General features: G+C 38.7%; 1 protein-coding gene across 3 annotated transcripts; it reads right to left on the bottom strand.

The window, feature by feature from the left end:
* Positions 1–17,877: 17,877 nt before the first annotated feature.
* On the bottom strand, positions 17,878–69,522 carry RESF1 (retroelement silencing factor 1). 3 transcript variants are annotated; one of them, XM_036759056.1, is made up of 6 exons: positions 69,321–69,502; positions 54,675–54,806; positions 31,698–31,768; positions 23,507–28,915; positions 22,291–22,368; positions 17,878–18,717 (listed from the first exon to the last, which is right to left on the bottom strand). In XM_036759056.1, the coding sequence occupies exons 4-6, from the start codon at positions 28,854–28,856 to the stop codon at positions 18,551–18,553; spliced, it is 5,595 nt and encodes a 1,864-aa protein (XP_036614951.1). In that variant the 5' UTR covers positions 28,857–28,915; positions 31,698–31,768; positions 54,675–54,806; positions 69,321–69,502; the 3' UTR covers positions 17,878–18,550. The 3 variants fall into 3 exon arrangements, with proteins under 3 accessions (XP_036614951.1, XP_036614952.1, XP_036614950.1); XM_036759057.1 differs by lacking the exon at positions 69,321–69,502 and adding an exon at positions 68,857–69,065; XM_036759055.1 differs by lacking the exon at positions 31,698–31,768 and having other exon boundaries at positions 69,321–69,522.
* Between the last annotated feature and the right edge of the window lie 2,567 nt (positions 69,523–72,089).

Raw genomic sequence — 72,089 nt, 5'->3', positions numbered from 1 at the left:
AATAAAACATCAAAAGCTGAGGCACAAGATGATACATTTTATGATGCTACTTCTGAGCCACTATTGAGTGTTACAGTATCACAACAGACTTCTCAAAGAGAAATGTGCCCCATACAGTGAAGGAGGTCAGAAACACAAGGTTGTAATACAGTGTTCAGGGAGATTTGGGAAGATTTTACACAACAGGAAATCACAAATATCTTGAGTAGGTTTATCCAGAGAATGGGAGAGTCATTAATATCTTGGATGGTGAGAATCAGTGATGAAGGGGTCACAGGACTGTCTGTAGACTCTGTGGATTGTATGAAATTCATAAGTATTAGTCAGAATTCCTTTGTACAGCAACCTTTTAGAGATTATCATTCACAAAGAACTAATCAAACAACCAATTTGTTGGCTTGGTTGTGACAGGCTGTAAAGAGGAATGTCCTGCTGATACTATGTGGCCTACTGCAGATAGACCCTGGTATTCAATCAGGGACTGTATGAGAAAGTTATTTGCTATTATGTTAGGGAATGCTGAAGTTTATTATGAAACTCCCTTGGGAGTCTCTCAGGAATTTGATAATTAAAGCAGCATCCCCCACTTATAAACATGTAATTCTGACTTTGCTGATTGCAGAAGTAGGGCACCCTCTTTCAGAGGTGCTGGATAAGACTTGACACTTAAGTGACTTAGGAGACTAGGGAAATGATAAATTTCCTCTGGAGAAAAGGGTAAAAAAACCAACAGATTCAACATCTGAATAGAATGACAAGAAGAGAAATACTTACTGCTCTATTGAAAGCAGGGGTAGATTTTAGAAGAATAGATGGTATTCCAACTGATAAGCTACACAAAATGTACCAAGACAAGAGGCTTAATAGGAAACAGAATAGAGAAGTAAGAACTGCCCCTACAAATACTACAGATCTTGAACCCTTTTATCCAAGTGAGTCACACTTTCAAGGACACTAGGGGTTAGGTTGAGCCCCAGTTCAGATTAAAGAAACACACAGACAGGATTACAGACCCCATATTAATCTGACTATATATCGGAAGAATAGATCAAATACTGTAACTAGGGCATTGATAGACACTGAGGCAGAGGCCATCTAGATTTATGGAAACCCTGACAAATTTAAGCATGGAACTCCTATCACCATCAGATAGGTAGGAGGAGAACTAGGAGAGAGTGGTGTCCTGAAAACCTAGAGAAAAAAAGAATATCAAAAAGGAGAAAGTGACCAACAGAATCAAAGGATACAGAGAGGTTACGGAGAATGAGGACTGAGAAAAGCCCATTGGATTTGGCAACTAAGAGTTCATTGATGACTTCGGAGAAAGCATGTTTTGGTGGAATGATAAGGTCAGAAGCCAGATTATAAGGGTTAAGAAGAGAGTGAGAGGAGAGAAAATGGGGGCATCTATTGTGGATGGCCTTTTCAAGGAGTTTAGCTGCAAAGGGCAGAAGAGATCTAGGATGATCTTAGCAGGAATGGAAGGATCTAGTGAGGTTTCTTGAGGATGGGGAAGACATGGGCATGTGTGAAGGCAGTAGGAAATGAGCCAGTAGGCACAGAAAGACTGTTGAAGGAGAAGTGATGGAATAGGATCACTTGATGGTAGAGGAGTTATCCTTAGTAAGTTGTAAAGCAACTGCATCATGTCAGACCGAAGTGGAGGACACAGAAATATACACAGTCAATACAGCCTGGAGGTTTTCTTGAGCAGAGGGAAATAGGGGTTATGTGTTAGTACGCAGCTACGAGAATCAACAATCTAGTCCTAATCCTAACATATCCTATATCTCTTATTTCTCAGAGACCATCAGGTTACCGGATTTTGCAAAAGTTTATTGCTTTCTACAGCTCAGTCAACCAACAAGCATTTATTAAGTGATAACTATGTACCAGGCACTGTGCTAAGTGCTACAGATGTAAAGAGAAAGCAAAAAATTTCCCGTCTTCAGAGTTTATGATCTAATGGGTAAAATGGATACATACAAGATAAATTACAGAGTAGGTGTAGCTACAAGGTAGTTTTGAAGGAAAAGGCTTTGGTAACTGAGAGACCAGGAAAAGCCTCCTGGAGGAGTAGCACTTGACTTGAATCTTAAAGCAACATAGAGATTCAAAGAGACAGAGATGAGGAGGGAGAGCATTCTAATCATGGTGAGAATAGCAAGTAAATAGACACAGAGATGGGAGATGGAATGTCACCAAGTCATCAAGCATTTATTAAGTCCTTACAATGTGTCAGGCACTGTTCTAAACACTGAGGATAGAAAGGCAAAAAATAAAAAATAAAAAATCACTGCCTTCAAGGAGTTCACCTTTCAGTAAGAGGAACAACATACAAACAACTGCATATATGTTGCAACAATTTGGCTAGCAGCTGTTGCACAGGTGAAAGACCAACACAAGCCGAACAACAAGAATGCTGCCAACACAGGTTCTAAGGAAAGCAATGTTAAGAGGTTAACAATCTTATTTCAATTCAACATACAAATAGCATTCACTTAGTTCAGGGGAAAAAGCCAGCATGCTGAACTTCAGAGCAAATACAAACAAATTACAAGCATACATTTACAAACAGACAAAATACAACTCATAGTTACCAAGAAACCATCAATATTTGAGTTCAGCTGGGAGTCTCTTAGAGCGGCTGCCCAGAGTCCCACACCTCCGGGAGTGAGAGCGTCAAGCAAATAGCTCTGTTCTCTATTTTCATACACTCTTTAGCCATCATCAAACATCATCTGAGCAACCAGAACTCAGGCTCCTACTATTGGCTCTGGTCTTAGCGACTCCCCTTAGGACACTGAGGGCTTCACACCCACATAGGCTTAGCAGCTAGTAGATAGGGGTTTAGGCCTGGGGCTTTGCACCTGGTAAGGCTCAATCAAAGACAATTAAGCATTCTAAAACAGTAAGAAAGTCCCACCTTAGTTACCAATGCAATATACAAAATACATACAGAGTAAATTGGAGTTAATCTCAGAAAGAAGGCACTAGCATTTGGGAGAGGGGAACTGCGAAAGGTTTCTTTTAGAGAGCAGGATTTGAGCTGTTTTACAAAGAAGTCAGGAGGAAGCAAACAAGGAGGGAAGGCCAGTGGAAATTCATAGAGTCAGGTGATAGAATTTATCATGTGCAAGGAATAGTAAGAAAGTGAGTGTCACTGGATTGTATGTGGAGGACAGTAAATTATAAGAAGACTGGAAAGGTAGGAAGAATCCACTTTGTGAGGGGCCTTAAAAGTGAAACAGGAAATTTTATCTTTGATCCTGGAGGTAATAGAAAGTAACTGGAATTTACCATGTTTCACTGCATAATTGGTGCCACCGCATAATCATCATGTGTGGGATGGATTTTATGAATCCAAGAATTAGAAACAGAGGCATCTCAAGGTGAAAGTAGAAAGGAAAATTTATTACGATCCCACGGGAAAGGGCAACCCGGACATCAAAAGGACTGGGGGTCCTCTCAGTGTCAGAGCACACTGGACACAGAAAATTGGGGTGTTTATATAGGTCCCTAACTGCAATTCCCCCTCCCAACCTCCTTCCTCTCAGCTTGCAGACTCATCTTCACATCTGTGGCAAACTAGCCTTTCCCATCACCCTTACATCTGTGACGGATATCCCCAGCACCCTTACACCTTGTCTCCCATCATTCATACCTAACTGGTCTTGCACGTCTACATTTCACCTGGCTTTCCGGCTTCTCATCCATTTTTCTGCTGAGCTGAGGGTCCTTTATCCTGGGGTCAATGCACAGGGGGTGAGCATCCTGTGTCCTATCCTTACTTTCAGAGGATTTTATGGTTGCTGACTTATTCACCTCAACCCTTCTTTCTTTCAGGCCTCTTGCCATTAGGTAAATACACAGGATGCGAGCATCCTGTGTCCTGTTCTTAACCTCGGGGGCCTTATGGTCACTAGTTTAGTTCATGGAGGGGAAAACATCTAAGTAGAGAAATGGCTTTACAGAAAGGAAAATATCTAAGTAGAGAAATGGGACTCACTATCCTACTTATTTCTATTTATCTAATTTGTTCCTTTTTAGGAGAGGTCTTCACTCGTCCCACACAATCACATCCTGTGGTTTTTGTTTGTTTGTTTGTATTTGAGTCCGAAAATTGGTTTATAACCTTTCATCATGTAATCATCCCATGGTATAATTCTGTTTATCATGCCACTTAAAAGGTAAACAGAACAGCAACGTATTCACCAGTGGCATATAGACACATATTTATCTCTCCTGCATTGTGAGTCAAGAACCTAGAATTCTCAGCACACTGGCATTGTCAGTATTCAATTTTTAACATATATTCACAAGTATTCTGTGCATCCTGATCTTACACCAAAAACAGTTTAATAATAAAGGATTTTTAGGTAATACAGGCAAAATTATTTTTTTGGAAGGGAGAGTCGAGGCAATTGAGGTTAAGTGACTTACCCAAGGTCACACATCCAGTAAGTGTCAAGTGTTTGAGGCCACATTTGAACTCAGGTCCTCCAGACTCCAGGGTCAGTACTCTATTGACTGCACTACCTAGTTGCCCCACAATTTGAAAAAAAAACCCAAACCTTCACATAATGATTGCATTCCACAGTTTTGCAAAAACATTTGGCATAAAATCTGTGATGATTATGCAGTGAAATATGGTATTGAGTGGAGGGTAGGTGTAACATGGTTAGACTTGTACTTTAGAAAATCAGTTTGACAGCTAAGTGAAAAATGGACTGGAGTATGGAGAGACTTGAGTCAGGGAGAGTAACCTAAAAGCTATTATTATTCAGGTGTGAGGCAATGAGGGCCTTCACCATGGTGGTGGCATTGGCAAAAGAGTGGAGGGAGACATAAACTAGAGATACTGTGAAGGTAGAAATGATAGGATCAGGCACTATATTGGATATGTGGAGCAGGAGTCCTGAGTCAAGGATGACACCTAGATTGTGAGCCTGAGTTGACTAAAAGCATGTTGGTTGCCTTTGTGTGGAATAAGTGAAGACCTCTCATAAAAGAGGACAAATAAAATAAATAGAAATAAGTAGGATAGTGAGTCCTATTTCTCTACTTGTATATTTTCCTTTCTGTAAAGCCATTTCTCTACTTAGTTGTTTTCCCCTCTATAAGCCAAGCTAGTACCCGTAAGGCCCCCAAGGATAAGAATAGGGCACAAGATGCTCACATCCTGTGTATGTTAGGTTGAGAGGCCTGAAAGAGAGAAGGGTTGAGGTGAATAAGTCAGCAACTATAAAATCCTCTGAGAATAAGGGTAGGACATAGGATGCTCTGCCCCTGTGTATTGACCCCAGGATAAGGGACCCTCAGCTCGGGAGAAGAATGAATGAAAAGCCGGAAAGCCAGGTGCAATGTAGATGTGCAAGACCAGTTAGGTATGAATGATGGGAGACAAAATGTAAGGGTGCTGGGGGTTATCTGTCACAGATGTAAGGGTGATGGGAAAGGCTAGTTTGCCACAGATGTGAAGATGAGGTAACCAACAACTGGCTTCTGCCTGTCACGGATAACCAAACCATTTGTTCATTGTCATTGTCATTGAGATAGATTTATCACTTCAGATTGATGGGAGAATGGGATAAGAATGGTGGGAAGGTTATGTCTGTCACCTGCTTGTCAAAAATAATTAAAGCTTTGTTCTTTGCCATTGTCCCTGGAATAGATTTATCATGTCCAGCTTGTACCGTCAAAGCTTACGTCTTCAAGCCAAGAGGAAGAAGGTTGGGAGAGGGAGCTGTGGTTAGGGACCTATATAAACACCCCAATTCTGTGTCCAGCACTCTCTGACACTGAGAGGTGCCTGGAGTTGCCCTTTCCCGCAGGATCATAATAAATTTTCCTTTCTACTTTCACCTTGAGATGCCTCTGTTTTAATTCCTGGATTAGTAAATCCGTACCACACACCTTGAAATAGGGAAGTTTGGAAGAATGGAGGATTTGAGAGGGAAGATAATAAGTTCACTTTTAGACTTATTGAGTTTAAGATGTCTATAGGATATCCAGCTTAAGATGCCTAAAAGGTAGTTAGAGATGAGAGACTGGATGGAGGTCAGCAGAGAGGTTATCGACAGATAACTAGATTTGAGAATCATAAGTATAGAGATGAGAATTGAATCTATGGAAACTTATCAGAATACTAAGTGAGATAGGATGGAGGGAAAAGAGAAAAAGGTCCAGGACAGAGCCCTGGAGGACACCCACGGTTTTTGGATGGATCTGAATGAAGATCCAGCAAAGATAACTGAGAAGAAGTAGTTAGTAGTCAGGTAGAAGGAGAAGCAGGAGAGCAGCGTCGCAAAATGGGAGAGAAGAGAGTATCAGGAAGAAAAGGGTTATACATGGAAAACCACTCCATTTATCTACACATTTAGACTTTTTTTTTTTGACTGGTAGCACTCATAGCCGCAAAGGTCTGTGGTACCAACAGTTACCATTCAGAGCACAGATAAGGCAAACTGTAAATAGCAATTGTTCCATATTAAGTATCAAACCCAGCATAAACACAAACTTAAAATAGTGGAGTTTTAAAGGTTGTTACATGATTCCAGTTACTCTTGCAAATCACAAGAATACCAGTAACCATGAAATTAAGCTTGAAAATCACAGGGAATCCCAAAACTAATTCGAACTCACTGTGGAAGTAATTCACATTTTTTCTAAATGGAATTCTACACATATTTATAAGGAGGTAACCTCCAATTTCTCACTCTTCCTCTTAGATGTCAACAAGATCTAAAATTTTCTTAAACTTACATCACCACTTTCTGAAGTCCTGGGCTTTCCTTTTTCTGTCTCCCTTTCCCACGCATGCCATCAAAATGGCCCATGCTGGAAATGCTGATAGATGGCAAAAATGAGGACCTTGTATTTGCCTTTATTTGAATGGAAAAAGTCACTTAGTTCTATTTTCCTGATTTTAGAGTATCAGAGGTTGAAGCCATTCATTTGGATTCTGAATGAATCAACAATTCTGTATGCAGAGTTGCATTTTTAAAATTTTCTATTTTCAAGAGCATTTTTATCCATTTCTTATTGTCTGAATTGAGTTTGTCTAAACTGTATTAGAGTAAATTTTCTCTAATTTATTTATTTTTCATTTACTGACTCAGACAGATTCTTCTAAATTACAGAATTGCATTCCCTTTAAATTCCATATTTCACTTTCTAATACTGTACTGTTAATTTCTTAACCTTATTATTAATCTGCTACCAAAAAATGTTTCAAATGGTTTTTTGATCTCATTTCATTTTTTCCTATTGGATCTCTTTTGTAAATTAAAATAATTTTTCAAAGCATCTCAAATTCATCATAATTGATTTTAGAAATTGAAAATTTCTTTTAATTCAGAGCTAAATTTCCAGGTTTACTAGCAGTTTCTACCTTTTTGTCAAATTTCCAATTTCATTTCTTACTTATTCTATTCTAGTTCATTTTAAGTGTCTTTGCTTTTATTTACTAAGTAATTAAATTCTTCTAAATTATTCAGAGAAGCTCCCAGTAGTTAAAGGAACCAATCTTTAAATGAAAGTTTGCCTTTTTTCCCCCTAAAAAGCATTTTACTTTCTCTTTTCTGATGCATCTACTTGGTGTTCAAGGATATTTAAACTTTTCCAAAATGGAGAGAAAATTAAAAGAATACCTGCAAAGCAGGATTCTTAAGAACCAGATACTGCTGGTGATATGTGGAGCTGCTGGAGACTGCATTAGAGGTTTGCCCACCCCCTTTATTCACTTTTTTCAGGTCACTAGAGAGAAAATTTTTAGACTGACTTCAGTGCCGTTAAGGACTGCACAGATATCAACAGAGTCCCAGAAAAGTCTCCAAACTCCCAAACATTTCTGTTATTAGCAAGCATATTCACAACCAAACATCCATTAACTGCACTTCAGAAGATTTATTTTTACCTGTCTTTATAATCTATCCCTCCATTGCCTCTCCCCACTCCTCACAGAACAATAGCAATAAGAACAAACAAAAATACTATCATAAACACGCATAATCCAGAAAAACAAATTCTCACATTAACCATGCCCCTCAAATGTATATCTTCTCAGTATTTTAAGTTAATTACCTCTCTCTGTCTCTGTCTCTCTCTCTGTCTCCCTCTCTCTCTCAAAGGCAATCTGGGTTAAGTGACTTGCCCAGGATCACAGTGTCTGAGTTTCTGAGTGTAGTAAGTGTCCAAGGCCAAACTTGAATTTAGGTCCTCCTGACTCCAGAGTGGGTGCTCTAACCATTGCACCGCCTAGCTGTGATTTAAGTTAATTACCTCTCTGATAGAAGGTAAGTGGCATGTTTCATCTTTTGTCTTCTGGATTCATGATTTATCATTGCATTGAACAGAATTCTAGTGTCTTTCAAAGTTGTTTTTCTCCATAATGTTGTCATTGTATAAATTCTCCTCCTAGTTCTGCTTGTTTCTGATCAATTGATAAGAGATTTTTCACAATTTCCTCTAAAACTGTTCATTTCATCATTTCTTATAGCACAATAATATGCCATTATAGCACCCTAATTTGTTTAGTCATTCCCCATTAGGACACTGTCCTTAATTTTGACTTTTGGCTAAAACAAAAAGAGCTGCTACAAATAAGTTTATAAATAGAGATCCTTTCCTTTTTCTTTGATGTCTTTGAGACATAGACCTAGTAGTGGTAGAACTAGGGCTACCACTAAGGGGTATGCAGTTAAGTAACTTTGTTCTAAACTTTGTCTAGTGACATAGTTCCAAGTTACTTTTCACAATGACACCAATTTACAATACTATCAACTATCACTATGCCTGTTTATCTGCAGTCTTTTCAATATTTGCCATTTTTCTCTTTCGTCATCTTTGTCATTCTGCTGGATATGAGGCAGAACTTTACTGTTACTTTAATTTGCATTTCCCTAATTACTATCCATTTAGAGTATTTTTTCCATATTGTTGGTGATAGCTTGAATTGCTTTCTTTGCCTGTTTGGGTTTGGAAACAACTTAGTCTTATAAATTTGAATCACTTCCTTATATATCACAGATATAAAACCTTTACCAGAGAAATTTGCTGTAAAATTTCTGCCCCCCTCATTTATCTATTTCCCTTCTAATTTTTATATTAGATTTTTTTCATAAAACTTTAAAATTTTTACATAATTAAAACTGTCTATTTTATCTTGTGATCCTCTCAATTACTTCCCCTATTCACAGATTCAAAAGGTAATTTCTACCTTGTTCTAATCTATTTATGATTTGACCTTTTATATGTAGGTCATTATGATGCGGATACAAAGGTGCCCTAAGGGTTGAGTTGCCCTTTCCCTGGTTTATCCTCTAACCTGAAGAGGCCCTAAAGTCTCTTGATACAAAGGTGCCCTATGGGTTGAATTGCTCTTTCCCTGGCACCCTAAAGTCTCCTTCCCTTATCTTGAAATACCACAGAACTTTTCCTTATTCTGGACCTCTCCCCACCCCATCCTAGGTCATGGAATCTCCTTGTCTCCCTCATCTTGTGTCATTCATCCTCCTCAACCTGTGTCCTTATCTTCTAAGACTTAGCCTATTCCTAAATCTCCAATCCCCATAAGAAACCCTAAAATCATCCTAGAGGCTGTATAGCTTTTTGTCTATGTAAGTCTGGTTCTTTCCCTACATCAGAACCTTTTATTTAGCTCCTTGTTACATCTCAGGTCCATGTGTTTTTGTGTCAATAAAGCTCCCAATGGCTACAGAGAAGGTCTAAGTGAATTCTTTCACATTTGAACCAGTTCTCCCAACTCTGACCTCATCAATTATCCATTTGGAATGTATCTTGGTGTATGTTTTGAGATGTTTGTTTAAGCCTAACATCTGCCTGATTGTCGTCTAGTTTTCCCATCAATTTTTGTCAGATAGTGAGTTCTCTCCAAACTGGGGTCTTTGGGTTTATCAAATCCTGTTCTGTGGTTTTTTGCTTTTGAATGTTGTATACCTAATCTGTTCTACTGACTGACCTCTTTTTAAGCAGTTCTACTGAGGTCTAGAGGTGCTGGGACCCCTATATTCAAGGGCAAGAAACACAGGTCCTGCCTTGAATTAATTTGACTCAAGTCTTCTTTCAGCCAGAGACAAGGTTTATTAGAATACCGGTCAGGATGGGCGAGATTTTAAGAATCTGCCCTTTTGGCCAGATTTTAAGAATCTGAGCATTTGTAAGTACAAATGGGCCAGACTCTTAAGGAATCTGAATAATTTAATGGGGGGCTAGATGGACCTTATATACAGAAAGACTGTGGGAAGGATCTAGGAGTGGCCAAGTAGTCTGGGGTGACTAAGAAGTAACAGAGAAGGATCTGGAAGGGCCAGGTTCCCCAAGCAAACCTCAGGGACCTGGGCCACCTGGAAGGGGTCTAGGCAGACTCAGGGAGTGGCAGCCTAGAGTGGGGTCAGAAGCAGACAATGAGGGCCACAATGAAAGGATTATTAACTGGGAAGGGTCATGCTTGTCCTCTATCTCATTGAATGTCCAATTTTTCCCCCTGAAAGATTATACTCAGTTTTGCTGGGTAGGTGATTCTTGGCTGTAATCCTAGCTTCTTTGTCCAATGTAATATCATATCCCAAGTGTTCTGATCCTTTAATGAAGAAGCTGCTAAATCTTGTGTTATCCTGACTGTGGCTCCACCTGTTGCAACAATCCGGCTAGCAGCTGTTGTGGGGGTAAAAGCCCAACACAAGCCCAACAACAAGAATGCTGCCAAAGCCCAGGTTCTTTTGACCTGCTTTACTAAGGAAAGCAGCATTAAGGTGTTGACAAGTTTACTTTAATTCAGCATACAAATACCATTCACTTAGTTCAGGGGAAAAAGCCAGTACCCTGAACTTTGGAGCAAATACAAACAAATTACAACATCGACAGACAGACCAAATACAATTCATAGTTACCAAAATCTAGGTTCAGCCCGGGAGCTCGTAACAAGAGCTGGCCCAGAGTCACTTGAGCCACTACGGCTGTGGGTAAGAGCTCCAAAAAAAAGAAAGCCAGCACCTGGTTTTATATCTTTTTCAGGGTCAAGGGTGAGTCACACATGCGACTCACCCATGTGACCTAGAATCATCACAAAGATGCAACTTAAACCTATGTGGTCTAAAAGCCTTTGATGCCCCAAACATACCACTCAAACCCATGTAAACTAGGCCTTCCCCCAAGGCAAGGAGGCCACCAGGCCACCAAGGTCTCCCAATCTAATCAAGGAAACAAAGGGCAAACTCTTCAAGGGCATTTGGTTGAACTGAGTGCTAAGAGCCCATTTTGATTGCCAACACACCACCATACTTTAATTGGTTCTTTCTGGGTACTTGCAGTATTTTCTCTTTGAACTAGGAGCTCTAGAATTTGGTTATAATATTCCTGGGAATTTTCATTTTGGGATCTCTTTCAGGAGGTGATTGGTGTATTCTTTCAATTTCTATTTTGTGTTCTGCTTCTAGAATATTGGGGCAGTTTTCCTTAATAACTTCTCGAAAGATCATGCTTAGGCTCTTTTTTTGATCATGGCTTTCAGGCAGTCCAATAATTTTTAAATTATCCTTCTTGGATCTATCTTTTATTATTTTATTTCATTTTATTTTTTTCAGTATTCAATCCATTTTTATTTCAGCATAATGTTTTAATACATGGATTTACCATATTCCATTTTCTCCCCCTCCCTCTGCTCCCCCTCTCTCAGATGACAAGCAATCTGATATAGGCTATACATCTACAGTCATATTAAACACATTTCCACACTAGTCATGTTATAAAGAAGAATTAGAACAAAAGAGAAAAAGCACAAGAAAGAAGAAACAAAGAGAGAGAGACAGACAGACAGAGAAAATTGTGTGCTTCCATCTGCATTCAGACTCCATAGTTCTTTCTCTGGATGTAGATAGTATTTTCCGTCATGAGTGTTTTGGAATTGTGTTAGATCCTTGTATTGGTGAGAAGAATGAAGCATATCAAAATTGGTCATTGCAAAATGTTGCTATTACTCTGCACAATGGTCTCCTGGTTTTGCTCACTTCACTCAGCATCAGTTCATGTCTTTCCAGGTTTTTCTGAAGTTGGCCTGCTCTTCATTTCTTATGGAACAATAGTGTTCAATTACATTCATATACCACAAGTTGTTCACTCTCCAACTGATGGGCATCCCCTCAATTTCCAGTTCTTTGCCACCACAAAAAGAGCTGCTACATTTTTGTGCATGTGGGTCCTTTCTCCATTTTTATAATCTCTTTGAGATGCAGATCCAGTAGTGGTATTGCTGGGTAAAAGGGTGTGAGGAGTTTTATAGCCATTTGGCCATAGTTCCAAATTGCTCTCCAGAATGATTGGATCAGTTCACAACTCCACAAACAATGCATTATTGTTTCAATTTTCCCACATCTTCTCTAACATTTATCATTTTCCTGTTTTGTCATGTTAGCCAATCTGATAGGTATGATGTGGTACCTCAGAGTTGTTTTGATTTGCATTTCTCTAATCAATAATGATTTAGAATATTTTTATGTGACTATAGATAGCTTTAATTTCTTCGTCTGGAAACTATCTGTTCATATCCTTTGACTATGTATCAATTGGGGAATGACTTGTATTCTTATAAATTTGACTCAGTTCTCTACATATTTTGGAAATGAGGCCTTTATCAGAGACACTGGCTGTAAAAATCATTTCCTGGCTTTCTGCTTCCCTTCTAATCTTGGTTGCATTTGTTTGTGCAAAAACTTTTCAATTTAACATAATTAAAATGATTCATTTTGCATTTCATAATGTTTTCTACCTCTTGTTTGGTCATAAAGTCTTCCATTCTCCAGTGACCTGACAGGTAAACTATTCCTTGCTCTCCTATTCTAATTCTTACTCTTTATGTCAAAATCACGTACCTATCTTGACCTTATCTTGGTACTGGATGTAAGATGTTGGTGTATCCTAGTTTCTGCCATACTATTTTCCAGTTTTCCCAAGAGTTTTGTTAAATGATGAGTTCTTATCCCAGAAGCTAGAGTCTTTGAGTTTATTAAGCAGGTGATTAGTATAGTCATTGACTACTGTGTCTCGTGTGCCTAACCTATTCCACTGATCCACTCCTCTATTTCTTAGCCAGTACCAAGTAGTTTTGATGATTGCTGCTCAAGATTACAGTTTTAGATCTGATATGGCTAGGCCATCATCCTTTGCATTTCTTTTCATTAATTCCCTTGATATTCTGGAACTTTTCTTCTTCCAAATGAATTTTGTTATTTTTTCTAGCTCTATAGAATAATTTTTGGGTAGTTTGATTGGTATGGCACTGAAAAAGTAGATTAATTTAGGTAGAATTGTCATTTTTATTATATTAGCTCAGCCTACACATGAGCAACTTCTATTTTTCCAATTATTTAGATGTAACTTTATTTGTGTGAAGTGTTTTGTCATTATGTTCGTTTATTTCCTAGGTTGTCTTGGCAGGTAGACTACCAAGTATTTTATCTTGTCTACAATTACTTTAAGTGGAATTTCTCTATCTCTTGCTGCTAAGCTTTGTTAGTAATATATGGAAATTCCGATGATTTATATGGGTTTATTTTATATGCTGCCACTTTGCTGAAGTTGTTAAATTATTTCACGTAGTTTTTTAGTTGATTCTCTAAGTATATACCATTCTACCATCTGCAGAGAATGATAGCTTTCTTTCTTCATTGCCTAATTCCTTCAATTTCTTATTCTAATCTTATTGTTCTCTTATTCTCTTATTGCTAAAGCTAACATTTCTAGTGCCATATTGAGTAACAGTAGTGATAATAAGCATTTTTGTTTCACTCCTGATCTTACTGGAAATGCTTCTAGCTTATCCTCATTACATATAATACTTGCTGAAGGGTTTAGATAGATGCTACCTACCATTTTAAGGAAAACTCCATTTATTCCTATGCTTGCTAGCATTCTAAATAGCAATGGGTGCTGTATTTTGTCAAAAAACTTTTTCCGCATCTGTTGAGACAATCATATGATTTGTTAATTTTGTTATTGGTATGGTCAATTATAATGATTGTTTTCCTAATATTGAACCACCCCTGCATTTCTGGTGTAAATCTCACCTGGTCATACTGTATTATTCTCACAGAAAGTTGCTGCAATCTCTTTGATATTGTATTTAAAATTTTTGCATCTATATTCATTAGGGAAATTGGTCTATAATTTTCTTTTTCTGTTTCTCTTCCCAGTTTAGGTATGAGCACCATATTTGTATCATAAAAAGAATTTGGTAGGACTCCTTTTTTACCTGTTTTTCCAAATAGTTTATATAGCATTGGAATTAATTGTTCTTTAAATGTTTCGTAGAATTCATTTGTGAATCTTGCCTTAGAGATTTTTTCTTAGGGAGTTCATTGATGGCTTGTTCAATTTCTTTTTCTGAAATGGGGTTAAGTATTTTATTTCCTCGTTAATCTGGAAAATTTACATTTTCATGAGTATCCATCCATTTCACTAAAATTGTCAGATTTATTGGCATACAGTTGGGCAAAGTAGCTCCTAATTATTGTTTTACTTTTCACTTTATTGGGGGTGAGTTCACCCTTTTCATTTTTGATATTGGTAATTTTTTTTTTAAATCAAATAAACCAAAGGTTTATCTATTTTATTGGTTTTTCATAAAACCAGTCCTTAGTATTATTTAATACTTCAATGCTTTCTGTTAGGCCTCCCCACAAACAAGTTCCCCCAGGCAAATTCCTTCCTGTGCCCACTCATGCTAGCTTCTCTCCTTCAGCTCTGCCTAGCTTTCACTTCTTGCTCTTTTTCCTGTTGGGCAAACTCCTCCCACAATGTGCTCCATGTGACCCAGGCTGTATCACAGCTGTGAGCTGGGCCAGACCTCAAAGCAGGTCACATAGGCCTATTAATGGATGGGAAAGATCTTTCTATTCCATTTACATTATATTTGGCCCCAAGATCTTTCATGTCCATTAGGTCGATGGGACTTTAGGGGTAACTTGTATCAATATAACTTCCACAGCAATATAACAAAATAAACACATAAAACAATATCTTAGGGTGGGGACTTGAGCACAAGCACCCCATCATTCCCCCCTCAAACGAATGGGACCCAAAATCCTTGGGGTAAGGGGCAAAGAGCTCATCTTCTAAAACTACTTCCTGCTGAGATTGGATGTAGAGCTGTCCCTGCCTTGAGAGGTCCCACTCGAGGGGTCAGTTCCTTAGCTGGTATCTAGAGCTTGGTCAATGCTGGGTCCAGCTGTGATGTATCACTGCCTACGACAGAGGGTGACATCCAGCTTAAGCAGTCAGTCATCTACAAGTGGAGGGCACTAAGTCTGGAGGAGACAAATGTAACAGGTTAAACAAAGGACAAAAAGAATAAGGAGACGATAACCAGAAGCAGGGTAAATAAAGCATCAGCCATACTTCTGGAGTCCCTGAACCCACTATCATACCTTTATTCACAGTACAATATATGAGTTAAGGGCACAATTTTGTAATCTTCTTCTCTTGAATAAACAGTTACAGTATTATCTTTCCCATGCGATATAATCTCCACAGCCTTTGGAACATTGTCTGGCTACCGTTTTACGCATACTTTAGCTCCTAATTTTATTCTATCAGTAGAACCAAACCCTCTGATAGTTATTTTGGAAGGAGGGTCAGTTTTTACAAAGGGTTTTATTTTACAAGGAGTAATGATCACTTGAACTATTCTGTCACTTTTACAAAACTGCATAGGTTCTTCACTTAAATTTTGTAATACCACAATAATTTCTCCTTGATAATTAGAATCTATTACTCCAGTCCACACATGCGTTCCTTGAACTGCTAATCCTGATTTAGGAAATATCTGTCCAAAATGATTTTTAGGGATTCTCATATTCCAGTAGGGATTTTCCTTATTTCTTTCCTATCCAACAAAAAGTCTTCCAGGTGTTCCTGAATATGGTGCTGGGACATCTTGCCTTACAGTCCAATACTCAATATTTGGGATCTTACATGTTTGCTGTTTTCTAGTTTTTCAGATTTGGGGTCATCATTCTGGCTAGAGGTGTTCCCAAGGGTCTATTATTCAAATTATGTAAAACAAATTATCCTTCCAATGTTGATATGAATTATTAGAACTTAATTGTTCTTTCAATAATTCATTCTTTTAATGAACCCAGATGCTTATAGATAATATGGAATATGATGTATCCATTCTATATTGTTTAATATACAATATCTCATTTCATTACTCTTAAAATGGGACCCATTGTTGGTTTGAATCTGCACCAGGGTTCCATAATATAGACTTATGATATCTAGATTTCTACAGGTGTCTTTTTGGGTTGCATTCTTATAGGGACAAGCCACTGGCACACCCTAATATGTGTCAACACAAGTAGATATAAATTGGCATCCTTTATCTTTGGGTAGGGGTCCAACATAATCTATTTACCAAATTCGGGCTGGGCCTTTTCCCCTTGCTAACTCTCCAGCTACTACCCCAGAAACAGTTCATTCCTTTTCCAGTTGACATATATGACATTCCGCTGATACTTGTTTTAACAATAAATGTAAGATACTAATACCTTGATCTTGTGCCCACTGGTGTGGCCCAGACCCCTAAGCAGCCAGCCATTTGATGGACACATTTTGCTAGGATCAGATCATCAAGTTGGTTTCAGAGTAGGAACAGTACCTTGAGTAACAATCTTTGCTAGTTGATCAGCACGTGCATCGTACTCACATTCTGGTGTGGTGAGGGCCACGTGAGCATCTACATGAAAAACTGACAAATTAGTAACCAAAGATGCGTCCCATATATCCTCCCATAATTCTCTGCCCCAGACTTGTTTACCATGAATTTCCCAATTTTGATTTTTTAGTTAGGTCTTTACCCAGGTGCCCAGTGTATGTAGGCCCATTGAGCAGCCAGAGATAATCAGGGAAAGACCCTTCGATGAGTTCGGATTCTGAGAGTAACATGTAAAACGGTGGGAATCAGTTCAATGCAAGGCTTTATTGGCAAGTGAGAGAGGGCAGGGGAGAGCAAGAAAGGGGCCCAATTTACACACACACACACACACACACACACACACAAAGAGAGAATAACTCAGCTAGGGGAGGTGCTGCACTGGGGAGCAGAGACGTGAGTCATCTTAGTGGGGGGAGGAGGGAAGAGGGGAGGTGTGTGTGTATAAGTACAGAGAAAAACTAGTTGGCAGTCAACAGGATGTTAATAGTAGGCACATAGCTGTACTAATCTTAGAACAATATTGTTGCCAATATTTTTTCATGAGTATACGTTCTATAAGGTTATGAGGGGGTTGTAAGGGGAGGCCTGATCTTGTAACAGTGCTCTACCGTGATGCCGCCCCCCCCCCCAAGGGTCTAGGATTTCCTTCCCTTGTGAACAGCTTGGTTCTTATTTCAGTTCCTACAATGGAATGCTCTGCAATGCTTTTCCTGGCTAGTCCTGCCCCCAGGGTTTGCAGACTTCTCTGTAAACCTAGGTATTTTCAGGTTAGATTTTCTGTCAGTCTGCTACATTTTCTTGATGTTTGCAGGTGTTGTGAGGGAAAACCTGGCTGTACTTCTTCCTGCTAAGCTACCACCTTGGCTCCACCTCAACTGTCTTCCTTCCTTCACAGTATTACATTTTTCAACCAGTCTTATTCCTAGAATCAAGCTTTAGTAATCTACCTCAATCCCCCGTTTTTTTTCTTTTCCAACTCAATCTTATCAACTACAATATTGACAATCTACTCTCCTTTAATGTTTTTATTCTTCATTATATACAAGTGCAATTGTTTATATAACATCCTATTAAAATGTGTTGATGAACTCACCAATATTAATAGTTGATAAAAAAAAAAGCACACCAACTTTTTCATTTTTTAAAATAAATGTTTATTTCAAGTATGAAAAGTGATGTTTAAACGTCCAAATTGTTTTCAATGTAATAAGTAAAAAAAACAAGACTTTGGGAAAAAGTTTACAATTCAAGTACAAAATTTAACAGTACAAAATGGCACTTTTAACAAAATACTCAAGAATATATCTCAAAATTCACAAGTAGTTAAGATCTGCTAATATAGCTTATAAGCATAAGAATGTATTTACAATTCTAATGAAGTATACAAGTAGTTGTTGTCGAGGAATATGCTAACAGTTCTATTCAGCATTTGAAATACAAAAATAAGAAAAAATTAAACAAAACAATTACTTCATAATTATGTCTGTTGGTTCAACAATGTGGTAGCTAAATACTTTATGGTTTCCCTGTTAAGCACAATCAGGGTTCTTTGCATCAATTTATTTGATGTTTTTCTAAGCAAAGAAATATTAAACTTTCTCCCCATACAAACAAGATGTTTCCAAATGATGTTATTTAAGTCAGAAATAAAATTTATGACTGGAAAGCCTTCCTAATTGCAATAGTGAATCCACTGCCAGCTACAGAAATGAATTTTTAAAAGGAGAAAAGAATACAAATTAATTCTTGGAAGGAACAGCATTTGGACACTTTTAGTACAACACGCTGCTTCCTAACCTTTGTCTAACAAAAAGATAATTACTTTGTAGGACTGTCATATAGGCTTCTACTTCTTTTCTCCAAATATAACTTCTTGTAGGTCTGAAACATTGTTTTTGAATCGTTTGGCAGGTTCTGAACAGCCTTGCATTCATCCACACTCAATGTTCTCTTGTACACTCTTGAATTAGATACAGCATTGTCATCTAAAAGAAACAAATCATACTGTTATTTAATATTAAGCACCACTGAAGCATGGAATACTAATTTAATGACAAAGTAATCAGCTACTTTATTTTCATCTAAAAAGGTGTCAACGTAAAGCTCTACTTACGTATAGTCTATTTTACGATTCTCTTGTTCTTTGCTATTCCTTAATGTCCCACTTTATTCTACATGTCTTTTGATTTTATCATGTCAAAATGGATCTAATTATTTAACTCTCTATACTCACACTTCAACGTAGCTTTGAGTTTTGGTTTCAGTGAGTCGTATCTCACTTCAGTGTGTCTCAATGTCAGGTTTGTTTGTCTCTCGTCTTGTTCAATTCTATCTGGGTCAGCACCCTGGTTTATCTTTTCAAAGTAGTTTCTACCTCTCCCTATTTCAAAGTCTCCTGGATTCAATCTTTCCCACTTTTTGTCAGTATCGCTCTCTTCTCCTGCCTTCCTGACATATCCCTTTTCTTTTATGCATGTCTCTTTCCCTCCACCAGGGTATTATGTATTGCTCTATTCTAATAATGCCTCAATGCCCCTTTTCTAGAATCCATGATTTCCTTCTCTGCCCCATGAATTCCTATCACCACTTGGCTTTGTCTCCCATCTTATTCTTTCCCCAAATTTCTCTTCCTAGACACTCATTCAGTGTCCCAGTGTCCTGTATTCTTTTTCTTCTAGCCTCTTCCCATCTTTGTGTAGTGAGAGGTGACCTCAGATTAAGTTCATATAATTTTAAAGATTATGTACTCAAACCATAGCCAAAGGAAAACATGCTCTACAACCTCTAGCTGGTGCTGATATTTGATTCCTTGTATTCTTTCCTTAATTTCTTTCAACCTATGCCCATGTTCCTTCCTTATTTTTGTTTCCTCATGTCCCTGCTTCAGTGTTTGTCAATCTAGTTCCTCTTTACCTCTGTATCTTACATCCTCAGTTTCCCTGGTTTAATTTTTTCATTTTTGCCAAATTTGTCTCAAAATTACTTCTCCCTTCTATTTTCTTTAAACTGACAAATCAAATTCTAAATCCAATCAAAATAATGCTATCATTCTAAGCTTGTCATGCTTTCCATTACCAATTTCATTTTCTCTTTGGTTCTCTTGCCCCGTATCAGTCTGCTTTTAACCCATTTTCTCACCATTCTGGCATTCCTTTTTAGTCTTTCCCCCTCTATTTTGATTTTCAAAAATTTCTTATTAAAACAAGCATTTCCATAACAGCATAATTTTAAAAAATGATTGTACATGAAACTGCAAATCCATTATGTACAACTTGCCATTCCTTTCTAAGGTGTGTTTCATATTCCACCTCTCCTCTATCAACAGTATAGTTTTAGAATGAAAGTTTCTAGCTAAGAGGAACCCATTCCAACAAGACTCCTAGTTCTTTCTTCTTGCAAGTAATCAGGAATCCAGCTCACCAGTAAACAGGCTGTACTCCTCCTTTTTAAAGAATCACAGTACTAGAAATTTCTCTAGTCTTAACAGCTCTTTTTCGCCACTAGACTGTAATTTCTGGATATTTGTCTTATTGACTGCTGTTTTCTCCTTGCAATTTGCAGAGGACCTCAACAAATTAATTAATTTCAACAGAAACTTTTAAGCAACTTTGCAGAACTGCCATTTATAAACAGGCAAATCAAACAAAGCCTTTTTCTGTTACTCATGCATATACACTTGAAATGGACAGGAGAGCTGTCTAAAATAATTATTTAAAGAAAGCATGAGAAATAGACATTGTTTTCAAGGAAAATAGTTTGGTATAATAAACAAAATGTTTAAAACTTCAATTAAAATTTTAGGTATTTTCAGTATGAATTATGAACAACATGGAGAGAAATGAGCTTGAGAACAATAAAACTGGGTAAATTTATAACTGGCTAATTGTATCAAGGACAGGTGACTGTCACTGGACAAATAGATGCTGATCCAGAAGGTGCTCTCTAGTGACTAACATTTATGTTGTGACTTACATAAGGTATAAATGGCATAGTCAACCAAATTTCTAGATGACACAAACCTGGAAAAGATGGCTAACATTTAAAACAGGGTAAAATGAAAAATGAAACTTAACAGGTCTAAACGTTAAATCCTACACTTGGATTAACTGAATAAATAAGGACTGAGTTAGGCAAATTTAGAAAACATTTCTTATGAAAATTACCCAAGGTCTGGTTTTCATTAATTATAAAATGAATAAGTAAGCAGTGTGACATTACAGTCAATAAGAGATAATGCAATCTTGGGCTATATTAAAAGGATAACATCCAGATTCAGGGAAGCAACACTCCTGCTCTGCTCAGACTATATCTAGACTAGGACATGTTCACTTCTGGGTATCAAATCATACGAAGGGCACTAACAAACTGAATTATATTAGCAGTGACCAAAATAGCAAAAGGACTGAAAATCATGCCTTACTGAGATACGTCTGAAAGTACTAAGGGTTTAGAAGTATGTTTTTTGCTATAGTTCAGTTGTTTTAGTTGTGTCAGACTCCTTGCGACCCCGTTTGGATTTTCTGGGCAAAGATACTGAAATGGTTTGTCATTTCCTTTTCCAGCCTCATTTTACAAATGAGAACTGAGGCAAACAGAGGTAAATAACTTGCCCAAAGTCACACAGCTAGTAAGTTTTGATTTGAATTTCCAAATTAGAACTCAGGAAGACAAGGTCAGCACTCTATCCACTGCGCCATCTAGCTGCCCTATATAGAAAGTATAAAAAAGATATAAAAGCCTAAGGGTTGTCACCTGAAAAAGGGAGAGAATTTGTTCTGAGGTCTGGCTCTGAAAGCAAGTAACCTAACTACAGCAGCTAAGTAGAAGATGCAGAAAGATTCCGGTAAAACACAAAAGCAAAAAACCCAGCCATATCCTTTTGAATCAATGAACTTCCTTGGGAGGCAGTAATTCATCATTATTGTAATCTTTCAAATGTAAGCAGGATGGATCACTTGTTGAGGATTTTGTATAGGTGGTATTCTTATAGGTATAGTGTGGGCCAGATAATCTGTCATCCTTTCCAGCTAAGAGAGTCCATGATTCTGAAAAATTCTCACTCTCTAGTGTCAGACACCTACTTACCTTTCATTTGTCTGTTTTTGCTTTCTTTTTTATTTAGCTTTGCATCTTTGTACCCTTGATAATTGCTGGTGTACCTTTGATGCTCAATATTTTCAATGAAACAAACTATACATTCAAGATATAATGTCTTGCTTTTAAATACAAAACTCTGATTTCTGTCTCCACTTTTATTTAAAGCAACAATTCTACTAGTAGTTTCAATCTCTGTTTTTCTCCCCCTTCTTCATCAGAACTGTGCTGGAAACTCTGTTTTCTTGTCATTAAAAATAAGCACTAGAAATAAACCAAAATGAGCAAACAAAAACTTTGCCCACTTCAAAACACTGTGAGGGAAAAAAGTAAAGCACAAATAATAAAGAACAATAAATAAAGCATGTTATTTGCATTAAATATGCTCTACCCCAAATAAGGACAATACAGCCATCATTCCAAGGAAAGATGGACACTGAAACTGAGAACAGGTAATATGTCACCTTTATCTTTGACTGCTTCTATTTTCCTTTTCTTCTGAGGAATACATTTTAACCAATCTTCTTTTGTAGTTTTTATGCCTGTAAATGATTGAACTGTCATTTTAATATTTATTTTAATATATCTTAATTTGTAAATATTTCTAAGTTCTAAGATAACCATATTTAAAGTCAAAAAGTTGCATTGCATGCATACACAAAATAGTAGGGCAGAAAGTATTTTATAGAACTAAAAACAATATTAATCTTCACGATTTAAGTGGTCTCAATGAGAACATGTTCTAATATAAGTCTCTTTTGCAAGAAAATACTTAAAGAATATCTTGCCAAAAGGAAAAATAATGGTTTTTTCCCCTCTCTGAAGAAAAATTACCATACTTGGCAAAGACAAAAACATGATAGTACTACTAGATGACAGAAAAACCTTTTAACCTTGTAGAGAATATTTCTATAGTTCTTTGGTACACTGATTTGATAAGACTATAAAGTCTAATTTTAGTATTCTAGTGAGGTATAACAATGCATGTGTTAAATATTTTCAGTTAAGCTGAGTGATTTCCATATGGAAAAACAACTAAGGTGCCAAGTATACTACTATTTCAAAACTTTTATAAACCAAAATGTTTAGATAGAAGAAAATAGCAGCAGCACGGCTTATTTCAAAAAGTACAAAAGCATCACAAAGCATGGAATAATATATACCTGTCTTACGATAAATTACAATAAAATAATCTATCAAAAAACCCAAGGAGTACAATTTCCCTTGCTAATGTTTTTCTTTTGAAAACACATATCCCTTAGTAATAGACATGCTAGAACTTTTACATACTATTTCACATAATATTTATGAGAACTTTAGAGTTCTGGGGCATTAGTTTTTTAACATAGCAAAATAAGAAAATAATATATAGATGAAGAAATGAGGATAGAAAAAACCTTCAGTTTTAGTTACTAGTAGAATATGTTTGTTTTAAACACAATTAAAACTTTCTCACACAGTTGATTACAGTATCAATATTAGATCTGTACAATGAAACTGAGGGTTAAGGGCCTGGATCACTGTCACACAGCAAGTTTAGTGTCCTTGGCAGGATCTGAACCTAGGTCTCTCTAATGATTCCAAATCTACTACATAAGTGATGTTTCTCAATTATAATTAAATTGTATAACTGAATCATTAAAGGTAATATAAGGAATCACCTTTTTAAAAATGCCATACCTTGTACAGGAACTTGCTCCTTCCTGGGAAAAGACTTAAAATCTGGATGTTCTTCACTATTTCCATTCTTAAAAAGTTCTTCTGGACATAACTTAAATTCCAGCATTTTGGGTTTCTCAAATTCATCCTTCTCAAGTGAAAATGAATCTTGGATGGACTCATTACCATCATTACCACACTTAACTTTATTTACAGAACTCCTGGGTGAACAGTCTAATTTTGTCAGGCAAATACTTTCTTGTGCGGTACGTTTAAATGCAACTCTGTTCAAATACAGTTTCTTTTGTTCCTTTTGATCCTTTCCTTGGAGAGGAACTTGGTTATATTTGGTAATTTTTCTGTTTAAAATAACTACATTATCAAGCTGTTTTTCACCAACTTTTTCTTGTACATTCCTTGCAATGCCACATATTTTGGACTCTTTTGAATGATGGATCTTGCTTCTATGAGACTTACTGGCTTTATTATGGTGTGCTAAGTTGTCTAATGATCTTTTATATTTCCGTACATTGTGTCCCTCATTTGATATTGCACAGTTAACCAGTTTTATAGTGAGTTTGTTGCGCCATTCAGAAACATGTGGCCTATTTTTTTTAAATCTCTCACTTTCATGCCTTTGCTTTAAGTCTCCTTTCCCAATCTTTTCTTTTTGCTTTTGTCTCTGAAAATAATCTTGAGAAGATAGGATTTTATTAATTTCACATGGACTGCCATTAGACTTTGTACAGTTCAAGTTCACATTTGAAGTATTCATTATATCCTGGTGGACATTCCTTTCCAAGTTTGTGGACTTTGCATCTGTAGAGGTTTTTTCTTCACAATTTTCTTCATTTGTGCTTGAGAGAGATTCACATAACTTAGACCCATTTACTATAGATGTTTTCTGTTCTAGCTGATATTTTTTCTTTTTCTGCTCCATATTAGATACATTAAGTTGTTCCAACTTCCACTTTGGATTTCTAAATTTTGAGCAACCTGACTTAAATTTCCGTTTTAACTTCTCTGTTGAAGAACATTCCTTCTTAAGAAATTCTTTGTTTTTAATTGACCAAAAATGTGATTTTCTCTTTTCTCCATGTAAAGGGATTAAGTTTCTTGCCTTAAATATCTTCTGTGGATTTTCCTGAGAATCTCTTTCATTATATTTTACTATTTTCTTTCTAGGAGAAAAACTAGGCTTTTCTTTTTCTATGCCCTTTGGTGAACATTTTATTTCATCTTGTTCCATTTCAAGCAAACTTCTTTTCCCTTCAGGATATGCTGGAGAATTCTGCAAGTTATTCTTTAATGGGCTATTAATTTTTGTAGCAAGCATGTTCCTATCAGTAGCTGAGTCTGCTTTATAACTCAAGCTTTCTGAAAGAGAACTCTGGCCATCAAGCTTCTCTTCTGTTGCAATGTTCTTTCTAGAATCACACAGACATTGGGGCACGCCATCATAAACTGTAGATAGCCAACCTAATGCACAGCAATGAACATCATCTTTTCCTGTAGAGGGTACTATAGAATCCTGATTGACATCATCTCCTGTAGTTTTCACATCTGAACCACAATTATTTTGGACTTCTGTTATTGATTCCTTTTTCTGAGAATTTTCCAATTTGTCTAGGTTGTCATCTTCCTCACAGATTTCTTTACTCTCTTTAGGGAACAATTCTTTCATACATTCTGAGCTCAAGATTGTAATTTTAATTTGGTTTACTGGATCTTCAGAGTCACAGTTGCTTTTGATACTGGTTTCTTTATTTTTAGTTATTGAGTTCATGGTTAGCTGCAGTGATGAATTTTTATTTTCTGCTGGTATATTGTGTGTATCTGCACTTTCAATGCCATAAGGAAATTCTTCTACAAGTTCAGACAACTGGCCATCTAGATATTTCACAGATGCTGCCTCGTCAAAAATAATCTCATTGTTTGCTTGTTCAATATTTTGGACCATACAAGATAAAGGCTCTTTAGCGAAATCTGTGCTAGATATATCAGCAATTTCTTTAGAGTTAAGATCTGGCTGATCATCAGTTGACGAGCAACACTTACTACTAACAACTTCCATCTTCTCAATATTCTGTTCCACATCATTTTTTTGTTTTGCAATTTTGTCATTTGTTTCACAATGCTTTAACTTAAATGATTTTGAAGTCCCCAATGATTTTGTCCTATAAGATATTTTAGGTAGAACATTAGTAATTTTCAGCAAATTCTGCCCCTTAAAATTACTCACAGATTCAAACTTTGTTTGGTTCAGTTTCTCTTTAAGCTGTCTATTATCAATTACAGTGTTGTCTGGTAAAGAAACCTCTTTCTTATCAACCTGTGTTGAAGAGACACAGTTGAACATATTGGCTATTTGGGAATTATAAGACATATCACCTTCGACAAGAGAACAGACACTGGCAATTTGTAACAAGTCATCATTCAATGGAGTATCATCCACCACCTGCTTTGAGATTTGTTCTTCCTTGTTTTGTTCTGCACCTTGCCCTGAGCTGTTTTCATTGTTCAGAGAAGAGACGTCCTTTTCTAAATGTGATAGGTGTGGTTCTGACTTGCCTAGTTTTTCTTTCATTGTTTCAGATGAAAAACTTGAGTTTATGTCGGAATGTACTATTCCATCAGCTGATTTTACGTCTTGTAATTTGGAATCGAACTTATTAATCAGTGCAAAATTATTTGTCGTAACACAAGTTTCTGTCCTTTTAATAGTATCAACATTTGATGAAGCAACTACTTTTTCTTTAACTTGGTCATGTAAACTACACACACTGCCTTCTTGAATAACTGGGAACACTGATTGTAATGAAGATTTAGTTGACTTTAGAGGTTGGTCATTTGATGGTTTTGACTCTGAAAGGATTAAAGGTGAAACAACAGCAATTTGAAGTTCAATCCCCTTTGTTAAATTTAAATTTCCAGATTCATGTTTGTGCCCAATAGGAATACTCATAGTTGGCAAAACTGTTTCATTTATGTTTCTTATAGCTGTAGGAGATGACATTCCATCTGATACTTTGTTTTTTCCTAATTTGTCACACTTTTGAATGTTAGTGGATTCTGATGGTGCTTTTTTCCATAATGCAAGACATGCTGTTAGCTCTTCCATGGAATAATTATTATCCTTTGTACAAGATTTCCCACTAAGCAAAACTGAAGTCTTGTCCTTCAGTTTAATAGAATTATCTAAACCATCTGCATTTGAGCCAGTAGTCACTGGAATTCTTGCGCTGTTGAATTGTGACTGAGCACTAGTGACTTCTGTTTTTTGTTTTACTACAGAATGGATAGATTTATTACAGTCCTGCACATTTCCACTTACACCTTTTGCTGATGTTTCCTGATTCATTATTTTGGGAGTAAAATCTAAAGTTGTATTGTTGCTTTTAAGGAGATGAGAAAGAAGTTTATAATTGTCTTCTTTATTTTTCGAAACTTTTTGTCTTTGTTGGGCAACAGAAGTTTTAATCATATCCTCAGATTGTTCAGGTCTGTCAAACCTATCACCTCTATTAAAATCTAAGGGGGTTTGATTTGATACTGTGTGTGTAGGATTAATAGTTGATAGGATTTTCTGACACATAGGGGAGGGTTCCTGAAAAAGCGCATTTACATGCTCTGTTTGCAATTTTCCAGAATAGGCAGAACTTGGCAAGGCTGAATTGCCTTGATTAATCTGTCTGCAGCAATCTACTTCGTTAATACTTGTGTTCAGTGTGTTGTTAGTTTTATTTGTATCTTCTGTAGACTGCATTACTGTCAGTGGTTGATGTTCTGAATTAATTGACATTAACTGTGGAAAAGACTGATCCTTAGAAGGAAGTTGCAAAGACATAGCAGGGTTCTGTGGCAAGGAAGAAGAATTAAGTGTTTTATCCTGACTTTCGGAAAGAAAGGATTTTTTAATTTTAATTTCTTTTGCTAATTTCAAAAATTCATTTTTCATAGCCAGTAATTTTCTTATATCCCTAAATAACCCTTCTTTTGTTATCTTGGAATCACTTTCTTTTGCTATGTCAATTTCTGAATTAGTGGAATGACTACCTTCTCTATGAGAACCACCACCTTTTACAAAGGTACTACTACTGCCTTCCCTGAGAGAAGCACTACTTTTCCCAAGAAAACCACTACCTTCTCCAAGAGAAAGACTGTTTATCTGATTGCTTGGTCCTGGGATTTTGCTCAGCAATTCAGAAGATGCATCGCAAAGACTTGTTCTCATTTGTTTATTTTTATAGTGTGGTATTCCACCAACTGCAAAAGAATTGCCTGGTTCATTAAAGGGACAGTTTGTTTCAACATTCAACTTCTGATGGCCATTTTCATTAGTGTTCTGCCACTGCTGTTGACAATCTCTTCCAAAAACTCTTTTTGTTTCAGAAAGATGTACTTGCTGAGTATGTAAAACTTCATTAGATGGATTTTCAGCTAAATATTGACTATTTTTTTGAAAAGATGGGATTAATCTAGAGTAGTAATTAGGAAGATTTCGATTATTGGTCTCAGTAACTGTACTAACAGCTGCATATTGACGTGACTGTACCATTGGATATGGTGGTGGAGGTGCTGTAACAGCTACACTAGGGTTTAAAAGTTGATTATTTGTAACCTGTAATGGTGTAGCTGAAACAGCAGGTTGTTTTTGAATGTTTGTATTAGAGAAATTGGTTACTACACCTCTTTGTGAATCAAGATACTGACTTGGTTGATGAAATGGCAGAGTTAGTCCACTGGATGTACAGGGTGGTACCCACCCAACTTGCTGTTCTGTTGAATATAAATTAGATGCTTGATTTCCTGGATACAATGAAGGAACTTTAGAAGGATTAGATGAAAGCATCTGTAGCTGCATAGTATAGGTATTTGATGAGACATACTGGTCCTGAGATTTAAAAGCATTATGTACACTACCTCCAACACCAGTTTGAGATGTCACACCAGACAATCCTCTGCTGAAAAAGATAGAATCACTCACTGAAGAACTTAACCAAGAGTTTTTTGGAGCTACAAGTGATCTCTGTGAAGTCTGATCTGGTTGACTTGTTGGTACTACTTTCAACTGTGAAAAAGGAATTCTTTCAGTGGAAGTTTCTGGGATGACAACTACCCTACTAGACATATCTGGGTGAGAAGCTTGCTGAGGATGTTTAGAACTTTCAATATTATGATACTGCAGTGATTGTAACGTTGCATTTTTATTGTTAGAGCAAACAAATACCTCCTGATTATTTCTAGAATAGTTACAAGAACTCTGAGGTGTTAAGGTACGGGGACTTAAGGCTTTTCTCAGAAAACTTGATTGGCTTTCTAAATACAATGGAAGAGCAGCATTATCTTCTGGTTTGGTATTCCAGTTCATTGTTCTTTTGAAGATGCACCCGTATAGTCCACATCAGTTGTTTTTTAAATATCAGTAATCTGAAAGACAAGTAAATATTATCCTTTCTTGGGTAATTGTTCCTTAAGGAGCTTATATGACAAGAATCTAAACTTTCTAGAAAAAAAGCTGGTTGCTATATATATAAAACATTCAAGCTTTATTGACTATATTTCCATCATTTTCTCTATCATAGGATCCTGAAACTAGTTGTTCCATGAAGGAATAAAGATTGCAGGGAAAACAGTAAATAAGGCCAACGTTAAAAAAAAAACAAAAAACCCAACCCTTTCAGTCCTGATAAAGGACAGGTAAAGGACAAACGCAAGGTGAATGTCACTTTAAAGATGTTTCACAGATCAAAATTACTGCTTTTTAAAAAGGTCTTGACACAAAAGTTGTTTCAATGCTTCTTCACAGTATGGATATGACCATGGGCAAAACTGTCATGTCTGCTATGGGAGAAATGAAAATTACTACATTTGTTTGTGTCTGATGAAGGTGCAAGGAAGAACAATTTCTGTAGCAGCAGCAAGGACATTAGCTGCAAACAGATTCTTCCTCAATCCTGAGTTAGAAGCAAATCTTTTAGGTTTTTACACTAGACATTGTGAGAAATAGTTAGACAAGCAAAGTATAAGATTTGAAAAAAATAGCAAGTTAAAAATTAACATGTGGTTACAATAAGTTGAGCAAATGTTTCCCACTGTTAGGCTTAGAAAAAGTGAATTATTTAGATCCAGACAATATCCTATGAGCCCAGCCCATCTAAATCAGGGGTTCTTAACCCAAGGGCCATGAATTTTTAAAAATATTTTTATATTGTATTTTAAAATAATTGGCTTCCTTTATTATATATTGTTTTATGCATTTAAAAAGATTATTCTGAGAAGTCTGTGACAGAAAAAATGAAGAATGTGAGTTAAATGCACTTGCCTACCATCACACAGCTAGTAAGTATCAACAGCAAGACTTAAGCCCAGATCTGATCTACCTACTACAAACCAAAAAAATAACAACTTTTACAAAGCATTTGCTGCTGAATGAAAGAAACTATTTTGTAGTTGTTTAAGGAAAAAAAACAGTAAAAACTGGTAACTGGTTAGATGAATAGGCTAGCTCTTTTCATGTATTCCATGAAAAATTCATAATGCAATCATTATCTAAATATAATAGGCAACATTATAAAAGTCACAACATAAGACCTTTCAGATCAATGAGAGGAATTCTTAATTAAATAAAGAGAAGTAATCACAAAGGATAAAAATTGAAAGTCCTCTGCACAAACATTAGGGCTGCTAGAAGAGAACAGAATCTGATAAATTGGGAGGAGGGAGGGAATCTTTGCATTAAATATCAAAATCAAAGCCTACCATCCACAACAAATAGGGAATTAACACAAAAATAAAACTAAGAACCAATCCGAATCAATAATCAGAAATTTATGTTAAAATAACTTAGGTTTTACCTCATATCCAAACTAAAAAAGGATAAAAGACAAAAACAGGGTTGTAATCCCTTTGGTAATAAAGACAGACACATGAATAACCTGTTGGTAGAGCTGTGAATTAAACTTAATATGGAAAATAATTTGGGACTATTAGAGATAAGAATATTAATCTATTCATAATCTTTGATCCAGTAGAGTATCCACTTCTAGTATTCACTAGAAATATTTCACTAAGAAGATCAAAGACAGAAAGGCCTCATATACATCAAAATATCACAGCACTTTTATGACAGCCCAGCCCCCCAAAAAGGGAAGAAATTATTTTAAAAAGAAAACAAAGTAAATGTCCATATAATATTATGCCAAAATAACTAATAAATGAAGAATTCAGAGTATCATGATAAGACTTGAAACAATCAAATAAAGTAGGTAGGAATACAATAACATCAACAATAAGATTAAAAGAAAAATGGTTCCAATAAACCCATAAAAGGTAGCACCATGAAAAAATGAGAACAGATATTCTACAACTTTTTTTACAACTGTGCCTATTAAGAGAATTCATAACTAAATACAAGATAAAAGGAGTTGATAATTAGAAAAGGGGGAAAATATTTGCATCAAACATCACTAGTCTGATACACAATATATATGGGGAACTGGCACATTTCTAACACTAAAATTGATTCTTGAATAAATAAGTGGCCAAAGGACAGGCAGTTCTCAAAAGAATTGAAAACCACTAGTGACTATACATGAAAACATGCTCCAAATGACTATGAAGAGAAATTTACCATATACTTCCAAACTACCAAAGAAGAAGGGTTGTGGTTGACATATTTTTGGTACAGATGTGAATTGCTCTAATGGTATGGAAAGCAATTTGGAGTCATGTGTGGAAAAAGTACCCTTTGATCCACACATCCCACTCTGGGATGTATATTTCTCCAAGGAGAAATCACTAGCAAAGTAGATGTCCAATATATGAACCTAATTTATGAATCTAGCCACAAGGGAAAAAATGGCTATTAAGAACTCAGAGAAACCTGGGAAAATTTGTATGAATTGATGATCTGAAAACAAACAAAACCAATGTATAATAAGTAATACGGCAAATGAAAATGCTGAAAGGAAGTTGAACACTAAATAATTATAATGATGAATCTTAGCCCCAGAGAAGAGATGAAATAATACCTCCCTTTGGTTGTGAAATACTGCTTCCATCCTAGAATTCAATCCCTACGTAGGTTCCTTTTCACTCATTGTTTTTCTACACTACAGGTGAGGGCTCATGCCCTAATCCTAACTTACAATTGTATTGAGACTTAATTCTATGTTTATGAATGGGTTATCACATTTAAAGGTATCACTACCTTTTTGCCCCCTTGATCTTCTACTTCTTGTCATATAGTGTTCCTGGAGAGTCTGGAGAGGTACAGGATTCCTATAAAATGGATAACTCTATCAGACAGACTGATAATACAGCAAGAGGTTTACTGAAAGGGTAGGTAGAAAGAGGAGGTAAGGGACTTGACACTGGAGTCCTGAGCAACTGGCAGCCTCAAAAAAATCTTGTGGTGTGTGGCGTGCCCTTCATTCTTGAAGACGACCATGACGTCAGGAAGATGGTGTACATGACTTGCAACTGAAATGGATTTGAGGGAGGAAGGGAGGGCTGTGCAAAGGTACCAGCCTCATTTTCTCCTCTAGAGCCATTTAAGTCCAGTGGCCAGCTGTAGATCAGGACAACTGGAAATGGTCCAGGATGCAGTGAGAGACCTTGGCCTTTTTAAGCTAAGATCTTTCCAAGTTCTTACTGTGACTGGGGCAATGCCAATTCGGTGATTAGGGCTGCTTAAGTTTAAAAGAAACCACAGGGAGGGGAAGACCCTCAGGGTTGCTGGCTGAAAGAGAAACAATCACTATTTAAATTCATTAACTCTGAGCCAGGAAGACCCAAAAAATAACCATTAAGTGATGCTTGGAAGGGACCTACTGTTGACCAATCAATGAGAACCTGAATGAATTGGGTTTAAAGCATTAAAATTTACCTCCTTTGGTCAGAACAATGGGAGGGGGAAAAAAGGGGGGGGAGAGGAAGAGAAGACTGGAGGAGAGGGGAGAGAAGAGGATAGGAGGAACCAAGTTACCCAACTGGAACTGGCCAGTTGGGTCCCCACATTACGGTAGCTAAGACTATTCACAGGTTGTGGTTTGTACTTCTTTCTCCAAGAGGACCATATGACCTGCCTACATCATAGGAAGGTTAAGTCATATGTGGTGGGAGGAGCTTGCTGAGAGGAAACGGAAAGTGTGTCACAGGAAATGCTGGGAGAGCAGTTAGAACTAAGGTAGAGAGCTGATATGCTAGCTGTGCTGTTGGTGGCCAGGCCCCAGCAGGGGGTGGGAAGGTTATGGGATGGAGTGGTTCTCTGCTGTGATACTGTGTACTGAATTCTTTGCTGGACTTACTGGTTTTGGAACCTGGTTCTCTGGTGTCTGAATAAATGGTTTACTTCTACCTTCTATACAGACAGTTTCTTATATTTTGTGATATACAGAATTATATAGGCATATTGACAATTATTAATATTGTGATTATTGCCTTGATAATACAATCAGGAAGATGATGACATGACTTAAGTAGCATGCTAAGTAGCATCTAAAACCATCAGCAACCATAATTTGAAATAAGGATAAACTAGAAGCTTTCCCAACAAGATCAGGGGTGAAATAAGGATGCCCGCTATCACCACTGTTATTCAATATGGTACTAGAAATGTCAGCTTTAGCAATAAGAGAAGAAAAAGAAATTATTAGAATAGGCAGTGAGGAAACAAAACAATCACTCTTTGCAGATGATATGATGGCATACTTAGAGAATCCTACAGAATCAACTAAATAACCACTTGAAATAATTAACAATTTTAGCTAAGTTGCAGGATATAAAATAAACGTACATAAATCATCAGTATTTCTATATATGACCAACAAAGCTCAGCAGCAAGAGATACAAAGAGTAATTCCATTTAAAATAACTATAGATAATATAAAACATTTGGGAGTCTACCTGCCAAGACAAACCCAGGAGCTATAGAACACAATTACAAAACACTTATCATACAAATAAAGTCAGGTCTAAACAACCGGGAAAAAAACCAATTGCCCATGGGTAGGCCAAGCTAATATGATAAAAATGACAATTCTATCTAAATTAATTTACTTATTAAGTGCCATACCAATCAAACTACCAAAAAGTTATTTTATAGAGCTAAAAAAAAAAAATAACAAAGGTCACCTAGAAGAACAAAAGGTCAAGAATATCAAGGGAATTAATGAAAAAAAAATGCAAAGGAAGGTAGCCTAGCCATATCAGATCGAAAATTGTATTGTAAAGAGGCAATCATCAAAACTATTTGGTACTGGCTAAGAAATACAGTGGTGGATCAGTAGAATAAGTTAGGTACACAAGACACAGTGGTAAATGTTGTTTGTCCTTCATTCTGGAAGAGGACCATGACATCAGGAAAGTGATGCCGTGACTTGCAAGTGAACTGGATTTAAATGAGGGAAGGCTGTGCAAAATCACCAGCCTCACTTTCTTCTCTGGAGCCATCTAGGTTCAGTGGCAAGATACAGATCAGGATAACTCGAAATGGCCCCATGGGAGACCATGGCTACGGCCTTTCCCAGTTTGACTGAGATAATACACATTCAGTGATTAAGCCTAGGTAAGAAATGAGGCAAAGAATGGCCTCTTTTACCAAAGAACTCCAAAAGAAAAGAAAAACAATCTGGGAGAGGAAGACTATCTACTATTTGATAAATCCAAAGACACCAGATTCTGGGAGAAGAATTCATTATTTGACAAAAACTGGCAGAAAAACTGGAAAATGGTATGGCACACCAACATCTCATACCCTATACCAAAATAAAGTCAAAACGGGTACGTGATTTACACGTAAAGGGTGATACCATAAGCAAATTAGGAGAGCAAGCAATAGTTTACCTGTCAGATCTACGGAGAAGGGGAGAATTTATGAGCAAACAACAGACCAAAAACATTATGAAATGAAAACTGGTCAAAGGACATGAACAGGCATTTCTCAGATGAAGAAATTAAAACTATTTATAGTCATATGAAAAAGTGCTGTAAATCACTACAGATTAGGAGAAATACAAATGAAAACAACTCTGAGGTACCACATCAAACCTATCACACTGGATAACATGACAAAACAGGAAAATAATAAATATTGGAGAAGATGGGGGAACACTGGAACACTAATGCATCATTGGTAGAATTGTGAACTCAACCATTCTGGAGAGTAATTTGGAACTATGCCCAAAGGGTTACAAAACTGTGCCAGTTTTCCATCTTTGACCTAAGTTGCCTTTGTCATCAGTTGTAATTTCATTAATTCTTTCAGCAACCGTTTGTGATATTCTGAAATGAAATATTCTAAAGTTTTAACATTTTTGGGGCAAAGAATTCCAACACATAGACTCCTTCAAAAATTGTAATACCCTTCGCTAAAACACCTTTAATGTTTACCTTCAAGTTCTCAAATAACATAACTAGTTTTTACCACTCTTTCCCTATACTTTTGCAAATACATTTAGTTGTTTTGGAAGCACAGATTTCAATTTTCTTAATTTGTCTTCTCTCATTTTACCTAAGTATTGATTGTACTCGGAATGATATAATTCATAGCGAGGTTTCAAAATTATATTTCTTGGAGACAATACAAAAATATGGTTTTTCCTTCAGAAAGACAGAAGCACCTTGTCTGAAAAAAACTGGATCCTTTCTTACTGCTCACACATAGAATGTGATGTGATTTATACTCTTCCTATAAAATTAAAATACATTTCTAATTATATTTGTATAATTATAATTGTATTTCTGATTATAAATGTATAATCTTCTTATCTTAAGTTGCAAAAGGGAGATACATTCATTCATTCATTCTCAACTCATCACTATCCAGATTATCAGTAGCCAAGTCTTGTCAATTCTACCTTCAAAACATCTTTTCCATGTGTCCCCTTCACTGTCTTTTTGTGGTCACTGTCCTACTTCTGTCTTTTATTACCTCTTATCTAGACTATTAGAACAACTTCCTAATTTGGTCTCCTTGCCTCAAGTCTCTCCCTACCCATACCCACCCCCAATTTGTCTTCCATGAAGCCAAGTGATTTTCCTAAAACATAGTTCTAATCTTGTCTCTCCCCTACTTTAACTTTGTGGTTGCCCAACACTTCAAAAATCAAATATAAACATGTTTGCCATTTACACTCATTTTCCAACTTGTCTCAAAGCTTTCCTTTTCAGCCTTATGTGGAAGTATATTAAAATCCTTTTCCCCATTCCTTTTTGCCCTATTTACTTCTAAGATAACTAAGGCCCCTGGAAAATGTAACAAGACTTAAAAGGAGAAACACTTTTAAAAGATCACTGCCTTTTCCATCTCCAGAGGGAGATTGGAATAATGATAACTAACCTCCTTTCTCATTTACTGAAAGGATTGGGAAATTGATCAGAGTAGTGTGTGGGTTGGATAATTGTGAAGACTTCATAGGGTATGTCTAATGGAGAGGTTTTGGGATTTGGCCTTGTAATTTTGGGAAGGCATGCCCTTCCCCCCCGCCCCCCCCTCTCAGATATTAGAAGATAATGAACTTCCTGTGAGCTATTTGTTCTCTGCTCCAGGAAGGGTCTCTCCTTCCCCCATCCCATTTCTCCTCCTAGACTTTCAGCTGCCACCCTGGCAGTTGAGTTCTGATAGGGAAAAACCTGGACGAACCGGATCAATCTCGGTCCTCTGTGTAGTTTTCTCGACTAGACTGTAAGCCCACCCACCCCAGCCAATGGTGAGAAGGGATAGAGGTGGGTGGGAATCTTCTTCATTAAGACTATAAATTAAGGAAGGTTCTCTTTTACCTTGCCTCCTCCCTTATGGAGGTGTGCCCAAGTCTTGCAAGGTTTGTAGAATAAATTTACTTTGTTTCTCTTAAAGATGTCTCTCCTATTATTTTTTTTTAATTAAGATTTTTTATTTTTAGCTTACAACACTCAGTTCCACATGATTTTGAGTTCCAGATTTTCTTCTCCCCCCTCCCCCCTCCTTCCCCAAGACGGCATGGAATCCGATATATCTTCTACATATAACTTCGCATTAAACTTATTTACACAATAGTCAAGTTGTAAAGAAAAATTATGACCAATGGAATGAATCAGGAGAAAGAACAAACAAAACCAAAAAAACCCAAAAATAATAACAAAAGAGGAGAAAAAAAAAAACAAAAGAAGAAAAAAAGGGAGATCAAACAGTTTGCTTCAATCTGCATTCAGATTCCATAGTTCTTTCTCTGGATGTAAATATCTCTCTCCATCATGAGTCCTTTGGAGTTGTCTTTAAACCTTGTATTGCTGAGAAGAGCCAAGTCTATCAAGGTTAATCATCACAGAATCAATATATCTGTGGTTGTGTATAATGTTCTCCTGGTTCTGCTCTTCTCACTCAGCATCATATTGTATAGGTTTTTCCAGGTTATTATGAAGTCCGTATCTTCCCCATTTCTTCTAGCACAATAGTATTCCATTACATTCATATACCACAACTTGTTCAGCCATTCCCCAGTTGATGGGCATTCCCTTGATTTCCAATTCTTTGCTACCAGAAAAAGAGCCACTATAAATATTTTTGTACATACAGGTCCCTTTCCCTCTTGTGTGATCTCTTTGGGATATAGCCCTAGAAGTGGTCAAAGGGTATGCACATTTTTATAGCCCTTTGGGCATAGTTCCAAATTGCTCTCCACTCTCCTATTATTTTAATAATTCTGTCCCATACAGTAGTATTCTCTTTGATTATTTCAGGTCATCAGTGACCATCTGGGGAAGGAGTCCTTTAGGGTGGTGGTCAAAAAAGGATCATTAGTTTTAAAAGAATTGAGTCTCAAAGAATGTTCTGAAAAGATTAAGTGACTACTGTCCTATTTAAATGTTAACCTAAACTATGTAACCAAGTTTTATCATATTGTGAAATTTTTCTTGTTCAAGATTCCTATGTTATTTCAAAATATCTTCTGCTTAGGTGTTGTAGCAGAAGCGAGCAAGACACACCACAGAGTATAAGTTTTAAGCAGAGAATTTATTAGCCGGCGGCCATTGGGGTACTGCACCACAAATCAATGGCAATGTGTTGGGGTGATGGCTTGGCTTATAAAGGATATGGGGGTGCGGGGGGGGGGGGGGGGGAGGGGGGGGGGAGCGAGCAGGAACAAAGGTCCTGGCTGATCAAAAGATTCAGTCAGGTTATCCTACTAGTGGGATAATCTCATTTACATTCCTTGGTGGAGTCACGGAGCCCCAGGGATATCTGCTAGAAAGGGTCTGCCAGGTTATCCTTCAGTGGGATGGTCCTATCTATTGACATTCCTTGGTGGAGTCATGGAGTCCCAGGGGGTTTGCTAAATGCCAAAGATACCTGAGTCCATTCTTTCTGGGGGTGATTGTCAGGAGCTAGGGGTTACTCAAGGGTTCCTAATTTTCCTTGTATTACATAGGGAGACATCCAAGAACACAAAAGGACTCTGTCAGTTTGAACACTCGCCTCTCTTTGATAAATGCTTGGATTTAGAATAATGATAAATTTTAACAACTGTTTCTGGCAGACTTTTACTTACAATAAAGATTATAATATGAATATTTTTGGGACATTATACATTCATTCCCCTCTGAAAACGCTACAGTACAACCATACTGGATTCTTACCATTCTTCATAAAAACTGTCTCTCCTATCTGTGTTGTCTCCTGTATTGGTGTCAAACCTTGCAGATTATTTGAACCCCAATAATCCAAATTGCTTTTGCTCTCTGCTAAAAATCCCCTTTCCCTGCCTCAGCAACTTCAAAGACCAGGAGTATCTTTATTGTCTGTGGTGACAGAAAGTCTGTAGCCGGAGCTGTGGGCTAGAAACATTTGCATCTCTAAGTCACCCTACCTAGTCAATTGATTTGTTCACCTGAGACTACCTTTCTTTGATATGGAGATCATCGACTGCAGCTCTGAATTGTTACTTAAACCTTCTCTCTCTCTTGTTCAAGTTAATCTGAAGCTTGCTTCTGGTTCCAGGATCAGGTATCCGCTAGCTCCAAGGGAATAAATCTATACTAATTTTTATTTCACCTAGTCAGTTTGCCTCCTTTAACCAAACTCTAGGTTGACATTGGCAAGGAACTCTCTGTGTAACACATATCATGGAGATTATTTCAGTTTTTTGTAACAGTAATTAAGGTGGGACTTTTTGCTGTTCTCCTCTTAAGTGTCTTTAACGATTCTGGTCTTTGTTTGAATGGGGCAGATAAAGTGGGATCTTTTTGTCTTGGCAGTATTTCTCAGCACTGAGCCAATTGGGAGTCATCGATTTGTATATGATGTATATACTGGGGATGGAGATTCTGGGTGAGGTCAGAGCCCCCAGGGCTCTGAACAGGATATAATTGAGGAGAGTTTGGCATTTGATTTTTGGTGCACACTCAGGGAAGGAGTGTTGAGACCCTGGGCAAGCTGCAAACTGCACCCCTAGCTTTGCATCCCAGAAGTTGGCACTGGTAACTATGTATTGTGATTTGAATCAGACAAGGTCTGTCTGTTGATGTTTGTAATTTCTGTTTATATTTGCCTTGAAGTTCAGGGGGCTGATCTTTTCTCCCTGAATTGTGAATGATATTTGTATGTTTGATTAAACTGAGATTGTTAAACCCTTAAAGTTACTTTCCTTTGTAAACCAGATCAAAGAACCTGTGTTGACAGCTTTCTGGGTGCTGGTTTTTGGTGGATCTTGAGGTGATACCTGAGTAGCCAGCTACTGCTAAAAAAAAAAAAAAAACCCTGCCCCCAGCCCCTAATTGCAAACTCCAGTGTGCATATAAAAAAACAGACTGAGTTCCTGCCATTCGGCAAGGGGCCTGGGCCCCTAAGACTCTTCTAAGGAATGTGAGCTAATTGCCAGGTAAAAGGTTGTGTGGGATGGATTTTACGAATCCAAAAATTAACAACAGAGGCATCTCAAGGTGAAAGTAGAAAGGAAAATTTATTACGATCCTGCAGGAAAGGGCAACCCGGACATTGAGAGGACTGGGGGTCCTCTCAGTGTCAGAGCGCACTGGACACAGAAAATTGGGGTGTTTATATAGGTCCCTAACCGCAATTCCCCCTCCCAACCTCCTTCCTCTCAGCTTGCAGACGTAAGCTTTGAGGGTACAATCTAGACGCGATAAATCTACCCAGGGACAATGGCAAGGAACAAACAGTATGGTTATTTTTACAAGCAGGAGACAGTCATAAACTTCCCACCATTCTTGTTTCATTCTACTATCAATCTCAAGGTAGTAAATCTGTCTTAAATGACAATGACGATTAAACAAACAGTTCGGTTATCGGTGACAGGCAGGAATTAGTTGTTAGTTACCTAATCTTGCACATCTATATTGCACCTGGCTTTTCGGCTTTCCATCCATTCTTCCCCAAACGGAGGTTCTCTTATCTTGGGGTCAATGTACAGGGGGTGAGTATCCTGTGTCTTATCCTTATCCTCAGAGAATTTTTATGGTTGCTGACTTATTCACCTCAACCCTTCTTTCTTTCAGGCCTCTCGCCATTAGGTAAATACACAGGACCTGTTCTTAACCTCGGGGGCCTTATGGTCACTAGCTAGGCTTGTGGAGGGGAAAACATTTGAGTAGAGATAATGGCTTTACAGAAAGGAAAATATCTAAGTAGAGAAATGGGACTCACTATCCTACTTATTTTTATTTATCTAATTTGTTCCCTTTTATGAGAAGTCTTCACTCGTCCCACACAAGGTCTAATGCCTAACGACCTTCCTCTGGCAGAGTGGGCTCAGAGATGTCTCTATCTTATATCAACAAGACTGAGCTAAAACATCTCTCGGTCTGTCCAGGGCCATTAAGGATGGAAGCCTTGACCCTAGACATTATCTTGAATTATATGACTTTTACCATATCTTGAGCCTTCCTAGCTTCAAGAGTTATGGCAAAAGTTGGAGACAGAGATCCTGGGTTGTAATTCCAATTGACACTTTGTCAACTACCTGATATGTTGTATTTACAATCTATTCAGGAGGTTCCTCTAATGTATCATGGTCATAAAAAGTGAAATAACACAGGCTTGCTGAGTCTGCAAAGTAACATATGTAAACTTCAAGAGATAATTAAGCACTGAATCCTGTGTTGTCTATATAAACTACCCTCTCGCTTAAAACGTTGTCATTTGATTTGGGAATTTTCCCCGAATGACCACCGGCTAATAAACTTCTCCATTCAAACTTACACTCTGTGGCGTGTCTCACTCGCTTCTGGTATAACATTACACCCCCACAGCAGCTGGTAGCAAGATTGTTGCTATACTTTGCTACTCAATATCTCTTCAACACCTAAGGGAATATTGCCTCTCTTGATGGGGGCAAGGATGGGAGTAGGGATGGTATGGCCAGACGTGCAGATAAATCTGACAGCTCAATAAATGAGACTGAAAAAGGCAGGAAGACCAACCAGTAAGTTACTGCAATAGTCTACGTGTGAACAGGCCTGCACCGGGCTGGCAGGAGTATCAGACCAAAGAAAGGGGCATATACAAGAGATGTTATGTCAGGACTTGACAACTGCCTGTATATGTGGGGTGAGAGAGTGACGAATTGATGATGACACCTAGTTGCAGGCCTGGCTGACTGGGAGGATGGGGTAGTTAGGAAGAGGAGGGGTGGGGCGGGACAATGAGTTCAGTTTTGGACATATTGAGTTTAAGATGTCTATAGGACATCCAGTTGTCTAAGAGGTAGTAGGGGATGTGAGATTGGGAGTCAAGAGGGCTGAAGTGAGGGCTAGACTAGTAGATCACAGTCATCTACATAGAGATAGCTGAATTTATGGGAGCTGATGATGAGATAATCTACTTTAAAGACGGAAAACAGAAGATGGGCCCAGGATAGTCTTGGGGGAAATTCAGTTAGAAAGTCTGACCTGGATGAGGATCTAGCAAAGGAGACTGGAAAAGCAATCACCCAGGTATGAGAACAAGAAAAGAACAGTCACAAAAAAACTAGACAGAAGAGAGCATCAAAAAGAGTGTAATACCAGTGTCAAAGGCTAAAAAGAGGTCACAAAGGATTAAAATTGAGAAAAGGCCACAACTGTGGCAAAAGGCAGGCTGTAATCCTGGGCAAGTCACAGCCTTTATGCATTCCAGGCAACTCTCAAGACTTAAGTTTCTGGTGGTGGAGCAATTTCCTCACCAGGAACTGTTCACAAACAAGAAACCAGAGGCCCAGTAGTTTTTCTTACAAAGCAATCAGAAATCTTTGAGCTTGGGTCCAACTAAAAGTTAAAAAAAAAATTAAAAACAAACTGCAGATGACATCCATTGGCTGGGAGACGGGCTTAAAATCTGAACATGATAAACTAGACAAAGAAGTGGGAAATCAAGGCACAGAAACTCCAATTCTCATTCCCTTAATGATTACAACTGAGGTGACATCTATAAATCTGAAGAAGGAGAACAGGATAAGGGGAGGGGGAGACGCTCTCCATTCTTCTACAGTACTTTTACAGTAAAGGAAAGCAGGTCACAGTGATCCTATTCTTACTGAGCAAATCTTTAAAACAGAACCAGAAGAAAGAACAAAAAGTTTCAGGGTTCCACTTCACATCAGAATAGCAAAGATGACAAAAAAGGAAAACACCAACAATGAGAACCTTGTCTAAATCTGTCCAATAACAGGAGGCTCTGCCTATTAATAAGAAAACCTTGTAACACTGGCCAAAATTCTGTATACGTGGCCAACCTCTATGGTTTGTGACCATATCCTTGAAAGTTGCAAGCTAAGTTCACTGCTTTTTGACTACATCCTTGAACCGTTCTGAAATGTACCCAGCACACCTACTTCCCCTTCCTTGTGGTTAATTGTCCACATAGGAGCATACCCCAACCCTGGCTGAGTGCCCAAAACTTGTGTATAAAAGCAAGCCCCTATCTTTTCTCAAGCTACTAGTACTTCCAAGAAAACTTTGTGTCAATAAAGCTCTAGAATATTTGCCTCTTGAATTCTTTCTAGACAACTAAAAATCTCAACACAATCATATCATGACCAGTCTCCTACTCCTCATCCCTTATCCCACCCTTACCAACTACATACCTTTCCTAAATGAAGCTTGCTAAACTAGTCAGTGGATACCTAGGAACTTCCTGATACACAGGCAGATCAATCCATCATTAAACATGGGAATCAGTTCTGTCAGCAAGAGCCTGGCCAACCTTCAAAACAAGTCATTGAACTATATGTAGTGCCTGCCCACTGATATCAGCTTATACTCCAAAGAAAATAAAGAAGAAAAACACCTATATATGTGCAAAATTTTCTTTTTGTAGTAGCAAAGAACTGGAAAATGAAGGTGTTGCCTGGCCAGCAAATGAGGACTGGCTGAACAAATTATAGCCTAAGATCATGGAATATTATTGCATCATGAGAAGAAATTAAGGGGCTCAATGAGATCTAGGCAATTCTCTAAGAATCTAAGATGCAGGAGTAGCATTTTTTAAATGCATAGAAGAGACTATCAGAAGGAAACTGAAAAGCAGGACAACTTTGAAAGTAATGTTAAATTTATATATACTTCTCTAAAAAGTAAGCTATACATTGTCAACAAGCAATCACATCACCAGACTTGCATATGGAATCCAAAGGGTTCCCAGCCTTTACAGAAGTTTACACTTTTATAACAGAAGGATAAAGGGACAAGGAAGGGGTATGACAGGGGAAGGGAAACTGCGTAGCAAAAGTGGGAAAAAAGGCAAGATCATTACCCCCAGGGGGGAACAAGGTGATGGCAAAAGCCTCACTCTTTTCCCTTGGGAACTGCTAGAGTCTTGAAGATAGGAGGGTCTGCTGATTTGCAAAGGACCACAGTGGAACAAGCATTATCTTAGCCTGGCACAGACTGGCTGGTGCCTGTCTTGCCTCCCAAAGACACATAGGGAATCCAGCATGGGGTGCAACAAAAAATTATGTCAGCTCAGAAGGAGCTTCATCCTTGACACATTCAGGGCTTCCTGCATGCTCTGGGTCCAGTGTTTCTGGAATGGCAACTCAAAAAATAAGTTCAGGGGACACCTTAGAAATCCTCAACACAACAGAGATTCAGAGTTCCACATGCAATCCTTGAACTGCCAATTAAATTATGGAATTAATTGTGACTAAGGGGTGAAGAGGAGGAAGGTAAACAGGGCATCATTTTTATTGGGTTTTGGTAGGGACCAGACTCAGACTCTTATCAATGCCACCTCAGGCTTAGTTCATTAACATATCCACATCACACCAAAGTTATCAGCCACACCTTAGGATTACCTCATTAGTATAAGACTTATGGGAGTTCATGGGGTTAGAACCAAGATGGCTAAGTAAAAGCAGGGACTTGCTTACCCTCTCCCAAAAACCCTTCCAAATGCCTGCAAAATGACTCTAAATAAATTCTAGAGCAGCAGAACCCACAAAATGACAGAGTACAACAAATTTCCAGCATAAGACAACTTGGAAGGTCGACAGGAGAGGTTTGTGGCACCAGTCTAAGAGGAACAGATTCAAGGACCAATGCCCCCAATTTGATACTGTGGCAATAATATTCCAAAACCGATAAGCCCACCTCACAGCAGTAACAAGGAAATTGTAACAAAATATTATAGCAAGGAACCAAGCCTAACTCGTAACTTCCCCTGCTAGGGCCTTTGTACAAAAGATCACTCCCGCTACTGCAGCTCTGCTAACTTGATCTTTGATCTCTGAAACTCTCTCTTGTTTAGCACTCTGCCTTCTGTGCTCTCTCCACGCTGGCTCTCTGCTTCTGAATCCTGCTGCTCCCAGTTCTGGGCTTCTTTTTATACAGTCCTAGCAGTCATCTGATTGACTAGAACTCAGAACACATACATTGGCTCTGGTCTTAGCAACTCCCCTCAGGGCCCTGTGTGTTTCATGCCCACATCCGCTCAGCACCTAGTAAGTAGGGCTTTAGGCCTACTTAGGAACAAAGATATAATCAGGCCTGCCCACCTAGACCCACCAGAGCCCTAACAAATGGGTGGGGAAGATCTTTGATCAGATTAATACTACAGAAGGTTAAGGAACAGGAGGGCAAGGTAGTGGGTAGAAGCAAAACAGGAGTGATCAGGGATAGGAATAGGGTGAAGAAAAATACAGAACAAGTAATTATAGCTTAGAATGTGAATGGGATGAATTTACTCAAAATGGAAACAGAAAGCAGATTAAAAATTTCAATTCAACAATATGCTGCTTTCAGCAAATGTTATAAAAATGAGAGATACAAACAAAATAAAGGTCAGCAGTATAATTTCTTACATAAAAAAAGCAGTGGTAGTAATCATAATTTCAGCCAAAGTTAAAGCTAAAATAGATTTAATCAAAAGAGAAAAACAGGGAAATTACACTTATGTGTAATTTATGTGCCATATTATTCAATACTGTTTTAGACTAATTAAAATAACTGGACGGTATTAAATACCTGAGAGTATACCTGCCAAAACAGACACAGAATTATACAAACACAAACATAAAATACAATATTATAAAGCACCAATTATCAATACTATTTTGTACTAGCTAAGAAACAGAGTGGTGGATCAGTGGAATAGATTTAGGTGCACAGTCATGTTTGATAAACCCAGACTCCAGCTTCTGCGATAAGAACTCACTATCTGACAAAAACTGCTAAGAAAAGTGGAAAATAGAATGGCAGAAAGTAGGGGCAGAGACCAACATCTCACACCTCAGTCTATGTCTTTGAAAGACTTATACTGATCAACACAATGATCCACCACAATTCCAAAGGATATTATGATGAAACACACTATCCACCTCCAAATGAAGAAATGAGGAACTAAGGGAGAAGACTGAAGCATCTTTTCTTTTCCTTTTTTGGGGGGGGTTTGGGGGGGGTGGGGAAAGGATGATACACCATGGCTAGTGTAGGAATTTTTTTTGCATAACTACACGTTTGTAATGGATTTTGTTTTTCTTGCCTTTTCAGCAGGTGGGGGAGGGAGAAGTGGGAAGGAAAAAATTCAAAACCAAAAATAAAAGAAAGTTTAATTAAAAAAAATAGAGAAGTTCATAGTTTCAGAAGTTCAGCCTTCCTCTGTCAGCTAGGTTGTCCTAGAAAACTTAATTCAAAAAAATATATTATCTCTATACATCATAATAGCACATCACATATTATCTCTACACATCACGTACAATCAAGGGAGACCTATTATCATACTAAAGAGTCTTGCATATCCATGTACAACAAGCCTTGCAAGATGCAGGTGAGTGCCAGTGTTGTACCCAAATTTGTGTTTGTCTCTGTCCTACACCATGTATGGCTTGAAACAGCTTAATGCGTAGTTCTGGGTAGATTGCCCAAGGCTAGTCCCCCGACCACCCTGTTACCAAATAGGGTCCCCACACCCTGGGTTATGGTGCAACTGTTCTGCTGACCAAGCTAGCTCCCTCCACCCAGAACACAGCTGACCAAGCAGGGGGTGCTAAGGCCCCCCATCCTTCACCCGGAACATGACCCTGGCCTGTTCTGGGGAATTCCACTGCCCTTTGCCTCATGTCCCTGCACCCTGTGCCCTCCACCCTGTTCTAGGAAGTTGACCACGACCTGGGAGGGACCCCCGTGTCACAAGAAGGTTGCACTCCTGTACCCTTGCGCCATATTCCCAAATTAGCTCTGAGCTATGGATCTAACTGATGACTGTTCTTTGCTTCTGTACATCATTTGCTTCTGCTAGCCACCCTCCCTAATTGTGGTTTTGTGGTTTTTGCCTTTATAAGCCTTGTAAGTATCTCCATTAGACTGCTTTGAGCGTATACTCCTGGTAGTTGCTCGCTTAGTCAATAAATCCACACCTAAATTTACCTTGAACCCAGGTCTCGGCTCGCTCTTATTCTCTGCACAACACCAGGAAGTCTGTTATTTCTGTTCCATTTTGTTAGTGGCCTTGTTGCCCAGAAGGATGGAGATGGGCTTCATAAAATCAATCAGCATTCCTTAATAAGGAGGGGTTGATACTTGACCCCTCATTCCTGATTTCCATTCAATCATGTTGTCCCTCTCATCTACAAGGCTACCAATCATATTGTTTTCTTTAGGTTTTATAACCGATCATACCTCATTTCCCTGCCTATGAAGTCCTGTTCTTTGTTCTGTGCTTCCCAGAAAAACTATAAAAAGGCTAGCTCACCTCACCTAGTAGCCTTAGCTTTTCTTAGGAAGCTATATTATTAAGGCAAAATCATGACCTCGAAGAGGACCTTGAGCATGCCTGAATGGTTCAGAATCACAGAGTATAATGAGTTCTCTAGGTAGAAGGCAGAGTAAGTATAACATTTTAGACTCCAAAGGATCAGACTCAGGGACCAATGCCCCTAATTCCATATCACAGCAACAACATTCCAAAACCAATAAGCCCACCTCACTATAGTAACAAGGAGATTACAACAAAATATTATAGCAGCAAGCCAGACCATACTTCTGCTTCCCCTCAATGCTAGGGCCCTCCTATAAGAAGATCACTCACAAATCCTAAGTGTAGAGGCCCGGAGCTGAGTCTGACCTCGACATAAATTCTTCATGTTTTGAGGAAAGGCTCCAAGGAATGCTCCAAACAGGGCCTCTGCGCACCCGGACCGAGATGGAACACGGAGATACAGTATGGGAAAAACAAAATGTGGTATGTGAAAAACAAAGTAATAATACTGAAGAAACACAGGCAACATTCTTGGCACATGACTCACACAAAGGCTTCGAAGCAGTAGAAACGCTATATAAGAACTTGCCTAGCTTTCAATAAATGTGCTGTGTTCCAGTACCCACCTGACCCATGCCTTCATTTCCTGGTGACTCTGGTTGGGGTCCCACGGTCGGACCCTGACACCTAAGTCCTTACTCAGCACTCTCTCTCTCTCTCTCCTACGGCTCCCCTGACTCCAAGTTCTGAAATTCACTCTTGTGTTCAGCACTCTTTGCTCTGTACACTCTGGAAGTTGGCCCTCACCTCCTGAATCCTGCTGCTCTCTGTTTCTCAGTTTCTTCAGCTTCCAAGTTTCCAAGCTCTGTTCTCTCTTTTTATACAGTACTTAGTCATCATCTGATTGACTCCCTTTAGGCCCCTGAGGGCTTCCCACCTCTCTCAAACTAGCAAACTAGTTAGCTAACCAGCCTGGGGCCTCACACCTAATTAGTGCAAGGGTGTGTGTCTCTCTAATCAGACCTCCCTTTGTTGGCCCCACCAGAAGCCTATTCCATGGGCAGAAAAGATCTTTTACACTTACTTATTGGCTTTACAGAAGCTAAGATCCAATTCATTGGTAAATTCACACTTTACTAATAAATTTACAGTATTCAGAGCTTTGTGCCTCAGTTTACCTTAATATCGAAGAACAACAGGATGCTCTTTTTGTTTTACTTGTATATGTAAGTAGGGTTTGGGGGCATGTTCGGAATAAGAAAAAGTCTAGCTTAAAAAAAAAGGAAATGTCTTCATCTTGTCATCTTATTAGCAATTTTAATGTCCTCTGCAGCTTTTTTGCTTCTCATCAGTAGGGTTAAAAGGTCATATCAGGTAGTGATGATGTTGAAGGGTGTGGGTTTGGGGTTGAGTTTGAGTTTTTTGGGAGAGGTGACTGAGAAGATTACCAGATTAAGTTATGGTATAGCAAAAAGCCTAACTAAAAAGTACTTTTCCTGACCATCTACTACCTATCTTTTCAGTGCCCAAAATTTTCAGAACAAAGAGGCAACCAAAGTACTAAGGTCACACATTATCAATAATAACCATAGTATTACCATTACTACTGCCAAGAACACCTGATTGGTAAAATGGGTGCCCATGAGCGTCTGCAAATAGGAACTACATGATTTAAAAATTTCTCTGCCAACAGAGTAAAACTGTAGCTGTCCTAATTAGGAAGGTCTCAATCCATCCTGAGAATTTACAATTAACAAAATATATTAAAAAACCTTCCACAACCTGGTCCCTTTTACTAGTCTTCTTATACTTTACTTCCCTCCATGATCTAGCCACACTGGCCTCCTAGCTTGTCCCTTGTGCATCCCCATTCTATCTCTTGCTTTTTGCCTCTTCATTTGTTTTCCATGCCTAGAATCTTCTCTTCACCTCTCTCCTTTTCTTTATAACTACTCACCTCTCCATTGCCACCACTTTCACCTATGGTTCAGGGTAGATAGAGATCATCCACTTGAATAAAGGCCTCTAATAGATTTTAGGTCTGGGATGGGAACTAGGGTCCCCAAAATAACAAAAACACCTAAAAACTCATAAAAGTAGCAAGGTTTTAAACTCCTGTATCCTTAGGACTAGGGAGCATAAAAGTAACAGAAAGATTCATCACAAACACTTGTAATTCTTCTGACAATATCAGACCCATGAAAAGTGGAAGGGATGTGGTTGCAAAGTCACAGACTAACCTATCAAAGGTGTAATAGGGCAAACCTCTCTTAGGTATCTGATTTCAAACAAAACATCAAATACTTTTTGGAACAAGCAATCCACACATAGTCCAAATCCACACAGTCAAAAAGTCTCATAGCCAGGCCAATGATTTAACTGGTGGAAACATTCCTGTTCAGAGGAGAAACACTACAAAAGGCAAAAAGACTGAAGACAATTCTGACATTACCTTTTTTAAGGCCATGCTCTCAACCTTCACAGAATTTCATATCTGTCTGTCTGATGTAATGCATAGGTAGTAATCCCTGTGAGCTCTTGGCATTTTCCCCTCAATGATGCACTACCAAATTAACTATTTAATCAGCTTTTCCTAGATTCAAACTTAGAGAAAACCAAAATTAAAGTTCTAAGATGTTCTAAGAGGTTCTACCTCACAGCAACTTCCACTGCTTATAACTTAGAGGGAGAAGTGTCGTTTCTTAAATTAACATTAATACCAACAAGTTCACAGTTGTACCATAATACATGACCATCGCTTCAAGGTGATACTTTTCAGATGTCTTTTTTAAGAAAAAAAAATCACATTTATACCCATTAAGCTCATACAATGTATTTCCTAGGGGCCATCTCCAGTCATCCTGATCTAAGTATCTTGCCACTGCATCCAGATGGTTCCAGAGTAGAGTGAGGCTAATGACTTTGCACAGCCCTCCCTTACTTAAATCCAATTCACTTGGCAAGTCATAACATCACTTTCCCTAAGACATGGTCATCTTCAAGATGAAGGAGAAACAACAACTACTTATTTCCTAAAAACTTCCAGATCTTTTCTTCTCTTTCTAGCTTTAAACATTCAATTTGCACAAAGTAACAAAAATAATCATATCCTGAATTTTCTACAGAAAGTTAATGTGTATTTGTTCTAGACGGCTTAATGAAAAAGTCTTTCATTTTGGAGCCAATGGATCCAAGAATAAAATCCTTTGAACAAAGTATCAACATAATATCAAAGCCTTATAAAAACTGACAAAACAGCATATTTAAATGTGTAAAGGTAGCTTGCTATTTCATTATTTTGTCCTAATTTAACATGAGTTAAAAAACTATGGTTTCAAAAGGAATGTTAAGAAACCATGGTTCTTTATCAATTTACAATTGATACATTTATCTTCTATAAATCTCACAGTAATGGTCAAACAAATCACCATATAAATCAATTGTATCTATACAGTATAAACCAATTTTTAAAACTATTTTCTTATTCTCTTAACAAACTGCCATAGTCTCATATTTGGCTATTTAATGGAAATTAAGGGTCTTTTTTTTTTTTTTAACTGTTTTCTCTTTTAGAATGCTAAAGTAATGAAGTGCCTTTGATTAAGCCTTACTAGGTGCAAAAAGCCCACACCCTTTTGCTAACTAGGTATAAAGGCCCAGGCCCATTCCTTTTTGCTGATTAAGCATGAACCCTTCTGGCCCTGAACAAAGTATAGAGATTAGCCTTTTGTTTGGGGCTCTAACTCACTGGAACAGTGTTGATGTAGAGACTCTTGTAGCTGCTGGAGCTGCCCCACCCATCCCTTTGAAGAAAATTCAGATGTTGGTGGTCTCTTTTTGGTAACTACATAAGTTATGTCATAATCAGACAAACCCTGTCTGCTGAATTGTGATATTTGATTTGTTGATATTTTCTGTTAGTAATTTGTATTTGCTCTGAAGTTCAGGGTGCTAGCTTTTCCCTCATGAACTAAGTAAATGATATATGTATATGTGATTGAAGTGAGACTGTTAACCGCTTAAAGTTGCTTTCCTTAGAAAAGATCAAAGAACCAGCTCTTGCTGCTGATCTTGTTGAGTCTTACACCCCTACAGCAGCTGCTAGCCACACTGATGTTACAGCAATTAGTGTGGACAGAGAAGGGGAAATCATACCAGTCTCAGCTCAGAATTCACAAAGTTCTCATTCACAAAGACATGTCAGTAACTTGTTCTATCAAGGAAAGTGTTGTCATGACTTCCAAGTCATACCCTTAGGGGAGGGAGAGGAAGGTGGTTCTGAACTTCAGGACCAAATTCCAAGTTACAAATAATCCTCTGTCCCCTAACATGAAAGCAATAAAAATCCCTGATTCCGCAGGAAAGGGTCATTTGCATAAAAATCTCACAAAATGGGCCCCCCCACACCCCCACAAGAGCCAAGATGGAGGCTGGAAAGCAAGAACTTGCTTAAGCTCCCCCGCGAGGTCCCACCAAACACCTATAAAAATGGCTCTGAACAAATTCTAGAGCTGCAGAACCCACGAAATAGCAGAGGTTAGCAGGGCTCCAGCCCAGGACAGCCTGGATGGTCCCTGGGAAGGGTCTATCACACAGAGCTGGGATTGGAGCAGAGCCCAGTGCGGGCTGTGCCAGGACCAACCAGACCAGGAGTCTGGCAGAACAGGCCCTAGCACCCTGAATCAGTGAGCTGTGGCAGTTACCAGACTTTTCAACCCACAAACGCCAAAGACAACAGAGAAGGTTAGTGGGAAAAGTTGCTGGGACAGAGTGAAAGGAGTTCTCTGTTCTGCGCAGCCACCCCCCGTGCTCTAACAGTTTTAGAGGAAATTGTGAAAAATCTCTTATCAATTGATCAGAAACAAGCAGAACTAGGAGGAGAATCTAAACAATGTACTCTATAAGCTGTCATGCCCTGACAAAAAGCTCCAGGGTGAAGTAGTTGGCTGGGAATATGAACAGGCAGTGAAAATAGACTCAGATTCAGACTCTGACTTTGGAATCTTTCTTTGGTGACAAAGAAGACCAAAACATACAGCCAGAACAAGTCAACAAAGTCAAACAGCCTACATCAAAAGCCTCGAAGAAAAACAGGAATTGGTCTCAGGCCATGGAAAAGCTCAAAAAGGATTTGGAAAAGCAAGTAAGAGAAGTAGAGGAAAAATTGGGAGGAGAAATGAGAGAGATGTGAGAAAATCATGAAAAACAAGTCAATGCCTTGCTAAAGGAGACACAAAAAAATACTGAAGAAAATAACACCTTAAAAAATAGACTAACTCAAATGGCAAAAGAGCTCCAAAAAGCCAATGAGAAGAATGCCTTGAAAGGCACAATTAGCCAAATGGAAAAGGAGGTCCAAGGGACCACTGAAGAAAATACTACCTTAAAAATTAGATTGGAGCAAGTGGAAGCTAGTGACTTGATGAGAAATCAAGATATTACAAAATAGAACCAAAGGAATGAAAAAAATGGAAGACGATGTGAAATATCTCATTGGAAAAACCACTGACCTGGAAAATAGATCCAGGAGAGATAATTTAAAAATTACTGGACTACCTGAAAGCCATGATCAACAAAAGAGCCTAGATATCATCTTTCAAGAAATTATCAAGAAAAACTGCCCTGATAGTCTAAAGCCAGAGGGTAAAATAGAAATTGAAAGAATCCACCAATCACCTCCTGAAAAATATCCCAAAAAGAAAACTCCTAGGAATATTGTAGCCAAATTCCAGAAATCTCAGGTCAAGGAGGAAATACTGTAGCAAGCAGCCAGAAAAAAACAATTTGAGTATTGTGGAGACACAATCAGGGTAACACAAGATTTAGCAGCTTCTACATTAAGGGATTGAAGGGCTTGGAATATGATATTCCAGAGGTCAATGGAGCTAGGATTAAAACCAAGAATCGCCTACCCAGCAAAACTGAGTGTCATGCTCCAAGACAAAATATGGACTTTCAATAAAATAGAGGACTTTCAAACTTTCTCAGTGAAAAGACCAGAGCTGAATAGAAAATGTGACTTTCAAACACAAGAATCAAGAGAAGTATGAAGAGATAAACAAGAAATCATAAGGAACTTACTAAAGCTGAACTATTTTGTTTACATTCCTACATGGAAAGATGATGTAATTCATGAGACCTCAGCATTAGGGTAGCTGAAGGGAATATTCATATATGTGTGTGCGTGTGTATATATATATATATACATGTATATATATATATATTTATATATATACACACATACATATACACACACACACACACATACACATACATATACACACACACACACACACATACACATACATATATATATATATAGACAGAGGGCACAAGGTGAGTTGAATATGAAGGGATGATATCTAAAAAAATAAAATCAAATTAAGGAATTAGAGAGGAATATACCGAGAGAGGGAGAAAGGGAGAGATAGAATGGGGTAAATTATCTCACATAAAAGTGGCAAGAAAAAGCAGTTCTGTAGGGAGGGAAGAGGGGGCAGGTTGAGGGGGAATGAGTGAATCTTGCTCTCATTGGATTTGACTTGAGGAAGGAATAACATCCATACTCAATTGGGTATCTTACCCCACAGAAAAGGAGGAGGAAGGAGCTAAAAAAGGGGGGATAACAGAAGGGAGGGCAGATGGGGGAGGAGGTAATCAAAAACAAACACTTTTGAAAAGGGACAGGGTCAAGGGAGAAAATTGAATAGGATAGGATAGGAGGATAGGAGGGAGCAAAACATAGCTACTCTTTTACAACATGAGTATTGTGGAAGGGTTTTACATAATGATACACGTGTAGCCTATGTTGAATTGCTTGCCTTCTTAGGGAGGGTGAGTGTGGAGGGAAGAGGGAAGAGAATTTGGAGCTCAAAGTTAAAAGTAGATGTTCAAAAAAAAAAGTTGTTTTTGCATGCAACTGGGAAATAAGATATACAGGCAATGGGGTATAGAAATCTATCTTGCCCTACAAGCAAGTAAGGGAAAAGGGGATGGGGGGAGTGGGGTGACGGAAGGGAGGGCTGACTGGGGAAAGGGGCAATCAGAATATATGGCATCTTGGAGTGGGGGGGAGGGTAGAAATGGGGAGAAAATTTGTAATTCAAAATCTTGTGGAAATCAATGCTGAAAAGTAAAGATACTAAATAAAAAAAAAAAGGATCTTAAAAAAAATTCCATACAATCTTTAACGAGCCTAGAGAGGTGAACCCAAAAATCCCCACTAGCCTATTTCAGCATATAATGTCAAAACTCACATCTTAGTTTAGAAATCCACATTAAAAAGATTTTATATCTATCTCACCACATACACCCCCACACCAAAAGTGAATGTTGCAAAATTATAAAGGAAAAGCATGGAAGAGATAGTAACCTGACTATCCTTTTGTAATAGTGGGAGGTCCCTGTATGGCACATTACATGTATTTTGAGACTTTTTCAATGTATTGATCAGTTATTTTTTTCTTCTTCCTCTTTTATTTAAATATTTTCTGAGGGGGAGAGGAAGGAAGACTGGTGGAAATTATGAAGATGTCTAAAAAAACCCGAAGACATTAGTAAAATTTATTTTAAAATACAACAACACAAAAAGAATTTAACTGAGTCACAAAGTCAATGTTTCTTTAATTTCCGCTGTAATGAAGTTCTCCTAAGTTGGGAAGGGGAACCTTCCTTCCTAGCTGCTTCTATGAATTCTCAACTGGCCACAATAATGAATGTAGAAATAAGACTATCTTTTGAAAACTCTGAAAATTTCTATTTAAAAACTCAATTCTTCTTACCCTTTTTCCTTTGACTGATTAGACCAGAGAAAAAAAGAATTCTGACCAGATGACAGACACAAAACTCAAAAAGATACTGCTGACAGCATATACGTACTCTATATAATATCCTCTCTCTCTTGTGCACACTCTCTCCCTCGCTCCCATATGCATGGAAGCTGAGTTTCCCCTTAATACCATAAGAAGACAGACACAGAAAGCTCAGCAAAAGTTTCCATGTTTTCCCACTGGTACTTACCCCACAAAGGCCAGGGCAAGGGAGCAGTGAGGCTTAGGCTCAAACGGCCACTCAGATATACTTCTCACAGGTTCAAGTGCCAGTCCTTTTAGTGGCAATTATACAAGACAGATCTGGAAGGGTCCTCCAAAACTGTCAAAGAACCAGAAAAAAGTCACATAAGCCAACAGAATTTATTCATTAAACAAAGGGAAACAAAGTAAGATTGCTCTGAGCACTATTTCTATCATACATGGTATAGTTACATAGTTTCACAGGCTTTTCTGGAAGGAAAAAGGGGCATCTAACAACAGAAGAAAAAAATTCAAGATGTTAAAACATTCTGTGGTTTCTCTTTACCATCTAAAACATTTGCGTCATATGCATCCTTTTGGTTTTGTAAGAGTATGTTTGCCACAAGAGTTCTTTAATCAAGGTTTTGCATGATTCCAAGATGGAGCCAATCCTACTTCTCCCTCTTCGTTATGCAATAAATTACTAAATTGCTCATATTCCAAGTTTACAGCTGCATCATTAAGGCAAGTGTCACAATACTGATGGTGACCATGAATATGCCTGTATACTTCTATATCTCAGAATAAGAGACTCTCCATATAGAACTCAGAAGTAAAACATTTATTCAGACACCAGAGGATTAAATCCCAAAACCAACAACTCCAATTCAACATAGCAGCAATTATATCCCCAAACCAGTAAGTCCACTTCATTGTAACAACAAAGAACTTAAAACACAATCTCAGCAGGGATCTGAGCCATCCCGTATCCTTCTCCTCTGCTGATGCTTTCCCATATTTCCCATAAACACTCACATAAATTCTAGTTGTCTGCTCGCCTTGTCTTCTCTTCCTAAAGTTCTGGGAGCTTAAGGCCACTCTCAGGAGTATGTATGCAGGCTTTTTAGGGCCTGAGGGCTTCACATCTCTCCTGACCTAATTAGCAAAACAGGTGTGGGCCTTCCTACAAACTTGCCTCCCCAATCAAGCTTCCCTTAACTAGCTCCCCCTGAGACCTATTAATGGGATTGATGGGCAGGGAAGATCTTTAATTACATTAAATACACAACATTAAGAGATTTCTATGTACACAAATTTTCATTAGCAGTATTATTTTCGATAAAAACAACTCGGAGGGGGAAAAAAGTACCCAAATGCTGGGGAATGTCATATATGTCAACTGGAAAAGGAACAAACTATTCCTGGGGTAGTAACTGGACAGATAGCAAGGGGAGAAGGCCCAGCCCAAATTTGGTAAACAGATTATGTTGGACCCCTACCCCAAGATAAAGGATGCAAATATTTATGTACTTGTATTGCCACTTATTCGGGTGTGCCAGTGGCTTGTCCCTATAAGAATGCAACCCAGAAAGACACCTGTAGAAATCTAGATATCATAAATCTATATTATGGAACCCTGATGCAGATTCAAACTGACAATGGTCCCATTTTAAAGGTAATGAAACGAACAGATATTGTATATTAAACAATATAGAATGGATATATCATATTCCATATTATCTATAAGCATCTGGGTTAATTGAAAGAATGAATGAATTACTGAAAGAACAATTAAGTTCTAATAATTCATATCAACATTGGAAGGATAATTTATTTTACGTAATCTGAGTAGACCTTTGGGAGAAAGTACACCTCTAGCCAGAATGATGACCCCAAATCTGCAAATTAGAAAACAGCAAACACATAAGATCCCAAAAATTAAGTATTGGACTGTGAGGCAGGATGTCCCAGCACCATATCCAGAAACTCCTGGGTCAGCAGGATATGATTTACGTTGTTTGGAAGACTTTTTGTTGGATAGGAAAGAAATAAGGAAAATCCCTACTGGAATATGTATGAGAATCCCTAAAAATCATTTTGGACAGATATTTCCTAAATCAGGATTAGCAGTTCAAGGAATACATGTGTAGGCTGGAGTAATAGATTCTTATTATCAAGGAGAAATTATTGTGGTATTACAAAATTTAGGTGAAGAACCTATACAGTTTTGTAAAAATGACAGAATAGTTCAAGTGATCCTTACTCCTTGTAAAATAAAACCCTTTGTGAAAACTGACCCCCCCTTCCAAAATAACTATTAGAGGGTTCAGTTCTACCGATAGAATAAAATTAGGAGCTAAAGTATGGGTAAAACAGAAGCCCCCCATAACCATAATAATATAAAAGCAAATAACTTTGAAAAAACAATGATCATGACTTTAGAAGATAATGCAAGCTTCTGGTCTCTTGTCACAGAGATGATGAACTATAATGAGGCCTAAGACATAAATCTTCACAAACGGCCAATGTTAATGAGTTTTGCTTAACTATTTGTCACAAGTGGTTATCAATTATTGGGTAACAAAAGAAAATATCAATAAAATAAAAAAAGTTCAAAAGGGTAAACAGAGCAATTGAGTTTCTATATTATTTTTAAAAGACAGGCTGAAAGAGCTTTAAATCTACTGAGGCAGCTGGGTGGCCTAGTATACAAAGCACTGGGCCTGGAGTCAGAAGACCTGAGTTCTGTGAAAATCGAAGGGTTAATGACTTTACTAATCACCTTAATTTGCTTCAGCAAATTATCCAGAGAAAGCTGGACTGACCTAAGTAGAACCAAGCCAATCAGGAGGCAACTGAGCATCCCTTGAACCTGACATACCAGAGATCCTTTGTGATGCTCTCTGAGTGAACCTGAAATCCTCATGTTGTGTCAGCAACCACAAGACCAGATTAAGTTTGCATAAACATCCTGAGTCAGGGGCACTTCCTTGGTTTATGGAAACTGTAATCTTGGCTAACAAAATGACAGACATCCTGAATCAGGGACACTTGCTTGCTTATTGGAAACTAATCTTGGCTGACAAAAGGCCAGACATCCTAAGTCAGGGGCACTTCCTCGCTTCATGGCTTTATAATCCCCCTTACCTATCCCTTTCCTGAGCTCAGTTCCAAACATAGCTCTGCATGCATGCATGCATGCCAACTTTGAGAGAAACAAGATCACACTTACAACTTAATTCTCTTTCTTAGACCAAACTTGAGGTTGGAGATTCACAGTTCAAATCAATAAATTGATTCTGCAGCAGCAGACTGACCACTAGATGATGAATTCACATTACTTCTCCATTGGTTTCCAGTCTGTTTGTTCAAATCTCAAATAGTTATTAACTGTGTGACATAGCAAATTACTTAACCAGTTTGCCTCCTCCACTGTTTAGCATATACTATAATAGGCTCTAGCTCAGGCCTGCACAATGGCTGCAGTAACCCCAAAAACTTGTCATGTGACCTGCAGCAACCAACCATTGGAAGGCAACTATCTCTAGTCTAACCTATCTGCAGCCTTAAGAAATTTAGCCTATTTTAATTTTGGTCCCTATCTACAGCCAAGTTGCGCAGGTCTGCACTAGAACCTACCTCCCAAGGCTGTTTTTAAGATTAAATGAGATATCTGTAAAGCACCTACACACAGTAGTATATAAATGCTATTATTACTGGTGGTGGAAGTGGATACAGGGCCTGGAGTCAGGCTCATTTTCCCAAGCTCAAATCTGGCCTCAGACACTACCTGTGTGACATTGGGTGAGTCATTTAACCATGTTTATCTCAATTTCCTTATATGTAAAATGAGCTGGAGAGGGAAATGGCAAAACCACTCCAGTGTCTTTGCCATGAAAACTCCAAATGAGGTCACAAAGAATCAGACACAACTGAACATTGTTGTTATTATTCTTAAATGTAGAAGTATTTTATCTTAGGGGCAGTAGGAAATCACTGATATGTTTACTTTCATTCCTCTCCAGGATACATTCCTGAGATTCTCTACCATAACCTAGAAACTTTTTCATACTGAAAGCTCATTCCACCTCTGGACCTGACACACTGCAAAGTGGCCTCTGCCCTTTTGGTTTCTCTGGTTGCTTCCTCCCAGAACCTCCATTTTAAGGGTGAATCCCAGGACCCTCTGGATGTATGAATGGATAGACACACACACACACACACACACACACACACAGCCTCCACTTTTCAGCTTACTTTTGTGCTCTTTTCCCCCCATGCTCCTCCCCTAGAAGGCAGGGACAATCTTTCTGTCAGACTATATTTGTATTCTCAACACAGTATGCTCTTAATGAATAATGGTTGATTGATTTGAGCAAGGAAATGACTTGGTCAGACCTATGCCTTTTTGATTCAGTTCAAGGCAACATCTAAGCCTTTATATGAATTATTAACAAAAATGGACAAATTTTTTGGGTTCTACACTAGAGACTTCCTATACTTAAGTTGATTCTGCAGCAGGCTGGCCGTTAGAAGATGAATTCATATCAATCCAGTAACTGCCAGTCTGTTCAATCAAACCCTTCTGAATCCACCTTAGACATTTATTACTAGTTGTATGATACTGGGCAAACCACAACACTCTGAACCTACATTTCCTCAACTGGAATAAAAGCAATTTTATATGGGACTTTTTGATGTGTCGGTTAACTTTGTAGAATTGTTCCTTCCACTCTTTTTTATTCTTTATTATAAAGGACAGCTTAGGAGTGGGGGTGGGGAGGTGATAAAACTGGAAATGTAGGTGATGCAAAAACAGTTAGACTGTTCTGTTCCTTTAAATGAATTCCATACTATCATAAAATCACTGACCAATCTGTTTTAAGCAGACGTTTATCTATTCTAAATTACTCCAAGTTCAAAGCGGTGGTTTTTCTTCGGACAAGAGTAATCTTCCAGTTCAGAAAGGGAGTATCTCTGCACATGAGCAGGCTGGGTCAGACTGTGAAGAGCCCTGAAAATTCAATTTCCCTATTCTTACTACTCTCTATGGAATCCTTCAAAGTGATGAAATAGAAGCAATCATTAGTACCCTCAGGAACTGTGCCAAAACTAAACCAGCTTAGGGTACAATCAGGACTTAGAACACATTTTGACTGTGTATGAGTGTTGTGACCCCCACATTCCAATCCACAACAAAAGGACACTGATGCAAGAGGACTACAAACAGTTTCAATTTAGAAGGGAAACCAGTGGTCCCTAAGAAATTGGATCTAAGACTCTCCTCTGCTTTGTTTTAGGGGAATATTTATACCAGGGGTGGGGAATCTACAGCCTTAAGGCCATGTGTGGCCTTCTATATCCTTGGGTACAGCCTCCTGACTGAGCCAAAAGTTTTACAGAACAAATACTTTTATTAAGATGATTTGTTCTGGGGGGTGGAGCTCCCTGCCAAGACCCTCCAAAAACCTATAAAAAATGGCTCTGAACCAATTCTAGAACTGCAGAACCCACAAAACAGCAGAGGGAAGCAGGGCTCCAGTCTAGGACAACATGGATGGTTGCCGGGTGAGGTCTTTCACCCACGGAGCTGGGAGCGGAGTGGAGTGGAGCAGAGCCCAGCAGTGGGCTGCGAGGACCAACCAGACCAGGAGCCGGGTGCAGCGGGCCCTAGCACCCTGAATCAGTGAGCTGTGGCAGTTGCCAGACTTCTCAACCCACAAACAACAAAGACAACAGAGAGGAACTGCAGAACCCACAAAATTGCGGAGTTCCGGAGGCAGGGCTCTAGCCCAGGACAGCTTGGATGGTCTTTGGGTAAGGTCTATCCCGCAAGGAGCTGGGAGCGGAGCAGAGTGGAGTGGAGCAGAGCCCAGCATGGGCGGCGCGGACCAACCAGACCAGGAGCTGGGTAGAGCATGCCCTAGCGCCCTGAATCAGTTAGCTGCAGCAGTTACCAGACTTCTCAACCCAAAAACACCAAAGACAACAGAGAAGGTTAGTGGAAAAAGCTGCTGGAGTGGAAGGAGTTTGTGGTTTGGCCACCGCCCCAGGGGCAGCAGAAGTGGGGCAGCTACAGAACTACAGTTGCTTCTGGCCCCAGACCCACCTGGTGGAAGGAATTAAGTGGTGGATTAGTGGCAGGAGTGAAGAGCCTGCCGAAGATCTAAGTCCAGTCAGGGTTGGGGGTTCTTGGGGAAGGAGGAGTGCTGGGGTGGCAGAGCTGGCACATCCCCCCAAGCTTGGAACATAGTTCTCTTTACTCTACAAGCAGTCAGACCCCACTGAAAAACTCAAGGGTCAAGTTAGTTGGCTGGGAACATGGCCAGGCAGCAAAAATGCACCCAGATTCAGTCTCAGACTTTGGAATATTTCTTTGGTGACAAAGAAGACCAAAACATACAGCCAGAAGAAGTCAACAAAGTCAAAGAGCCTACAACAAAAGCCTCCAAGAAAAACATGAACTGGTCTCAGGCCATGGAAGAGCTCAAAACAGATTTGGAAAAGCAAGTTAGAGAAGTAGAGGAAAAACTGGGAAGAGAAATGAGAAGGATGCGCGAAAACCAAGTCAATGACTTACTAAAGGAGACACAAAAAAATACTGAAAAATATACTGAAGAAAACAACACCTTAAAAAATAGACTAACTCAAATGGCAAAAGAGCTTCAAAAAGCCAATGAGGAGAAGAATGCCTTGAAAGGCAGAATTAGCCAAATGGAAAAGGAGGTCCAAAACACCACTGAAGAAAATACTACCTTAAAAATTAGACTGGAGCAAGTGGAAGCTAGTAACTTGATGAGAAATCAAGATATTATAAAACAGAACCAAAGGAATGAAAAAATGGAAGACAATGTGAAATATCTCATTGGAAAAACCACTGACCTGGAAAATAGATCCATGACAGATAATTTAAAAATTACTGGACTACCTGAAAGCCATGATCAAAAAAAGAACCCAGATATCATCTTTCAAGAAATTATCAAGAAAAACTGCCCTGATATTCGAGAGCCACAGGGCAAAATAGAAATAGAAAGAATCCACCGATCGCCTCCTCAAATAGATCCTAAAAAGAAATCTCCTAGGAATACTGTCATCAAATTCCAGAGCTCCCAGATCAAGGAGAAAATACTGCAAGCAGCCAGAAAGAAACAATTTGAGTATGTGGAAACACAATCAGAATAACACCAGATCTAGTATCTTTTACATTAAGAGATCGAAGGGCTTGGAATACAATATTCTGGAGGTCAATGGAGCTAGGATTAAAACCAAGAATCACCTACCCAGCAAAACTGAGTATCACGCTCCAAGGCAAAATATGGACTTTCAATAAAATAGAGGACTTTCAAGCTTTCTCAGTGAAAAGACCAGAGCTGAATAGAAAATTTGACTTTCAAACACAAGAATCAAGAGAAGCATGAAAAGGTAATCAAGAAAAAGAACAAGAAAAAGAAATCACAAGGGACTTACTAAAGTTGAACTGTTTTGTTTACATTCCTACATGGAAAGATGATGTGTATGATTCATGAGACCTCAGTATTAGGGTAGCTGAAGGGAATATGCATGTATATATATATATATATATATATATATATATATATATATATATATATATATATATGTGTGTGTGTGTGTGTGTGTGTGTGTATATGTTTATGTATGTATATGTGAGTGTGTATGTGTATATCTATGTATGTGTAAATACATATATATATATATGTATGTATATGTATATGTATATGGAGAGAGAGAGAGGGCACAGGGTGAGTTGAAGATGAAGGGAAGATACCTAAAAGAAATAAAATCAAATTAACGGATGAAAGAGGAATATATTGAGAGAGGGAGATAGGGAGAGATAGAATGGGGCAAATTATCTCGCATAAAAGTGGCAAGAAAAAGCAGTTCTGTAGGAAGAGAAGAGAAGGCAGGTGAGGGGGAATGAGTGAATCTTGCTCTCATCAGGTTTGACCTGAGGAAGGAATACCATACATACTCAATTGGGTATCTTACCCCACAGGAAAAAAGGAGGAAGAAGAAGATTAAAAAAAAGGGGGGGATGATAGAAGGGAGGGCAGATGGGGGTGGAGGTAATCAAAAACAAACACTTTCGAAAAGGGACAGGGTCAAGGGAGAAAATTCAATAAAGGGGGATAGGTTAGGAAGGAGCAAAATATAGTGAGTCTTTCACAACATGAGTATTGTAGAAGGGTTACATATAATGATACACATGTGGCCTATGTTGAATTGCTTGACTTCTTAGGGAGGGTGGGTGGGAAGGGAAGAGGGGAGAATTTGGAACTCAAACTTTTTAAAACAGATGTTCAAAAACAAAAAATAAAGTTTTTGCATGCAATTAGAAAATAAGATACACAGGCAATGGGGTGTAGAAATTTATCTTGCCCTACAAGAAAGGAAGGGAAAAGGGGATGGGAGGAGAGTGGGTGACAGAAGGGAGGGCTGACTGGGGAACAGGGCAACCAGAATATACGCCACCTTGGAGTGGGGGTGAGGGTAGAAATGGGGAGAAAATTTGTAATTCAAACTCTTGTGAAAATCAATGCTGAAAACTAAACATATTAAAGAAAAAAAAATTAAAAAGAAAAAAAAGATGATTTGTTCTGTGAAGGTTGGATTCAAAGGGCCACATTTGAGGACCTGGAGGGCCACAGGTTCCCCACCCCTGATCTATACCATTTGAGAGATGACTAAAAATAGAATATGGCAGTACAATTCTGATTGGTGAATTTCAAAAAGGAGAAAGTTACATCATGAGTGGTCAAGGAAAGGAAGTGGAACTCCATGTTTGACCATAGGATGGAGCCAAAGGAAAGAACTCTCATATTTGGTCAAGGGACAGTCACCTGCTTGTTAATCAGTGACTAGGCAAAGAGATTGTGGGACTTTCCACTGTTTAGTCAGTGACTAGGCAACAGGATTCTGGGACTTAGCTCTGCTTGTTACAACCATCTGGTGCGTAGAAAATAGGAAACTGTGGTTTTTTAGAACATCAACTAACATGAACATGAGAGGAGGGAAGGAGATGGAGTGTAGAGCAGCAGCTCTCTCACTGTCCCTAACAGTTAATATAGGCTTACATAATGAACTACAAATTATTTCAACCATATAATCAACACATAGATGTTACCATCAATATATGTTAGATTAATCATAACTCTTATCCTAACATTAACTATCAGAGCTAACTTAAATTTAATCCTATTCTGCTGAATTCACCAATGCAATCACTGGTACCCATTAAATCACAATGAACTGATTAAATGGTGATTAAATTGGGTAGGGGTATCAAAGTTATCTTCAGAGCAGATTATACCTAAAGTAGGACTCAAATTAATAGAAAACACAAGTAGTACAGTTAAGACCACTCACTGTCTCTAGAGTCAAAGGATTGGGTTCAAATTCCACCTATGATTGTTCAACAGCAGTGTGACCTTGGGCAAGTCCCTTAAGTTCAGTTTGGTGAAAGGCAACATTTGAAAGGGAAAAAATGGGAGCCTTGGACTATCAGTGCTTGATGAAAGGGTCAAGAGTGGAAAAAGTTTAAGAAGCCCTGTACTCGATGATCTGTGAGAGATTTTCCAGCTCTAAATCTGTAACAAGATCCTACTAGTACTTGGCCATTTTTCACAATGTAAATTCCTTTTATCCCCCTCATATTAATCACAAAGGTGCCAGCACGCGTGTGTGTGCGCGCGCGCGCACGTGCACACACACACACACAGAGAAAAAGAGAGAGAGAGAGAGAGAGAGAGAGAGAGAGAGAGAGTTCTTTCTCTGGAGATGGAAAGCAGCAAACTCCATTCTTGATGGCCATATTTGGAGTTGTTTTTTCTAGTAGCAGTCACACATACTGCACTGATCAATTCAAACGATGCGATTCAATACTACAGTATATAACCCAACCCCAAAAATCATGGTTTAAAGAGCAATAATTTAGAAACTAAGTATAAAGGGATTAGGGCTCATTAGCATAGTAGCTAAAATTACAGGACTTTAATTACCGTAACATTTTAAGGCAGTGACCACTTAAAAAATTCAAAGAGCATTTAATAAGTAAATAATTTATTTTAAGCATTAGGTGCCTACTATTTGCAAGGCATGAGCAATACAAAGACAAAGGTTAAGATAGTCCCTTCCTCCAAGAAATTTCCATTCTACATAATAAATGAAAAAGCTACTAACAACTGAGGTGAATCAAGAAAGGTAGCATTTGAGATGAGTGAGGCTTTAAGGGAATGAGGAATTCCAAAAAGTAAAGGTCAACAGGGAGAGCATCGAAGACACTGAGGCACGAGATACACTGTAACATATGTTCTCCATATGAGGTCAGTTTAACGTATTACATTACATTCAAACAGCATTAGTGACTCCATTTTGCCTTTATCTACCATTTTGTGATGTTACTTTCAAATTCTACTATGTCACCTAACCTTGGGGAAGTCAAAAGATTACTCTCCTTCCCAACTGTCACCAATTTAAGGAATGTGATAAAACTACCCCTCTCCTCACTTCAATCTCTTCCAATCTTCTCCACCAATAAGAAACTCAGTGTCTCAATTCCCATAATTCTCTTTCTCTTGTTTATCACTTCCAACAAATTGTATCTTAACTGCCTAGAAACCAATGGTCCTTGGCTACCAAGAACCTTGGACCGGATTTGTTTCTGTAATAGCATCCCTTTCTAAATATATCCTATATGTCTGGATGAAACTTGGTTTCTTTATTCTACCAAAACAAATTAGATCCTACTTTGTGAGGTTCCAATTAATATGCAATTAAACAGGAAAGATGTGTTGAACCAGACAGCCAAGAGATTTAAGTACCAAATGGAGTATTTGTATATTATCCTAGACATAAATGGAAACTACTGAAACTTGAGATGAGGGATGTCACAGTCAAACTTGCACATTAGAAATATTAAATTGCTGACAGCATAGTAAATGGATATGGAAACACTGGAAGCAGGAAGATCAATTCTAGAAAGCTATTTCAATAATCCAAGCTACAGATGAAGAAGAACTGAATCAGGATATTGGCTATGCATGTACTTATGTAACAGGAGAGAAAGGGGAACCAATTGTTGTGGTGGTCAAACTGACAAGACTTAACAACTGTGTTTTTTGTTTTTTCTTTCTCATGGTTTTCCCCTTACGTTCTGATTCTTCTTTCACAACATGACTAATGTGGAAATATGTTTAACATGACTGTACATGTATATCCTATATTATACTGCTTGCTGTCTTGGGGAGGGAGAAAAATTGAGAACTCAAAAAAACGAATGTTGAAAATTATCTTTACATGTAATCGGCAAAAAATAAAATACTATTAACTGGAAAAATTTTTTTAAAAAATGGACAATTGTTTGGCTATGGGGATGAGGCTTAAGATGTAAACAGCTTAAAATGACTCTTAGTTTGCAAACCTGCAAAACTTTAAAGAACTAAGAGTATGGGTTTAGGCAGAAAGGACATGATACCTGGATAAGCAGGTTTGGGAGTCATCTGCAAAAAAGAAAACTGAATTGGTGGGAGATGACAACACCAAGAGATACAGGAGGAGGCCCAAAACAAAGATAAATTTCTGAGATGAATTCTCTTAGTTCTGTAGTTCTTAACCTTTTTTGTCTCCCTTCGGCAGTTTGGTGAAACCTATGGGGCCCTGTTTTTAACTGCATAAAACAAAATATGTAAGATTACAAAAAATTAAAATTTTACCAAAATAGCAAAAAAAAAGAAACAAAAAAAACCACATTCATAGACCCCCAGATTAAGAACCCTTGCCTTACTTTGTGCTTACATGTATGTTATTTATAAGTGCAGCTAGGTGGTGCAGGGGAGAGAACACTGGGCCTGGAGTCAGAGAGTTGTTTTTGTTTTTCAGTCCTGGTCCAACTCTTTGGTAACTTCGTTTGGGGTTTTCTTGGCAAAAATACTAAAGTGGTTTGCCATTTCCCTCTCCAGCTAATGTTACAGCTGAGGAAACCTAAGCAAACAGGGCTAAGTGACTTGTCCAGGGTCACACAGATAATAAGTGAGGTCGTATTTGAACAAGGGTCTTTTCCCTCAGATATGTAGTAGCTGTGTGACCCTGGACAAGTCACTTGACCTCTACCTGTTGTAATATTAATTAAGTTGGGTCTTTTTTTACTGTTTTAGAATGCTGAATTAAGTGTCTTTGATTGAGTCTTACTAGGTGTTAAGCCCCAGGCCAACACCCTTTTACTACTAAATGCAAAAACCCAGCCCGGTTAGCAAAATAGTTCTCTAGTTTGAGAGAGGTGGGAAGTTCCCAGGGCCCTAAGGGGAGTTGCTAAGATCAGAGCCACTAGTAGGTGCCTAAGTTCTGATCGCTCAGATGAGGTTTGATGAAGTCTAAAGACTGCACTTTGCTTGAGGCTCTCACCCCTGCAGGAGTGTTGGCGTGGGACTCTGAGCAGCCACTCTGCTCTAAGAGCCTCCTGGCTCGTCTGTTTATATTGTGTATGTTTGTAATTTGTTTGTATTTGCCCTGTAGTTCAGGCTGCTGGCTTCCTGAACTAAGTGAGTTCATATGTATATACTGGATTAAAGTAAGATGGCTAACCCCTTAAGGTTACTTTTCATAGTAAAGCAGATCAAAGAACCTGTGCTGGCAGCTTTCTTGTTGTTGGGCTTGTGTTGGTCTTTCACCCCTACAACAGCTGCTAGATGAATTGTTGCAACACCTGTATAAAACTGAAGAAGGAAATACTGCTCCAGTATCCTTGCCAGGAAAAATCCATGGGCAATATTAAAATGACAAAAAGACATGACATCAGAAGATAAGCCTCTCAGGTCAGAAGGGCTTGGTGTCATGCTTGAACAACAACAAATACAAAAATGTATACCATTGCTCTATTCTCACAAATTATATCATTAAATTAGTAAAAGAAAAAAAATAAAAAGTCTTCCCATAACCTAAAAATAATAAGCAGAGGTAGGCCGGAGTAGGGAAGACCCAGATTCAAGTCAAGCTTGTGACTGACTTGCTGTGCCACCTATTATTAGGGCCCTCACTTAGCCTAAGAGTGTAAATTGCTCAACAGTGGAAGAACAGCTTGGCCAGAGGGACTCTCCTCAGTGGGGTCTTGCTTACAACAGTAAAATCACAGGTCTGGATTTAAAACAAAACAAACTATAAGATACATATGGAAAACCTTAAGGGTTTTATAGATTTTTTTTAGATTTTTAAAATCTTTTCTAGATTAACAATATTATTTTCTTTTAAAGCTTCTACACTTAACACAGCAGCTACAACTCTCCCCTATAAAAGGGGAGTCAAACATACGCTCGTTATAAATACTGATGACATGAGACACTATGCTCAACCCTGATTTAAAACTACTCCTAAGTTCAAAACACAAATACTATGTCTATTTTTTTTTACTGTTTTTTTTTTTATTTAGGCATTAATAAACTGTTGTGATTGAAACAAGCTCTCAAAAGCTTAATGAACCAATTGCTATATTTAATACTCTCAGGACCCTGATTTAGGGGAAGAGACGTCCCTTGAGGCAAGCCTGACACTGGTACGTTTTGTATAGAAAAATACCTAAGGAAAAAAATGCCTTTGGAAACAAATTATGTTCCTGTATCTAAGTATCGCCCACCTAGAGATGCATAAAACATAAATAGATCGATGACAAAAAGACTTTGACATGAGCAGCAAAATAGTAAAAACCAACATACGTTCATTTTTTCTTTAAAAAAAAAAAGGCCCTGATTCCCCATCCCAATCATTTAGCCACCACCCTAATACTAATAGTTTTATCATATCTAGCTTGTTTGTAGAGTTGTTTTCACGTTGTCTCTCCCATTAGACTGCGAGCTCCTTGGGAGGAGGAACTGTTTTTTTTATTTTTTCTTTCTTCGTATCCTGTTGTAAAGGTAGTGACTGGAACATGGCATTTGTTTTATAAACGCTTATGTGGGTAGCTAGGTGGCACAGTGTATCCAGGGGGACTGGAGTCAAAAGCCCTCTGTTCAAATTCAACCTCGGACATTTATAGATGTGTGACCCTGGGCAAGTCATTTAGCTTTTTGCCTCAGTTACCCCATCTCTAAATGGAAGATATTAGCACCTACCTCACAGAATTGCTTCGAGAATGAAAAGCTACATTTGTAAAGCGCCAGGCACATAGTAGGCACTGTTATTATTTACATCAGTTTTATCCAGTACTCCCTAAGGCCTTTTTCTCTTGCTGGGATTAGAATTCAAAAAAGTCGGCTCTAACCAGCCAGAACCGTTCGCCTCGTCTCCGGTTCTGACTCCAGGCCTCCCAAAGCATCTCAGTCGCTCTCCCCCGCCTCAAGAAGCCTCCCCACCCTCCCCCCACACACCGCCCCCCAGCCCCCGACTGCGGCAGAGGTACTCACGGAATCTCCGGGGATCTCGCCCTCCGCCGGAGACTCCTTGAGTGCGCATGGATCCGGGCCACGGAAAACTGCTCCAGTCCAAGGGCGACCCTACGCTGGAATTCTGAGACACTCCCGGATCGGACCGAAAGCACCGCGGCTAGCGCGGCGCTCGATGCCCCTCTCTGGGCAGCACTCTGGCCTAGCAGGAGTCGCTCCCGACCGCGAAGGGGTTGGAGTGGCTGCAGAAACCCCGAGCCCGGTCCCCCAGCCCTCACCAACGAGGGCCGAGGCTATCGCGGCTTCTTCCGCTTTTCAGGTTCTCCCTACCCCCACCCCAGAGCCGCCAAGAGCTCCCACCCCCTTCCGGACGTCGGTGGTCCCTCCGGGCCTAAAACTGGTCCGCCTTCCCGGAGAACAAAAGCGACGCTCCCCCCCCACCCCCACCCCACCCACGCCCTCCGACCGCAGCTCGGGCCCTTTACCGAACAAGTAGTAGTGCTGCTCCGCCTCCGCCAAAGCAACGCGGGACTACACAAGAGGCCGACGAAGGGCAGCCAGCTTTCTTAGGCTGCCTGGGGTGAAGGCAAGGACGGAAGGGATAGACGGGAGCGATGCTGGAACTCCTCCGGTACCCTACCGCACCCACAGCGACGACCAGCGAGTGAAAGCTGAACTCTCCCTCCTGGACTAACCCCGGGACCGCCTCCAGAAGAGGGCAAGGCGGAATAGGAAGAACTGGGTCCTAGCGACCCCCGTATTAGTTTATGTCCCCGCTGATTGATTGCACGTAGCCGAGTTAAAAGTAGCGACCGTCAAGGTGGGTTAAAGCTTCAAGTTTTTTAGCTCGAAAGCCTGAAGATTTAAGCAGCTTAAATGTTTAAACGTAGATGTTGATCTGGAAAAGTGGACTTCTTGGTTAAAGGCAAAAGGCCATGGTTAGGCCCTTTAATTAAGTGCAAAGGATTCTGATTGCGATTGATTAAATGTGTTCGGAATTTTGGCCTCTCCCTGAAAAGGACTCCGCGAATTGGGTTTAATCCTCTCTCCGGGAGGGGACGGGGGGACGGGGGGAGGGGAGGGAGGGGACGGGGGGGGCGGGGGGCGGGAACAAACATACTTTAAAATTTAATCTGCAGTTGGAACATTTTCTTTAACACTAAAGTCTAGAAAATCAACATAAATAAATCAAGCCCTGATTTTGTACCTTTGCCTGATTTCCGAGATTGCTGGCTTAAAATTTAACAATTGGGTGGATCTCAATCGAGCTGCCTCCAGCACACGCCTTTGGTTGAGATCTCTGGGTCCCTCCTGAAACCTCCATTTAAAGAAGTTCCCAGTCCGTGTGAGTCTTTATTTCTCACTCTGGACTGTTAATCTGTCAACCACGACCAAAACCGGTCTCTAATCTGTGGGTGGCCGGAGTTGAACAAACAAAGCAGGCTACAGACAGGAGAGTCAGGACACAAAACAGAAGTTTAATTAATTTCAGAGTGAGGAAAATGACCCGACCCACGGGAAGCCCTACCCACCCCACCCCCCAAGAAGGAGGGTTTAATATTCTGGTCTTATATACACATACTGGGCCAGACTATGACATAATCAGTTTTAGGTCTTGAGTTACTGTTTCCACAGGCCCTGTGGGAATAGTATTTTTTCAAGTCTTGGGTGTCATGCCCACCCTTCGGGGCATAGAACTAGAGTTCTGTGACCCAACAGGAATGAGAAATGGAGATTCTGACTGTGATGGATGGCCCTGGGAAATAGGGGGAGCTACATCACACACACACACACACACACACGCACGCACGCACGCACGCACGCACGCACGCGCGCACACACGCACACAGTGCTGGTCCAAGCAAAACTCTTTGCCAGAGGGTGATATCATGCGGAGTGCAAAGGACTATTACGTCAAGTTCAGGGCACAGTCAGCTTGCTGGGCCATAGCTCTGGGAAATAGGGTATCTCCCAAATCTTTTGGCAAATCTAATACTGCTACTTTATTCCTTGATTGACATCACCTCCCTCAGCTTCCTCTCCCCTCCCGAACTTCTTCCAATGCTTTCCTTTACACGGGGCAAAAACTGGACTTTTCATGTCCCTCCACTCTGCATCTGTTGCTTTTCCTGTTTTCAACTGGTTCAAACAAGGTGCCCCCTGGTGTTTTCTCACCCATTTTTCTGATCCTTTTGTGTGTTGTCTTCCCCTGTGAGGTTGTAAACTTCCAGAGGGCAGAGACTGTCTTTTTATGGATTGGATCCCCAGTGTTTGGCACATAGTAGGTGCTTAATAAATATTTTTTGGATTGGATTCTTCAATCTCTCCCACTATCTGATGGTTCCTTCATTACAGTCTTCAAATATGCTCAAATCTTCCCATCCTTAAAAAACATTCAATCAACCCTACTATCCCCTCAAGTTATCCTCCTATATCTCTCCTCTTAGTTTGAGCTAAATTCCTTGTAAAAGCTTTCTACATGTTTCCTTTACCTCCTCTCACTATTCAAACATTTACGTCATTCAATTGAAACTTCTTTCTCCAGAATCAGCTACATTATTCAATTGAAACTGCTCTTTCCAAAGTTACAGATGATTTTGATTACCAAATCTGATAATCCTTTTTAAAAATTCAATTTTATTTGCAGGTCTAAACCATCTATCCCTCATCCCTTCCCCCACCCATGGAGAAGACAAGAAAAATATAACCCATTGGAAGTATGTATAATCACGCAAAACAAATTTCTTTATTAGCCATGTTCTATTTTTTTTTTTAAAGCAAGCAAATAAAGAAACAGAAAGAAAATAAGCTTCACTTTATACTCTTGAGTCCTCCAGTTCTCTATGGAGATGGATAGAATGTTTCATCATGAGTACTTTGGAATTGTGGTGGATCACAGTGTTGATCAGTTACTAAGGCTTTCAAAATTTATTATCTTTACAATTTTGCTGTTACTGTATAAATTGTTCTGGTTCTGCTCACTTCACTTTGCATCAGTTCATACAAATCTTCCCAGGTTTTTCTGAAACTATTCCCTTCATAATTTCTTACTGCCCCAAAGTATTCCATCATATTCAATAAACAAAAACATTCCATCACAATTGATAAAAATAAATACCTCTGTGAATCGCTAAAACAGAAAAAACCATGGATCCTATCATAGTTTACAAAGATTATAACTGCATCTATTGCCTGAGAAGAAACTTGCAAGCTGGAGCAGAGAGACAATTTCTCAACTGCTCAGAAAGGAATGG

Source organism: Trichosurus vulpecula, chromosome 5 (genome assembly GCF_011100635.1).
Source record: "Trichosurus vulpecula isolate mTriVul1 chromosome 5, mTriVul1.pri, whole genome shotgun sequence".
In the NCBI taxonomy this organism is placed as follows: domain Eukaryota; kingdom Metazoa; phylum Chordata; class Mammalia; order Diprotodontia; family Phalangeridae; genus Trichosurus; species Trichosurus vulpecula.
The sequence above is the reverse complement of the archived record's forward strand: the minus strand, read 5'-3'. Positions and strand labels throughout refer to the sequence as shown.

Coding starts and splice junctions, on each gene's coding strand:
- RESF1 (XM_036759055.1), bottom strand. CDS start 28,856: ATGAACTGGAATACCAAACCAGAAGATAATGCTGCTCTTCCATTGTAT. Junction 22,369..23,506: donor GGAGCAAGTTCCTGTACAAG/GTATGGCATTTT, acceptor AATCATTTACAG/GCATAAAAACTACAAAAGAA. Junction 18,718..22,290: donor AGAAGCAGTCAAAGATAAAG/GTGACATATTAC, acceptor TGTTTCTTTTAG/ATGACAATGCTGTATCTAAT.